Source organism: Pseudophryne corroboree, chromosome 10, assembly GCF_028390025.1.
Source record: "Pseudophryne corroboree isolate aPseCor3 chromosome 10, aPseCor3.hap2, whole genome shotgun sequence".
In the NCBI taxonomy this organism is placed as follows: Eukaryota; Metazoa; Chordata; class Amphibia; order Anura; family Myobatrachidae; genus Pseudophryne; species Pseudophryne corroboree.
Genome location: NC_086453.1, coordinates 381,114,779 through 381,186,867, shown reverse-complemented (window position 1 = coordinate 381,186,867; position 72,089 = coordinate 381,114,779). Strand labels below are relative to the sequence as shown.

At 45.2% G+C, this 72,089-nt stretch overlaps 1 protein-coding gene across 1 annotated transcript; it reads right to left on the bottom strand.

Moving 5' to 3' along the window:
• Positions 1 to 12,950: 12,950 nt before the first annotated feature.
• On the bottom strand, positions 12,951 to 65,700 carry LZIC (leucine zipper and CTNNBIP1 domain containing). Its single transcript, XM_063943832.1, has 7 exons — positions 65,599 to 65,700; positions 43,243 to 43,351; positions 24,383 to 24,518; positions 16,679 to 16,777; positions 16,508 to 16,603; positions 13,410 to 13,491; positions 12,951 to 13,164 (listed from the first exon to the last, which is right to left on the bottom strand). Exons 1-7 carry the CDS (start codon positions 65,696 to 65,698, stop codon positions 13,106 to 13,108), a joined length of 681 nt encoding a protein of 226 aa, XP_063799902.1. The 5' UTR covers positions 65,699 to 65,700; the 3' UTR covers positions 12,951 to 13,105.
• Positions 65,701 to 72,089: the final 6,389 nt, after the last annotated feature.

The window sequence follows — 72,089 nt, the reverse complement described above, 5'->3', positions numbered from 1 at the left end:
CTGTGTATATATAACCCTACCTACATACACTGTATATAACCCTCCATACATTATATTTATATTGTGTATATATAACCCTACCTACATACACTGTATATAACCCTCCATACATTATATTTACACTGTGTATATATACTATATAACCCTATCTACATACACTGCATATAACCCTCCATACATTATATTTATATTGTGTATATATAACCCTACCTACATACACTGTATATAACCCTCCATACATTATATTTACACTGTGTATATATACTATATAACCCTATCTACATACACTGCATATAACCCTCCATACATTATATTTACAGTGTATATATACTATATAACCCTACCTACATACACTGTATATAACCCTCCATACATTATATTCTCTATATATACTATATAATATAACCCTGCCTCCATATACTGTGCATATATATATATATATATATTATAATAACCCCACCTCCATATACTGTATATACACTATATAACAACTCTGCCTCCATATACTTCCGTATATATAATATATAATAACCCTGCCTCTATATACTGTATATAAGATATAATCCTCCTGCATCCATATCTTCTGTATATATATCTTATAAATGAGAACGTCTGTCTGATTGCGATAAACTCTGAAAACACTGCAGCGATTGTGATGCATTCCCCACCATTGTGCAGGTAATTTTCCCTGGCAGGTTTTAGTCTCCGTACCATCACCATCAGTCGTCTCCATGTGCTCCTGAGCCGCCAATCACCCGGGTCATGCCTTTCACACCGCAGCCAAGCCGGATAGGTCCCCGCAATAACCCTGGTGTCATCCACTGCCGAGATCAGGGGACACACAACACAGGCTGACCCTTTCACACCAAGCCACGACTCAGGTTGCCCCGGTTCTATCCAGGAGCTTAGATCTCTCCCACACGAAAATAGGATTTTAATTACCTACCAGTAAATCCTTTTCTCGTAGTCCGTAGAGGATGCTGGGGTTCCATTTAGTACCATGGGGTATAGACAGGTCCCTTGGGAGCCAATGGCCACTTTAAGAGTTTAATAGTGTGGGCTGGCTCCTCCCTCTATGCCCCTCCTACCAGACTCAGTCTAGAAACTGTGCCTGAGGAGACGGATATACTTTGAGAAAAGGAAATACACAGATAGTGGTGAGATTCACACCAGCTCACACCGAAACGAAAAACTATGCTGACCAGCATGCAACAAGGAGAAACCATTCAAACCAGCATTCAACTTGAAGAAATCATGTGAACCAGCATGAAACATGAAGAAACCATGCCAACCGGCATGCAACATGAAAGAAACCATGCTAACCAACCGGAACATGGAGAAACCATGTTAACCAGCATGCAACATGAAGAAACCATGCTAAGTAGCACGCAACATGAAGACACCATGCTAACCAGCAGGAACTAGAAGAAACCATGCTAATCAGCAGGAACTAGAAGAAACCATGCTAACCAGCAGGAACTAGAAGAAACCATGCTAATCAGCAGGAACTAGAAGAAACCATGCTAATCAGCAGGAACTAGAAGAAACCATGCTAATCAGCAGGAAAGAGGAACAGCAACAGCTAAACCAATACTTAACCAAGTAACAACGCAGGAAACGAAGCGCTGGGCGGGCGCCCAGTATCCTCTACGGACTACGAGAAAAGGATTTACCGGTAGGTATATAAAATCCTATTTTCTCTTACGTCCTAGAGGATGCTGGGGTTCCATTTAGTACCATGGGGATGTACCAATGCTCCCAGTACGGGAGGGAGAGCGCTGAGGCTCCTGCAGAATAGAGTGACCAAACTTAAGGTCCTCAGAGGCCAAAGTATCGAACTTGTAGAACTTAGCCAACGTGTTTGACCCTGACCAAGTAGCTGTCCAGTAAAGCTGCAAAGCCGAGACACCCCGGGCAGCCGCCCAGGAAGAAACCACTTTACGGGTGGAGTGGTCCCTAACAGAATTTGGACACGGCAATCCTGCCGTAGAATAAGAGTGCTGGATAGTGAACCTGATCCAGTGAGAAATCATCTGCTTAGAAGCAGGACACCCAACCTCGTTGGGATCATAAAAGGACAAACAGTGCATCCCACTTCCTGTGATGAGAAGTTCTCTTCACATAAATCTTCAAAGCCCTCACAGCATCCTAGGACTTTGAGGTAATTGAAGTGTCAGTAGCCACTGGCACCACAATAGGTTGTTGATATGAAAAGCCGACACAACCTTTGGGAGAAATTGCTGGCGCGTTCAGAGCTCAGCTCTATCCTCATGGAAAATCAAGTAGGGGCTCTTACATGACAATGACCCCAATACTGATACACATCTAGCAGATGCCAGTGCCAACAGTTTGACCGCCTTCCAATTAAGAAACTTGATGTTCACCTCCTGTAAAGGCTCGAACCAATCCGATTGCAGGAACTGCAGCACCCCATTAAGATCCCAAGGTGCCGTAGGAGGCATAAAGGGTGGATGGATGTGCAGAACCCCTTTCAAGAAAGTCTGAACCTCAGGGAGGGCAGACAAGTGTTTATGGAAGAAAATGGACAAGGCCGAAATCTGGACCCTTATGGGGCCCAAGCATAGGCCCACATCCACACCTGCTTGCAGAAAGAGGAGAAACCGTCCCGTTGAAACTCCACCATAGGAAATTTCTTGGATTCACACCAAGACACGTACTTTTTCCAAATCCGATGGCACTGTTTAGACGTTACTCCCTTCCTGGTCTGTACCAGGGTAGGAAAGACCCTTTTCGGAATGCCCTTCTGAGCAAAGATCTGGCGTTCAACCTCCATGCCGTCAAACGTAGCCACGGTAAGTCTTGACAGGCAAACGGCCCCTGTTATAGATGGTCCTCGCGAAGAGGAAGAGGCCTCGGAACCTCCAGTAGCAATTTCAGAAGATCCGCGTACCAAGCCCTTCTTGGCCAGTCCGGAGCAATGAGGATCGCCGGAACTATTGTTCTTGTTGTGAGTTTGAGAATCCTTGGGAAGAGTGGAAGTGGAGGGAACACATACACTGACTGGAACACCCACAGAGTTACCAGGGCATCCACTGCCACTGCTTGTGGGTCACTTGACCTGGAACAGTACCTCCGAAGCTTCTTGTTGAAGCGAGAGGCTACCATGCATATCTGAGGTACACCCCATCGGCTTGTGACCTCTACGAATATCTCCGGATGGAGGCCCCATACTCCTGGAAGGTGATTGTGTCTGCTGAGGAAGTCCGCTTCCCAGTTGTCCACTCCCAGAATGAAGATTGCTGACAGCGCCACCGTGCAGTTTTCTACCCAGAGGATTCTTGTTACCTCTGACATTGCAGCTCTGCTCTTCGTTCCACCCTGACGGTTCATGTAGGACACCGCTGTTACATTATCCGACTGAATCTGAATGGCCTGATCTTGAAGAAGATGTGCCGCTTGTAGAAGGCCGTTGTACCCGTCCCTTAGTTCCGGAATGTTTATTAGATGGATTCCAGACTTGACTACTTTCCTTATAAGAATTCCCTTTGGGTGACCGCTCCCCAACCTCTGAGACTTGCATCCGTGGTTAGAAAGATCCAATTCCGAATCCCGAACCTGCGGCCCTCGAGAAGGTGAGAAGTTTACAGCCACCAGAGGAATGAAATTCTGGCTTACGGCGACAGGCGTATTCGCTGGTGCATGTGAAGATGAGATCCTGACCATTTGACCAGGAGATCCAGTTGGAAAGACCATGCAAGGAATCTTCTGTACTGTAGAGCCTCCCAGGAGGCAACCATCTTCCCCAGAAGGCGAATGCACAGATGAACCGATAACCGGGCTGACTTCAGGACATCCCGGACCATTGATTGGATCACCAAAGCTTTCTCCACCGGTAGAAACGCCCTCTGCACTTCCGTGTCGAGAATCATCCCCAGGAAGGAACGCCTCCTTGTTGGCTCCAAAAGTGAAATTGGAAGCCTCAGGATCCACCCAAGTGCCCGGGACAGTTGAATTGAGAGAGAAACATTCTGTAACAACATTTCCCTGGAGGATGTTAAGGTCGTCCAGATATGGAATTATGTCCACACCTGGCTTGTGGAGCAGGAGCAGAATTGCTGTCATGGCCTTGATGAACACCCGCTGTGTTGCATAGAAGCCGAGTGCAGTGTTTGGAACTTGAAGTGACATACAGTAGTTGTATTTGTAACCTTAGATAGGTCTAGAGAGGCGGTCAGATTGGAATGTGAAGGTACGTACCCCTGATATCCCGGGATACCGGGAATTCCCCTATATCTCGACCAGAGATCACCGCTCTCAGACTCCCTCCTGAATTGAACACCCACCAATAGGGGTCCAATGACCTTATGTTTGAATAGTAACCCCTGTTATGTAAATGAGGTGGAACCGGAATAATGACATGTTAGAATTGCTTCCAGCAGTATTGTACTTTCAGCCTGAGAAGCTAGTAAGCCTGATTTGAAGGATCTGTGAGGCGGGAGTACTAGAAACTCCAGTCTGTACCCCTGGGCAGACTAACGTTTCCCAGGGGACTAGGTAGGATATCGCCTAGATGTTTTACTGAAATCTTTTTAGTCTCTCTCCCACCTGCTGAATCACCAGGCAGTGAGGTCCACCATCAAAACGAAGGTATTGAGAATACCGAACCCGAAATCCGTTCCTAGGAACCTGGCGGTGCAGGTTTTCTGCAATTTCCCCAATGTCCTAAAAAGGAAGTGGAGGAACCCTTGGAAGTGATTGCAGTATAGGTGTAGGATCTAATTTCCTGGCCTGTGCAGCTGCGGAAGGAAGATATGGCAACTTACCCGCAGTTGGCTCAGATATGCACGTATCCCGAGCATCCCAACAGGGCCTCACCCATGAAGGGCTGTTCACCATACCTTTCTAGGATTCTGTATCCGCAGTCCATTGGTGTAGCCACCGTCCCCTGCGTGTTGAAACTGCCAGAGCAGTGGCCCTGCGTTACGCAGACCAATCTATCTTCATGGCGTCCAGCCGTGAAGCCTGTAGAATCCTGTATGTGACATAGAAACAAGTACATGTCACTCCTACACATAGAATCTAAATCAGCGAGTAAGGAGCCTGACCACGTTACAATATCCCCAGAGATCTACGCAATAGTGGGCCTATGAGTCACACCTGCAACAGTGTACAGTATTAGGGCCAGTGCTCATGGCCCGATTTCGGAGAGATGTGTGCTGAGCGTGCGGGGGGAGACGGGGGGGGGCGCTCATTTCACCCAGCGGGTGAAATGAGCGACCTGCTAGATTGGCCTGTATGCAGGCCAATCTTGCACCAGCGATAGCGATGCGCGGGGCTGCGCTGTTAGGGCTACACACGGAGCGATCATGCTTAAAATCTAAGCAATCTAGTCAGATTGCTTAGATTATCGCTCGGTGAGTACCCCCCTTTAGAGATTAGTCTCAATCTGCGATCAGCCTTTATGGAGATTGTACCAGGGACAGGTAACCCAACCTTTGACAATTTAGACACTCTTTAGGGATGTGGATAATAACTCAGGGTGTACTCAGGTTTTCACAAATAAGGAGTTACATGCCCTAAACAGTGGGAATGCATTTATTACATATATATATATATATATATATATATATATATAATGTTCCTCATCCCTAATAGCCTCAAACATATGTTGCCCCCTTCATATGTCATGGGTTATATGGGCAAGTGTACGCTTGTTAGGGTACGTTAATGGTGCGAGAGGCACAGCTGTGGGATTTTAATCCCCAGACTACTCCAAAACTGCGGCTTCTTCCCAGTACGAGATATATTTTAAAAAATATAAATCAAAGTACACCTTATGGAGGCCACCCCAGGGGGACTGCCACCGAAGCCAGAGAATTTGTACAGTTTTGAGCATGGTATAGACTCCCCAGGAGAAGATATACATTCTGCAGTACAAGACAAAGGGCTTAACTCAGATCTGATCGCAGCAGGAAATTTGTTAGCTAATGGACAAAACCATGTGGGGCAGATGTAACATGTGCAGGGAGAGTTGGATTTGGGTGGGTATTTTGTTTCTGTGCAGGGTAAATACTGGCTGCTTTATTTTTACACTGCAATTTAGATTTCAGTTTGAACACCCCCCACCCAAATCTAACTCTCTCTGCACATGTTATGTCTGCCTCCCCCCCCCCCTAAGTGCACAAGGTTTTGCCCATTAGCTAAAAAATTTGCTGCTGCAATCAGATCTGAATTAGGCCCACAGTCCCTTAAATATGGTAAATTGGTTTACAGACACATTGGTAAATGTCAGCACAGTTTCCCCCAGAGTACCTTCAGAGAGTCACAGAGTATAAGGAGCCAGACACACACCGCTCCAGTAGGCAGTTACTATGACAAAGCGGCCAACGCTGACTGAATAACCTTAATAGGATAAACAGTTCATACATTTACACTCTCCCCCCCATCAGAGGATAGCTGGAGTTATGTGGAGGGCAGCGTTCCCTGTCAGCGTTCTGCTGCTTCTTGCAGGGAGAAAATGGCGCTGGTGAGTGCTGGATCCGCTCTGAAGAGAAGTCCTGCCCCCTGTAATGGCGCGTCTTCTCACACTTAGAGATTATGCTGGCCTGAGGTAATTTCTGCAGCAAACAGTGAGATAGACCTTGTAAGCTATACATGACCAGTGTAGGGTGATTGCGCTGGCCCAGGGCGCCCCTCACAGCGCCGCACTACAAGTACCGCTGAGCCCTCCGGAGCGCAGCCTGTCAGAGCTGCGCTTCTACCCTTGTCTCGCCATTTCCAGCTGGTGACCCGCTCACCGGGGCACCGGCGTCATACTCACCACTCCATCTTCTGGCTCTGTTAGGGTGTGGCGGCCGTGCTGCGGGAGTGAGCGGTCGCCTCGTGGGCTTGCGATCAGCACCCTCAGGAGCTCAGTGTCCTGTCAGCGGAGATAGAGAACCATTAACCTCTAGGGTTGGTTCCCACTCCCCCCCCCCCCCCAAGTCCCACGGAGCAGGGAGGCTGTTACCAGCAGCCTGCCTGTACCTAACTCTTTTAAAAAATAATAAAACTAGAAAAACTTCTAGGAGCTCCCCGAGCTGTGACTGGCTCCTCCCGGCACAGTTTCTAGACTGAGTCTGGTAGGAGGGGCATAGAGGGAGGAGCCAGCCCACACTAGTAAACTCTTAAAGTGCCCATGGCTCCCAAGGGACCCGTCTATACCCCATGGTGCTAAATGGAACACCAGCATCCTCTAGGACAGTGATGGCTAACCTTGACACTCCAGCTGTTGTTGAACTACACATCCCAGCATGCCCTACTACAGTTTTGTTATTTGGCCATGCTAAAACTGATGCAGGGCATGCTGGGATGTGTAGTTCAACAACAGCTGGAGTGTCAAGGTTAGCCATCACTGCTCTAGGACGAAAGAGAAAAATTAATAATCTGAAACGTTGGAACGTGGCAGTGAGTGCCGAGTTGGCCATTAGAGCTCGCGGAGAGTGCCGATGGCTTGCGTGGGGCTTGTGCTGAGCTTGTGAGCACCTGGGCAAGAAATACTTCTGAGGAGGACGGAGTGCCATTCCCTCAGTGAATCTTTAGCATGTGGTTTATACAGTAATTCGGTGTTACATTGGAGGTGATTTACATTATATGATGATACATATGGTGGCATCAGGGAGTTAGAAGAGTGGCATGTACCAGTAGAAGTCTGCACATTTCAGTGTGATAACCCTCCATGCTGTGTACGTATGCTCCCTGCACTGAGGGGAATATACAAAATGGCCGACACCTGTAAGCGATTCCTGTCACCTCTGTACCAGCGGGTTACCTGCAGCCTGCTAAATCGTCTCTGTTTGTGTAACGCGCGAGCTGCAGTGAACCATTGCCTTTCTCGCCTCTATTTGATGCTGTTCAAATGCAGGTCGCCCTCACGGCTGTCACACAGATCTTTAGAAGGTCACTTTGATTTTGTCTCTGTTGGCTGGAAGATGACACTTGGGAATCCCAATTTAAATCACACAAGGTTCCAGTGATAAGAATGGTGGGGCGCGAGCAGCAGCGGCTCTGTGACTAATTACACCGCGCACAGAGGCTCCTGAAAGTTGCTTTTTCCTCTGATGGATTATTTAGATGTGGAGGTGTTCAAAGGTTTTATGTCTGGAAGACGCTGCATCTGATTCAGCACAGAAGATGCCAAAACTCTACAACAATGGATTTCACCTCAGAGAGACTTTGTTACGCTGCTGTGCCGCCTCCGAACCCAGACACTTCTTATTTTTAGACTATAATTACTGGTCTCAGGTCCTCTCCAGCCGCCCACCGACAAATGATCTCTCAGACTGCGGCTTCAGGAATTCTCTGCAAATGCTTCAAAGCTGTTGCATATATACGTATTATGCTAGGAGATATCGGAGGTGCGGAATAATAAACACTGAAATGAATAAGATTTATTTGATGGACTATTGTAATAACACTGGAGCTTATAGGATTTCTATTGTGCAGCTTCATTTCTCCTGGAAACCGGCGATTACCATCTCCTCTGCCAGACCGCGTCACCCCCGTGCAAACGCACCTGTGTCACGCAAGATGGGTTCACGCCTTCTGAAAGGTGTTGGATGGACGAAAGTTATACTTCTAGAGCTTTAAATCATTTTAGCTTTGTATTATTTTCTTTGTTTTTATTTTTACGTTATTTATGGCTGAGCGCTGTCTGATGTTCCTGCGGCTTTCTACCTCTAGGACAAGATATATATGTCCCCTCCAGAGACATGGGGAGGCCTCTACAATGTTTATGGCTGAGGGTTCTGCATTTGCAGCGACCGCATCAGCAGGCTGGACGTTACCCACTCCTGGCTGCCATGACTGATGCTACGGCTGTAGTTCCACCACTGTTTAACATGATTACTTACAGTATAATGGTGGTCATTCCGAGTTGTTCGCTTTTTGCCAATTTTCGCTATGCTAAATGCGCATGGTACGCAGAGCGCATGCGCTAAGTTATTTTACACAAAACTTAGTAGATTTGCTGGTGTTCGTGCGGCGCTTTTCAGTCGTACTGCTGATCGGTGAATGATTGACAGGAAAGGGGTATTTCTGGGTGGTAACTGAGCGTTTTCCGGGAGTGTGCTAAAAAACGCAGGCGTGTCAGGGAAAAACGCGGGAGTGTCTGGAGAAACGGGGGAGTGGCTGGCCGAACGCAGGGCGTGTTTTTGATGTCAAACCAGGACCTAAACGGACTGAGGTGATCGCAATCTAGGGGTAGGTCTGGAGCTACTCAGAAACTGCAAATAATTATTTATTAGCAATTCTGCTAATCTTTCGTTCGCTATTCTGCCAAGCTAAGATACACTCCCAGAGGGCGGCGGCCTAGCATGTGCAATGCTGCTAAAAGCAGGTAGCGAGCGAACAACTCGGAATGAGGGCCAATGCAACGAAGAACCACAAGTACCAGCATGCGGTGGAAAACCGGGCCCACTTGTACCTGTAGTACTACTACTAAAAAAATACCCCCCAAAAAACAGGACACACACACTGTGAAAGTATAAGTTTATTACATACATGCACACCTCCATACATACATACTTACCTATGTTCCCACGAGGCTCGGTCCTCTTCTCCATGTAGAATCCTTGGGGTACTTGTGAAAAAAATTATACTCACATAATCCAGTGTAGAATCAGACCTTTGTATAATCCACGTACTTGGCAAAATAATAAAACGGAAACCCGACCACGCACTGAAAGGGGTCCCATGTTTACACATGGGACCCCTTTCCCCGACTGCAAGGACCCCCCCTGACTCCTGTCAAAGAGGGTCCCTTCAGCCAATCAGGGAGCACCACATCGTGGCACTCTCCTGATTGGCTGTGTGCTCCTGTAGTGTCTGTCAGGCTGCACACGGCAGAGATACAATGTAGCGCCTATGCGCTCCATTGTAGCCAATGGTGGGAACTTTGCGGTCAGCGGTTGACCGAAAGTAACCTCACCGCTGACCGCAAAGTTCCCACCATTGGCTACAATGGAGCGCATAGGCGCTACATTGCATCTCTGCCGTGTGCAGCCTGACAGACACTACAGGAGCACACAGCCAATCAGGAGAGTGCCACGATGTGGTGCTCCCTGATTGGCTGAAGGGACCCTCTTTGACAGGAGTCAGGGGGGGTCCTGGCAGTCGGAAAAAGGGGTCCCATGTGTAAACATGGGACCCCTTTCAGTGCGTGGTCGGGTTTCCGTTTTATTATTTTGCCAAGTACGTGGATTATACAAAGGTCTGATTCTACACTGGATTATGTGAGTATAATTTTTTTCACAGGTACCCCAAGGATTCTACATGGAGAAGAGGACCGAGCCTCGTGGGAACATAGGTAAGTATGTATGTATGGAGGTGTGCATGTATGTAATAAACTTATACTTTCACGGTGTGTGTGTCCTGTTTTTAAGACTTTAATCAACTTTTTAAGGCACACAATGAAGCCCTGCACGGATCTCACAGATCCGGCCGGGATTCCTTGTGTTTTGTCAGGCAGTGTTTTACTCATCACTCCAGTAAAACACTGCCTGATATTACGAATCACATCGACATCGGAAAAAACGATTGTGCAAAACTCGGCAGCTTAGTGAATGACCGTATCAGGATTCAAAAAGTTGCAGTAAAATGCACCCGATACCATTCAAGTTCAAACACCCTTCAAAACGGCTAAAACACGATTCTTTGTAAATATACCCCCTGGTCTCTGGCTTTGTGCTGCCACAGCTGCTCCCATATAGTCTCAGTCCTGCTTCCTGCAGAGTAACACTGGCTCCGGCCTGGTCTCTGGCTTTGGGCTGCTACAGCTGCTTCCATATACAGTCTCAGTCCTGCTTCCTGCAGAGTAACACTGGCTCCGGCCTGGTCTCTGGCTTTGTGCTGCCACAACTGCTTCCATATACAGTCTCAGTCCTGCTTCCTGCAGAGTAACACAGGCTCCGGCCTGGTCTCTGGCTTTGGGCTGCTACAGCTGCTTCCATATACAGTCTCAGTCCTGCTTCCAGCAGAGTAACACTGGCTCCGGCCTGGTCTCTGGCTTTGGGCTGCTACAGCTGCTTCCATATACAGTCTCAGTCCTGCTTCCTGCAGGATAACACAGGCTCCGGCCTGGTCTCTGGCTTTGTGCTGCCACAACTACTCCCATATACAGTGTCAGTCCTGCTTCCTGCAGGATAACACAGGCTCCGGCCTGGTCTCTAGCTTTGGGCTGCCACATCTGCTTCCATATACAGATGGAGCTACGCTCATCTAGGCTTCTCTGCTACGCCTAGGTGCACCAAGGTTTATTAGCATAAGCCTTTCATCTATTGTTCTAAACTGCAATACAATACAGAGAGAACAATACAGCAGGGGATAAAGTCCGACTGCCCTGGCTCAGTTAAATCCTATTAAAGGGATAGATGAGGAGGGCTCCATCTGTACATTCTCAGTCCTGCTTCCTGCAGGGTAACACAGGCTCCGGCCTGGTCTCTGGCTTTGGGCTGCCAGCAGCTGCTCCCATATATAGTGTCAGTCCTGCTTCCTGCAGGGTAACACAGGCTCCGTCCTGCGGGGAAATGTAATAGGGTCAGAGTCTGTGGAGGTGTGGGATTTCAGCCAAGATTGCCCGTAGTTTTACAGCAGCAATTCCTCGCTGGTCTCTGGCTTTGGCCTGTCACAGCTGCTCCCATATACAGTCTCAAAGGCCAGACTCTAGGTGTGTTCCCACACTCCTTTTCTTCTCTGTGTGGGCGGATTTCTCCAGCGCCACACACAATAGGCTGCTCACCAGCGCCATCTCTGGGGATTCTGCCCCAGTGGCTTCTATCCAGTTTGTGGATGCCCTCAAGGGGTATTCATGGTGATGTTTTGTGACACATATCGCACTGGTGGGCATTGTGTTTGCTCTTAGACAAGTAGGATGCTAATCCGAAACCTTTCAGACAGAATGATCCTGCGGCATGTCCCTGCTCCCCTGGAACCAGACATATTCAGCATTAAAGTTGTGTATTTCATCTGGAGGCACAGTTCCAGAAGGCTGGCTATGTGCGGTCAGGCCACTGTCAGAAGTAGCGAGCTTGTCTTGTTATAAACTTCTGGGGCTGCTCCAATGCTTAAAATTTAAAAGTTGAAAAATGCTACCAGGGATACCTGCGAGTGTCTCTAGCCCCTCCCCACCCCCATTCCGGAACCAGAGATATTTACAGTTAAAGTTGTTAACCAGGGACACAATTCCGGAGCTATGCCAAATGCTGTGGGAGGCTACAGTCGGACGCAACAAGCTCGCCTCTCTACAGGTTTATGGGGCCACTCCAGGGATTAAGATGTAAAGGTTGGAGAGGGATAACAGGGGGAACCAGCGGAATGGCCCTACCCCCCCCGGACTGGATATATTGTCTGTTAAAGTTGTGTATTTTGTCCCAGGGACAATTACAGTCGGAAGCAGTGATATCGCTGTGGCACAGGCTTCCGTGGCTGCTCTGTGGTTTAAAACGTAGAGGGGGATGAGCACCACCAGAGGATACCTATGGCTTGTTCCCACCTCCCAGAGGCAGAGCATTCTCAGTGTCTGATGTGAGGAGTGTGTTACTGGGGCTTCCTCAGGGAAGATGGATCCTCCTGTGGGATGGATCCCGGAGTGTCACTGTTTTTCCTGCGGATAGTGAAGTGTGTGTGGGGAAAGGGGAGCGGGAGAGGTGATAGAACTGATGTAAAAGCCCCCTCACCCACAAAATTGAAAAAGTAACAGACTCAAGACAAATCCCCCAACGTTTATTACAAAACCTAAAGTTATAATTTATTGGCATACAATCAGTAATGTAGAAAAAAACACGTATTAAATAAGTGCATGTGATGCTAAATTATAATGACCACCTGTCACCCGCATTGTGGCTCATTGTAAAAAGATAAAAATGCTACATGGAGTCCGCTCCGCTAAACGCGGGACGGGTTCATAAACCTAGAAATACAGAAAAGCAGTCACCCCCCCCCCCCACCCCAGACAACAACACCCCCCCGTAGAGTATGAAACTGCACATCCTGTTCTAATACAAAACACACTCCAAACATATACACACACACCGGCCACCAGTCTCCGCGTAGCAAAGCAACGCAAGAGGCGGAGTGACCAGGAAAACCGCAGCACTCTTCTGAGCCATCACTTCTTAGTGTTCCCCACTTCAATGCTCGCCAGAGCCAACACCTTGTGCCCGGACCCTGCAGGACAAACAGGAGGAAAACGGTGTTACACCGGGGAACCACACTGACCTTCCCAACACATGTACATAGATATTGCCCGCCTCCCGCGCTCTGCAGGACGGGTGCCTCCATAGGGAAGCGTGATAGTGACCGGTGCACTGCGGGTAGTACAGACACCCACAGCACGGTGGGCAGAAGCTGACCCTATTCCCCCGCAGTGGAGTGTAGATTCCCGCACTATAGATGAAAGATACAGAACGTACCTAAACCTTCGGAGACTTTCTGAAACTGGCTGAGCGCAGCGCCTGCGTTCTCTGAGAGAAAGGCCTCATCATCTGCGGTGAGCTGCGGGAAGAACAAGAGGAAAGAACCTTTAAATTTATCACATGCTACTAACAATCTACTGATATCAGTTATCATTTACTGATCAGTTCCAGAATAAAAAGAAATGTTTTTGGAAGGGTGGCGCACAGGAAAGATGTTACTGTAACAGCTACAAGACACTTCGCAGACTGTACTGGAAAAAGGGCAGAATCTGATCGTGGAAACTGATTTCTCTTTCAGAGGCTGTTATTAGAGAGTTATATAATTAGTCATTCATCTGCTGATAATACAGTTTATTAGAGGCAGCAAGTGCCTAGAACAATGCTACAACATGTCTAAGTATACATCACGTCAGAGGCTGGGAATAAGTGTGCACAGCAATAAAACAAAAACACATGTATCTAGATCAGAGTTTCCCATCCATTACAGTCCAGGTTGTAAGGATAGCCACGCTTGAGTCCAGATGGTTAAATCAAAGTGAATGAGGAACTAATGAAGTCACCTGTGCTCAAACATGGATATCCTTAAAACCTGTCCTGTAATGGCGGAGCTTGGGAAACGCTGATCTAGAGGATATGGCATGAATAATGAGGGAAAACAAGGCAGTGATATTTGAATGAATAAATGGACCTATTGGTGAGGGACGGGGAAGGGGGAGGGGGTTAGGGATGTCGCTCAGGGGCAGCCTCAGTACACTGGAGGGAGTTCTGCACCTGAAGGACGGGGCGGAATCTGAGGATGGGGAAAGAGGGGCACAGGAAGGAAACCAAGAGACACGTGTTAATATACAAATCATTTATTAGGCTAGATGCCATGGGGAAGGTTGGGGGACATGATGTGTTACAGGACGCTGAGTAGCGGGGCAGAGACTGCGTATGATTACAGATATGAGGACGAGGCACAGGGAGTACGATGGGCTTGGCGGGACCATAGTCACTCTAGGGATCTATTCAATGCATGTCACATCCTTTCCGACGGAAAGGATTCGACAATGCAGTATTCAATTTGCGGCCCAATCCGACAGGTTTTGGCCGTTCTCGACACTGTCAATCCGACATTTTTTAAAGTCGGATTGACATTGTCGAAAAACGGGACTAAAAGCTGTCGGATTTGGCCGCAAATACGACCAAACTCGTGGATCAGCAGCTAATCCTTCGATCCACGTGTTTTCCGACAAGTCGGAATTGCTGACCTGTCGTAAAAACAGCAGCCCCATTGAATAGATCGAAACACGATTCGACTGAAAAAGTCGGAAACTGCCATCTTACCGACAAGACGGCAGTTCCGACTATAATTGAATACACCCCTAAGAGAGGAAATCAGACTGCTGATCTCAGTACGTGGAGGCTGGCACCAAATGCAGAGAACAGGTCCTCCGACGTAAGTCACACGTGGTAGGAACTCGGGGCCTCGTTCTAAAGTGGGAGCAAAGCAGAAGAGAGGCAGTGACTGCGCACCTGGGCTAACCATGCTGCATTGTAGGATTTGCCCAGCGTGCGGAACAATGTGTATTCCCTACCGCACCCTAGCAGTGCAGCATGACTTGCCCAGGTGCGAGTTACTTGCAGTATTTTGCTTTACTTCCACCTCAGAATAATGTGATTTTCCGTTGACAGCTTCATCTTTAGTGCAAACATTTCTGTAAGACGCGGATGCCCCCTCTCAGATATCTGTCACATTCTCAGGGCCCAATGACTCCCCGATATCAGATTCCTGTGAGGTTCATGTGCGTCTTACTGCTGGAATGAGCCCCACGCAGATCACTCGGGCAGGCAGTGTCCCCAGTCTGGACAGGAGATGGAGTGTTAAAGTGTGTACACACGGCGTGACGGGGTGTCGCGGCCGATACTCACTGTATTGTGCCCAGAGGCATGTAGTCCGTATCGGCCCCGCCTGCATCCACTATATTTTCTTGCAATGCCGATCCCACGGGACTGCGTATCGGCATCGCAAGCTTATACACACGGTGCGATATAGATTATATAGTCCACATTGCACGGAAAAAGGCACCGTGTGTATGCACCTTTAGATGTGCATCAGAATAATCTACAGGCACTGGTGGAACAGCCCCACAGAAGACCCAGGTAAGACTTGACCATCGGTAATATGTCCAGTTTCAGACAGTCATTTAAAAAAATCGTATGTTAACAATAGACCAAGTCTCTATATGGAGAAAGTGAAGTGCGTATTACACCAAAGGGGGACAGAGCTAGCATATACCTATAGCAGCAGTAAGCCCAGATGATCAGGGATAACAGATACAGGGAATAGCCTTACCTGGCACCAGGAAAACAGAGGTTTAGCTATGGGGGTGCCTTGTTTCTGGGATGACGAAGGTTTCTATGGTTACAGCACCACTGTCCTAAGCGCCACATTTCATACATGTCCTTTAATGTGTCAAAGATGTAACTGACGTAATCACTGGCCCCGTGGTCGCTACATACTGTATACTGTACATCACCAGGAATATTCTATTGGTTCTGCTGTCAAATAAATCTATTCGCTGATTTTATACGCAAATTTAATCTAACGAGACGTCATTTGACAGATGCCCTTTTAAGAAGCATTAACAAGGAAAACTAAGTACTACTAAAAAACTCATTGTTACAGGTTGCCTCTCCCATATCTGAAAGTCCAGTATCTAAAATATATTGTGTGCGTGACTGAGAAAGCGACACCTCTCCTTCCTGATAGGCTCAGTGTGCACAAACTCTGTTTCATGCACACGTTTATTCACAGTATTGTAAAATATTACCTTCAGGCTGTGTATGAAACGTACATGCACTCTGTAATTAGACTTGGGTCCCGTCCCCAACAGATCTTCTTATGGTATGCAAATTCTCCAAAGTACAGAATAACCTCATATCCAAAATATTTCTGGTACCCTGTACTTCAGCCATGGGAGACGTGTCCTGTACCAAGTTACATTTCTCCAAACTCTCCCGGCACACAGCTATAGTATAATTATCTTTCGGTATAAACAAGACATGAGTGATGTAAATACGTCAGAAAAGTAGCGGTATTCCCGCGATTTTACCTTCTCTCCCAGCTTGCGCAGTGCAGTGAGGATCTCCCCTTTCTGCTGTGTGTAGAGGTCCCGTCCCAGCTTACCCACCATTAGATCCCGGTCCATCTAGGAAAGAGAAGTTAGATTCAACACAACCAGCCAGTCGCAACTTTGTATTTGTCAAGCGGATGAGAATCTTACGTCTGCCAACCGCGTCCTCAGCTGCCCGGGCTGCTTCTTCGCAAACATTCTGATGACTTCAGGCGTCTTAAAGGCTTGGCTGATCGCTGCTTGAATAGCCTGACAGACACGGTGGAAATGACACGATATTAATTCTATGTGACGCCCGTAACTGGGTCAGCGCTTTAGGTCCAGGCGTCCCTTTTACAAAGACAATGGACTTTGAAGAAAGCAAGGAATACATTTATTCCTATATATGGGCTGTGTGGGGAAAGTTTCAATAAATCTCAGATTAATAAATAATATAAAGCAAGAGAGTACACATTTCCATCATTCATATTAGCCTCCACTTACCAGCTACTATAGCGGAGGTCTACAATCAGGCAACAATTATAGCAACGTTACCCCGGCAGGGCTTCCTTTGAAACCCTGCAAGTTGATAATGAAGGGGATTCTTGTGAGGCGAAACGGAGGAAGAATTAATTGTCCGTAAGGGTGGAAGTGTATACATAGTGTGATACTCCGAGACACCAGAAAATTCCCTTCCCACGTGGCCCGGATCCCTGAGCGGAACAACTCAATGTTCCAATGCTCCTGCAGTAGACTCAGGATGGTGTGAAAGGAGCCGTTCATTCTCTGCACCAGGAAGAGGTTGGAGGAAAAGACCAGACCCACCATATGCCCTGCAGATGGCTGCTGCGTCAGTAAGCCCTGGAGGGCAGAATGGAAGGTTCATCCCTGGGAACCTGTGCTAGGGTGAAACAATCAGGAGCAGGGCTGGAGAAGGACACCCAGTACCCATGGATGACTGTACTGACGTTCCCAGGGGCCAGACATGCTGCCTGAGCTGGAGATGATGCAGAGGAGAGAGGGAGTCCGCACTGCTTCCAAGGGCTTAGCTGGCAGTCAGGAACACTTACAGAGGATGTAGCGTTGGCCCACTGCAAAACCTACCCGTGGAGTCCTTGATAATCTCTTCAGGATCAGACACATAGAGGGCCTACTCTTACAGATGTATCGCAGACATTAGTGTTCACTATCTCCTCATCGTACCCACATGCTGCCACCACCCCATTAGACATGGCTTATGTCATCCAAACCTATGCCCACTGTGTAGGACAATGCGCCCTAGGATATAGGACATCCCTTGCCTCAGCCCTGCACTTAGTGTGCCATCCTGGGACCGTTCCAGGACTTGATCTTTCCCAAATCAAGGTCACTTTGACCAGGAGAGCAGTGTAAATAAATAGGGGTTGAACAGCATTCCTGGTGTCATTCTTTTCCTAAGCGGAGCATAGAGCCACCACCAGCTCATGTTCCCCAAAAGCTGAGCAAAAAGGAAGGGAGCTCGCTATATGAAGAGTGAGGACCCTGCGGGTACTCAATCATATTTCATAGGTCCGAACTTATTCTCCAACCTCATCTCCCTACACACTCCTGCCCACCTCACTCCACGAACAAACGCCGCCTCTCCACCCAACTGATTAGTTCCTTCCCCAAGATTCTGCCCGAGCTGCTCGCTACCTCTGGAATTCTCTCCATATCAGACTCTCCACAAAACATCAAACAGGCTCTCAAGACCCAATTCTTTACCCTCGCTCAATGTCTCTCCCATGTCACCCCTGTCTGTCTGTCCCTCTCCTATAGAGTGTAAGCTCTCATCCTAACCCACCGCTCTACACTCCTCACTCACTGTCTCCTCTGTGTCACCCCTGTCTGTCTGTCCCTCCCCTATAGAGTGTAAACTCTCATCCTAACCCACCGCTCTATACTCCTCACTCACTGTCTCTCCTCTGTGTCACCCGTCTGTCTGTTCCTCCCCTATAGAGTGTAAGCTCTCATCCTAACCCACCGCTCTATACTCCTCACTGACTGTCTCTCCTCTGTGTCACCCGTCTGTCTGTCCCTCCCCTATAGAGAGTAAGCTCTCATCCTAACCCACCGCTCTATACTCCTCACTCACTGTCTCTCCTCTGTGTCATCCCTGTCTGTCTGTCCCTCCCCTATAGAGTGTAAGCTCTCATCCTAACCCACCGCTCTATACTCCTCACTCACTGTCTCTTCTCTGTGTCACCCCTGTCTGTCTGTCCCTCCTCTATAGAGTGTAAGCTCTCATCCTAACCCACCGCTCTATGCTCCTCACTCACTGTCTCTCCTCTGTGTCACCCCTGTCTGTCTGCCCCTCCCCTATAGAGTGTAAGCTCTCATCCTAACCCACCGCTCTATACTCCTCACTCACTGTCTCTCCTCTGTGTCACCCCTGTCTGTCTGCCCCTCCCCTATAGAGTGTAAGCTCTCATCCTAACCCACCGCTCTATACTCCTCACTCACTGTCTCTCCTCTGTGTCACCCCTGTCTGTCTGCCCCTCCCCTATAGAGTGTAATCTCTCATCCTAACCCACCGCTCTATGCTCCTCACTCACTGTCTCTCCTCTGTGTCACCCCTGTCTGTCTGCCCCTCCCCTATAGAGTGTAATCTCTCATCCTAACCCACCGCTCTATGCTCCTCACTCACTGTCTCTCCTCTGTGTCACCCCTGTCTGTCTGCCCCTCCCCTATAGAGTGTAATCTCTCATCCTAACCCACCGCTCTATGCTCCTCACTCACTGTCTCTCCTCTGTGTCACCCCAGTCTGTCTGCCCCTCCCCTATAGAGTGTAAGCTCTCATCCTAACCCACCGCTCTATACTCCTCACTGACTGTCTCTCCTCTGTGTCACCCCTGTCTGTCTGTCCCTCCCCTATAGAGTGTAATCTCTCATCCTAACCCACCGCTCTATGCTCCTCACTCACTGTCTCTCCTTTGTGTCACCCCTGTCTGTCTGCCCCCCCCTATAGAGTGTAATCTCTCATCCTATCCCACCGCTCTATACTCCTCACTCACTGTCTCTCCTGTGTCACCCGTCTGTTTGCCTCTCCCCTATAGAGTGTAATCTCTCATCCTAACCCACCGCTCTATGCTCCTCACTCACTGTCTCTCCTCTGTGTCACCCCTGTCTGTCTGTCCCTCCCCTATAGAGCGTAATCTCATCCTAACCCACCGCTCTATGCTCCTCACTCACTGTCTCTCCTCTGTGTCACCCCTGTCTGTCTGTCCCTCCCCTATAGAGTGTAATCTCTCATCCTAACCCACCACTCTATGCTCCTCGCTCACTGTCTCTCCTCTGTGTCACCCCTTTCTGTCTGTCCTTCCCCTATAGAGTGTAAGCTCTCATCCTAACCCACTGCTCTATACTCCTCACTCACTGTCTCTCCTCTGTGTCACCCCTGTCTGTCTGTCCCTCCCCTATAGAGTGTAAGCCTTCATCCTAACCCACCGCTCCATGCTCATCACTCACTGTCTCTCCTCTGTGTCACCCCTGTCTGTCTGTCCCTCCCCTATAGAGTGTAAGCTCTCATCCTCACCCACCGCTCTATGCTCCTCACTCAGTGTCTCTCCTCTGTGTCACCCCTGTCTGTCTGCCCTTCCCCTATAGAGTGTAATCTCTCATCCTAACCCACCGCTCTATGCTCCTCACTCACTGTCTCTCCTCTGTGTCACCCCTGTCTGTCTGCCCCTCCCCTATAGAGTGCAAGATCTCATCCTAACCCACCGTTCTATGCTCCTCACTCACTGTCTCTCCTCTGTGTCACCCCTGTCTGTCCCTCCCCTATAGAGAGTGTAATCTCTCATCCTAACCCACCGCTCTATGCTCCTCACTCACTGTCTCTCCTCTCTGTGTCACCCCTATCTGTCTGTCCCTCCTCTATAGAGTGTAATCTCTCATCCTAACCCACCGCTCTATACTCCTCACTGACTGTCTCTCCTCTGTGTCACCCCTGTCTGTCTGTCCCTCCCCTATAGAGTGTAATCTCTCATCCTAACCCACCGCTCTATACTCCTCACTCACTGTCTCTCCTCTGTGTCATCCCTGTCTCCCCCTCCCCTATAGAGTGTAAGCTCTCATCCTAACCCACCGCTCTATACTCCTCACTGACTGTCTCTCCTCTGTGTCACCCCTGTCTGTCTGTCCCTCCCCTATAGAGTGTAATCTCTCATCCTAACCCACCGCGCTATGCTCCTCATTCACTGTCTCTCCTCCGTGTCACCCCTGTCTGTCTGCCCCCCCCATAGAGTGTAATCTCACATCCTATCCCACCGCTCTATACTCCTCACTCGCTGTCTCTCCTGTGTCACCCGTCTGTTTGCCTCTCCCCTATAGAGTGTAATCTCTCATCCTAACCCACCGCTCTATGCTCCTCACTCACTGTCTCTCCTCTGTGTCACCCCTGTCTGTCTGTCCCTCCCCTATAGAGTGTAATCTCTCATCCTAACCCACCACTCTATGCTCCTCGCTCACTGTCTCTCCTCTGTGTCACCCCTGTCTGTCTGTCCCTCCCCTATAGAGCGTAATCTCATCCTAACCCACCGCTCTATGCTCCTCACTCACTGTCTCTCCTCTGTGTCACCCCTGTCTGTCTGCCCCTCCCCTATAGAGTGTAAGCTCTCATCCTAACCCACCGCTCTATGCTCCTCGCTCACTGTCTCTCCTCTGTGTCACCCCGTTCTGTCTGTCCTTCCCCTATAGAGTGTAAGCTCTCATCCTAACCCACTGCTCTATACTCCTCACTCACTGTCTCTCCTCTGTGTCACCCCTGTCTGTCTGTCCCTCCCCTATAGAGTGTAAGCTCTCATCCTAACCCACCGCTCTATGCTCCTCACTCACTGTCTCTCCTCTGTGTCACCCCTGTCTGTCTGTCCCTCCCCTATAGAGTGTAAGCTCTCATCCTCACCCACCGCTCTATGCTCCTCACTCAGTGTCTCTCCTCTGTGTCACCCCTGTCTGTCTGCCCCTCCCCTATAGAGTGTAATCTCTCATCCTAACCCACCGCTCTATGCTCCTCACTCACTGTCTCTCCTCTGTGTCACCCCTGTCTGTCTGCCCCTCCCCTATAGAGTGCAAGATCTCATCCTAACCCACCGCTCTATGCTCCTCACTCACTGTCTCTCCTCTGTGTCACCCCTGTCTGTCTGTCCCTCCCCTATAGAGAGTGTAATCTCTCATCCTAACCCACCGCTCTATGCTCCTCACTCACTGTCTCTCCTCTGTGTCACCCCTGTCTGTCTGTCCCTCCCCTATAGAGTGTAAGCTGTCATCCTAACCCACCGCTCTATGCTCCTCACTCGCTGTCTCTCCTCTGTGTCACCCCTGTCTGTCTACCCCTCCCCTATAGAGTGTAAGCTCTCATCCTAACCCAGCGCTCTATGCTCCTCACTCTCTGTCTCTCCTCTGTGTCACCCCTGTCTGTCTATCCCTCCCCTATAGAGGGTAATCTCTCATCCTAACCCACGGCTCTATGCTCCACACTCACTGTCTCTCCCCTCTGTGTCACCCCTATCTGTCTGTCCCTCCCCTATAGAGTGTAAGCTCTCATCTTAACCCACCGCTCTATGCTCCTCACTCACTGTCTCTCCTCTCTGTGTCACCCCTGTCTGTCTGCCCCTCCCCTATAGAGTGTAAGCTCTCACCCTAACCCACCGCTCTATGCTCCTCACTCACTGTCTCTCCTCTGTGTCACCCCAGTCTGTCTGCCGCTCCCCTATAGAGTGTAAGCTCTCATCCTAACCCACCGCTCTATGCTCCTCACTCACTGTCTCTCCTCTGTGTCACCCCTGTCTGTCTGCCCCTCCCTTATAGAGTGTAAGCTCTCATCCTAACCCAACGCTCTATGCTCCTCACTCACTGTCTTTCCTCTGTGTCACCCCTGTCTGTCTGTCCCTCCCCTATAGAGTGTAAGCTCTCACCCTAACCCACCGCTCTATGCTCCTCACTCACTGTCTCTCCTGTGTCATCCCTGTCTGTCTGCCCCTCCCCTATAGAGTGTAAGCTCTCATCCTAACCCACCGCTCTATGCTCCTCACTCACTGTCTCTCCTCTGTGTCACCCCTGTCTGTGCTCCTCCCCTATAGAGTGTAAACTCTCATCCTAACCCACCGCTCTATGCTCCTCACTCACTGTCTCTCCTCTCTGTGTCACCACTGTCTATCTGTCCCTCCCTTATAGAGTGTATGCTCTCATCCTAAGCCACCGCTCTATGCTCCTCACTCACTGTCTCTCCTCTGTGTCACCCCTGTCTGTCTGTCCCTCCCCTATAGAGTGTAATCTCTCATCCTAAACCACCGCTCTATGCTCCTCACTCACTGTCTCTCCCCTCTGTGTCACCCCTATCTGTCTGTCCCTCCCCTATAGAGTGTAAGCTCGCATCCTAACCCACCGCTCTATGCTCCTCACTCACTGTCTCTCCTTTGTGTCACCCCTGTCTGTCTGCCCCTCCCCTATAGCGTGTAATCTCTCATCCTAACCCACCACTCTATGCTCCTCACTCACTGTCTCTCCTCTGTGTCACCCCTGTCTGTCTGTCCCTCCCCTATAGAGTGTAAGCTCTCATCCTAACCCACCGCTCTATGCTCCTCACTCACTCACTGTCTCTCCTCTGTGTCACCCCTGTCTGTCTGCCCCTCCCCTATAGAGTGTAAGCTCTCATCCTCACCCACCGCTCTGCTCCTCACTCACTGTCTCTCCTCTGTGTAACCCCTGTCTGTCTGCCCCTCCCCTATAGAGTGTAAGCTCTCATCCTCACCCACCGCTCTGCTCCTCACTCACTGTCTCTCCTTTGTGTCACCCCTGTCTGTCTGCCCCTCCCCTATAGCGTGTAATCTCTCATCCTAACCCACCGCTCTATGCTCCTCACTCACTGTCTCTCCTCTGTGTCACCCCTGTCTGTCTGCCCCTCCCTATAGAGTGTAAGCTCTCATCCTAACCCACCGCTCTATGCTCCTCACTGTCTCTCCTCTGTGTCACCCGTCTGTCTGCCCCTCCCTATAGAGTGTAAGCTCTCATCCTAACCCACCGCTCTATACTCCTCACTCACTGTCTCTCCTCTGTGTCACCCGTCTGTCTGCCCCTCCCTATAGAGTGTAAGCTCTCATCCTAACCCACCGCTCTATACTCCTCACTCACTGTCTCTCCTCTGTGTCACCCGTCTGTCTGTCCCTCCCTATAGAGTGTAATCTCTCATCCTAACCCACCGCTCTATGCTCCTCACTCACTGTTCCTCCTCTGTGTCACCCCTGTCTGTCTGCCCCTCCCTATAGAGTGTAAGCTCTCATCCTAACCCACCGCTCTATGCTCCTCACTCACTGTCTCTCCTCTGTGTCACCCCTCTGTCTGTCCCTCCCTATAGAGTGTAATCTCTCATCCTAACCCACCGCTCTATGCTCCTCACTCACTGTTCCTCCTCTGTGTCGCCCCTGTCTGTCTGCCCCTCCCTATAGAGTGTAAGCTCTCATCCTAACCCACCGCTCTATGCTCCTCACTCACTGTCTCTCCTCTGTGTCACCCGTCTGTCTGCCCCTCCCTATAGAGTGTAATATCTCATCCTAACCCACCGCTCTATGCTCCTCACTCACTGTCTCTCCTCTGTGTCACCCCTGTCTGTCTGTCCCTCCCTATAGAGTGTAATCTCTCATCCTAACCCACCGCTTTATGCTCCTCACTCACTGTTCCTCCTCTGTGTCACCCCTGTCTGTCTGCCCCTCCCCTATAGAGTGTAAGCTCGCACCCTAACCCACTGCACCCTGACTCCATGGTCTGAGTCTCCTCTTCCCTGGGACGCGCTACGGGGGGTATATAGCGGTATATGCAGGACACAGACAACACACGCAGTGTAAGATGTAACTTCCTCACCAGCTGCATCCCGCTGAGCTCATCCACCAGCGTCATGTTTCCTGCCACAATCTTCTGCAGGGAGTCGCTAAACTCACTCAGCTGCTCCAACGTTTCTTTCTTCGTCTCCTCGTACTCATCGGCGTCCAGCTCATCTCTGGCAGAGGAAGAGGACAACTCACCTTAGAAGCAGTGACGCCAACTACTGCAATTATCATTTACTAACACATGAGGCGTTTCATCGGCTGTCTGCAAATGTGCAAGCCAGAGACACAGCTAGGGGACTAGGGTAGTCGGGGACTAATCATTAGAGGACCTGCAATCCCTCACAGTCCCAGAATTATTATATTGGATGTAATATGTATAGAATAGTAGTGTCCAGAGATTGCCATGGGCCGCTAATGCGATGCGATCACATTGAACCGTTTTTAGCACAGTCCTGATCTGCACGTGCGCTTTCTGGCAAATGCGATCGCATTGACGCGAACGGCTCTGCCTGACTGACAGGCAGAGGCGTGCGCGGGGCAGTCAGGGGCGGTGACGCGGCGTTGTACTGGAAACGGGGGGGGGGGGGGGCGGGATCAGGGCAGGTGCGTGACATCACATGCGGCTGCTGCAACGGGAAACATGGCGGTGGCCTGACTGCCTTCCCAGCCAGGCTGCGGAGGCAGGGGGCTTCCCTTATTTAGTGGTGCAATCACAATTGAATTGCAATCGCATCGCAGGCCGCCATCAGCACGCGGGGCAACCTTGCTCTGTGCTGGGCGGGCCCAAACATGCGATCCAAGCAGTTGCAGCTTTGCTATATTAGCAATACTGCAATTGAAGCTGAATAAGGTCCGTAGAGCATACACACTAGACGATATCGTGAACGAGGTGTCGGAATAGGGCCACATCATCTACAACGTCGTCTAGAGTCTCCCCGGCTTTACAGTATCAGATCTGCGAGGAGCCAGCGCTTATATAACCAAAGGTTTAATTTTTCCTGCTCTGTTATTCAGGCCTAAAGGTAATATATTTATATAAACAACTAACCCTACAGAACCAATGTTTTCCTGTAACAGGTAATTCAGGTCATGTGATAAACCATGTGACACAGCACTCTATCAGGCTGGCTGCTACATAGAATATGATAGGTAAAGGCTTTCCATTCTACTCTGCTGTATTCCTGCACAGAGGCTATTAGATACTGCTGGCCAATACAGCCCTATGAGGTCACTAATCCTCTGCAGAGCGTGCTGTAACACTGTTCCGTGTATCCAGCCAGCGGGCATTCTGCACCGGTGCCGACACAAACAATTACTATGACACTGCAGACAATGAGAGGCGAACATGGAAGCAACAGTATTTTACCAAAAACCCAGGACTGACCCGTTTTACACCGCACCTTGGATCCGGGTTATTACCCGGCCAACACCATTTATACCCCTTTCACACCGCACAAATAACCCGGTATCGACCCAGCATATTGCCGGGTAAATACGGGTCGGCGTGCGGTGTGAAAGCGACATGGTGGAATTCCCGGGTCGCCTGACCCGGTAATTCAACCCGGGAATAAAGCAGTGTTATTCCCGGGTTAAATAACAGGTCAGTGGCAGCGTAAACGTGTTCCCGGGTTGATGCGACCTGGGACCCGTTCACTACAATAGGGAGAGGTGGGGCGGAGATGCGCTCATCTCCCAGCGCCGGCTCCGCCGCTATGGCAACCCGCCCGGCATAATGCCGGTTCAGGGAAGCCTGCTGTAGCGTCCAATGCCGGATCCCACCCGGGAAGGACCCGTTTCCAATTCCAGGATTGGATCCGGCATTTGCGGTGTGAAAGGGGTAATACACTGAACCCAGGTCTGCGCTTCCTGTCACTCATAGACCCTCTCTTGAGGTGAACTTCTGCATACACAGCCAATCAGTAGCTTTTAAGCATAACCCGGGTCGGATAACGCGGGTAGAGCAGTTTACATGGCATCGTTACCTGGGTCCAACCCTAGTAGCTGCCAGGGTCAGATTCCCAGGTCACTCACCCTGGGTTATTTTTCAAGGACCCTATTATACCAAGCTGTGATCTGGGTAGACCAGGCAATAACCAGGGTTATTACGGCAGTATAATACCGCTTACACATCGCCAATGCCGGATCCCACCCGGGAATTGGAAATGGGCCCTTCCGGGGTGGGATCCGGCATTGGCCGCTACTGCTGGCTTCCCTGACCCGGCAATATGCTGGGCGGGTTGCCATAGCAGCGGAAGGCGGAGCCGGCAGCAGGGGCGGAGCTGGGAGATGAGATAATCTCCGAGCTGCCTCTCCCTGTTGTAGTGAACGGGTCCCGGCCCGTTTACGCTGCCAATGACCCGGTATTCAACCTGGCAATAGCACTGCTTTATTCTCGGGTTGAATTGCCGGGTCAGGCGACCTGGGATTTCAGCGATGGCGCTTTCACACCGCACGCTAACCCGTGTCGACCCGGCTATATGCCGGGTCGATAACGGATTATTTGAACGGTGTGAAAGGGGTATTAAAGGGGTATTAGCAAATACATGTCAGACCTTCCCATAACATTAGTGTGAATGAATAAATAGGAATTTAATTACCTACCGGTAAATCCTTTTCTCGTAGTCCGTAGAGGATGCTGGGATCCACATTAGTACCATGGAGTATAGACGGGTCCACCAGGAGCCATTGGCACTTTAAGAGTTTGATAGTGTGGGCTGGCTCTTCCCTCTATGCCCCTCCTACCAGACTCAGTCTAGAAACTGTGCCCGAGGAGACGGACAACTTCAAGAGAAGGATTTAACACAGATAGTGGCGAGATTCACACCAGCTCACACACATAATGAAACCAAGCTGTCAAGTTTGGAAACTCAGCAACTGCTAAAACATTACTTATCAAATAACAATGCAGTACATAACTAAAAACAAAGTTGTACTGAACCAGAAAACCACTGCAGGAAAACGAAGCGCTGGGCGGGCGCCCAGCATCCTCTACGGACTACAAGAAAAGGATTTACCGGTAGGTAATTAAAATCCTATTTTCTCTTACGTCCTAGAGGATGCTGGGGTCCACATTAGTACCATGGGGATGTACCAAAGCTCCCAGAACGGGAGGCAGAGTGCTGAGGTTCCTGCAGAACTGATTGACCAAACTTTAGGTCCTCAGAGGCCAAAGTATCGAACTTGTAAAACCTAGCAAACGTGTTCGACCCAGACCAAGTAGCCGCTCGGCAGAGTTGTAAAGCCGAGACACCCCGGGCAGCCGCCCAGGAAGAACCCACCTTACGAGTAGAGCGGGCCGTAACAGATGTAGGACACGGCAATCCTGTCGTAGAATACGCATGCTGGATAGTGAACCTGATCCAGCGAGAGATCGTCTGCTTAGAAGCAGGACACCCAATTTTCTTGGGATCATACAGGACAAACAGAGAGTCCGATTTCCTGTGACGAGCAGTCCTCCTCACATAGATTTTTAGAGCCCTTACAACATCCAAGGACTTTGAAGAAATTGAGGAGTCAGTAGCCACTGGCACCACAATAGGTTGGTCGATATGAAATGCCGACACAACCTTCGGAAGAAACTGCTGACGTGTCCGAAGCTCGGCTCTATCTTCATGGAAGATCAAGTATGGGCTTTCACATGACAAAGCCCCCAACTCCGACACACGTCTAGCAGAAGCTAAGGCCAACAAAGTGACAGCCTTCCACGTGAGAAACTTGACCTCAACCTCCTGTAGAGGCTCAAACCAGCCTGAATGGAGGAACTGCAACACCACGTTAAGATCCTAGGGCGCAGTAGGCGGTAAAAAGGGAGGTTGGATGTGCAGAACTCCGTTCAAAAAAGTCTGAACCTCAGGGAGGGCAGCCAACTGTTTCTGGAAGAAAATGGACAGGGCCGAAATCTGGACCTTTACGGATCCTAACCTCAGGCCCATATCCACACCTGCTTGCAGGAAGAGGAGAAAACGTCCCAGTTGAAACTCAACCGTAGAAAACTTCTTGGACTCACACCAAGATACATATTTTTTTCAAATACGATGGTAATGTTTAGACATTACCCCTTTCCTAGCCTGTATCAGGGTAGAAATAACTTTGTTCGGAATGCCCTTCCGAGCTAGTATCTGGCGCTCAACTTCCATGCCGTCAAACGTATCCGTGGTAAGTCTTGATACGCGAACGGCCCCTGCTGCAGCAGGTCCTCCCGAACAGGAAGAGGCCTCGGCTCTTCTAGCAGCAGATCCAGAAGATCCACGTACCAAGACCTTCTTGGCGAGTCTGGAGCAATGAGGATCGCTTGAACCCATGTTCTCCTTATGAGCTTTAGCACTCTTGGAATGAGTGGGAATGGTGGAAACACGTACACCGACTGGAATACCCACGGAGACACCAGGGCGTCCACTGCCACTGCTTGTGGGTCCCTCGACCTGGAACAATATCGCCGAAGCTTCTAGGTGAGACGAGAGGCCATCATGTCTATTTGGGGTATACCCCAAAGATTTATTACCTCCTTGAACACCTCCGGATGGAGACCCCACTCCCATGGATGGAGATCGTGTCTGCTGAGGAAGATTGCTGACAGCGCCAACGCGTGTATTTCTGCCCAGAGGATGATTCTTGTTACCTCTGACATTGCATCTCTGCTCTTCGTTCCGCCCTGTCGGTTTATGTAAGTCACTGTCATTACATTGTCCAACTGCACTTGAATGGCCCGATTTCTCAGAAGATGGGCCGCTTGGAGAAGACAGTTGTAGACGGCTCTTAGTTCCACAATGTTTATCGGTAGACCGGCTTCCAGACTTAACCACCTTCCTTGGAAGGTTTCCCCTTGAGTGACTGTGCCCCAGCCCCGGAGACTTGCATCCATGGTTAGAAGGATCCAGTCCTGAATCCCGAACCTGCAGCCCTCCAGAAGGTGAGGTATTTGCAGCCACCAGAGGAGTGAGATCCTGGCCTTTGGCGACAGACGTATTCTCTGGTGCATGTGTAGATGAGATCCCGACCACTTGTCCAGGAGATCCAGTTGGAAGGACCGAGCATGAAACCTCCCGTACTGTAGAGCCTCGTAAGAGGCCACCATCTTCCCCAGAAGGCGAATGCACTGATGAACAGACACCCGGGCTGGTATCAGGACATCCCGGACAATTGTTTGTATCACTAACGCTTTATCCTCTGGAAGAAACACCCTCTGCACTTTCGTGTCGAGGATCATTCCCAGAAAGGACAACCTCCTGATTGGTTCCAAATGTGATTTTGGAAGATTCAGGACCCAACCGTGTTCCCTGAGAAGCTGGGTCGTGAGAGCTATGGACTGTAACAGCTTCTCCTTGGATGAATCCCTTATCAGCAGATCATCCAGATAAGGAATTATGTTCACCCCATCTGCGGAGGAGAACCATCATTTCCACCATCACCTTGATGAATACCCTTGGTGCTGTGGAGAGGCCGAAAGGCAGGGCCTGGAATTGAAAATGACAGTCCAACAGTGCGAATCAGAGATAAGCTTGATGCTGCGGCCAAATCGGAATGTGGAGGTACGCATCCTTGATATCCAGGGATACCAGGAATGCCCCATCCTCCAGACCTGATATCACCGACCTTAGAGACTCCATTTTGAACTTGAACTCCCTCAGGAAGGGGTTTAGTGATTTTAAGTTCAGAATGGGCCTGACCGAACCATCCAGTTTCGGTACCACGAAAAGGTTTGAATAGTAACCCTTGTTTTGCATCTGGGGAGGAACTGGTACAATAACCTGAGCCTCCACCAACTTCTGGATGGCTCCCTGTTGGATAGCCCTGTCTGACAGCAAAGCTGGCAAGCCTGATTTGAAGAACCGGTGAGGAGGGAGATCTTGAAATTCCAACCGGTACCCCTGGGACACAATATCTTGCACCCAGGGATCCAGGCCAGATGACACCCAGACGTGACTGAAATGCCTGAGTCTCGCACCCACCGGCCCCACCCACCGTCATGCTGAGAACTTTGGCGTACCTGAAGCAGGCTTCTGTTCCTGGGAACCCGCAGCAGCAGGTTTCTTGGATTTTGGTCGACCTCCTCTAAAGAAAGTGTTGGACAGTTTGGCCTTTCTTGTTTTAGTAACCCAAAAGGACTGTGACGCAGCTGAAGAAAAGAGTTTCTTCGTAGCAGGTGCAGCTGAGGGGAAAAAAGGTGACTTACCCGCTGTAGCCGTGGAGATCCACGCATCCAACGCTTCCCCAAAGAGAGCCTGACCTGTGTAGGGTAGGGTCTCAACACCTCTCCTGGATTCTGCGTCGGCAGACCACTGGCGCAGCCAAAGTCCCCTACGAGCTGAGACAGACATAAAAAACCAACTTTACCAGAGAAACTCTGTAGAGCTCCCCTAGCTGTGACCGGCTCCTCCGGGCACATTTTCTAAACCGAGTCTGGTAGGAGGGGCATAGAGGGAGGAGCCAGCCCACACTCTCAAACTCTTAAAGTGCCAATGGCTCCTAGTGGACCCGTCTATACCCATGGTACTAATGTGGACCCCAGCATCCTCTAGGACTTAAGAGAAATACCCCTTTCACACCGCCAATGCCGGATCCCACCCGGGAATTGGAAACGGGTCTTTCCCGGGTGGGATCCGGCATTGGACTATAACTGCAGGTAATATAACGTGCCGGTTACCATAGTGGCGGGGAGCGGAGCCAGCAGTGGTGGCGGAGCTGGGAGGTCAGCTCATCTCCGCCCGCCTCTTCCCTATGTACTGAACGGGACCCGGGTCGCATCGACCCGGCAGCCCGTTCACGCTGCCACTGACCCGGTATTAGAACCTGGGTTGAATTACCGGGTCAGGCGACCCGAGAATTCGACTATGGCCCTTTCACACCGCACACAGACCAGTGTCGACCCGGCAATATGCCGGGTCTATACCGCGTTATTTGTGCGGTGTGAAAGTAGTATTAATATATCTGGGATGGACCAGAAGCCTTGCTGCCATCCAAGTGTCAGGACTATGTCTGGGCTAGATCAGGGGCCAGGCTATCATTACTATATAATATGAGGTATTATTATCCCTATATCCCAGTGTCAGGACTATGTCTGGGCTAGATCAGGGGCCAGGCTATCATTACTATATAATATGAGGTATTATTATCCCTATATCCCAGTGTAAGGACTATGCCTGGGCTAGATCAGGGCCAGGATATCATTACTATATAATATATGAGGTATTATTATCCCTATATCCCAGTGTCAGGACTATGCCTAGGCTAGATCAGGGCCAGGCTATCATTACTATATAATATATGAGGTATTATTATCCCTATATCCCAGTGTCAGGACAATGCCTGGGCTAGATCAGGGGCCAGACTATCATTACTATATAATATATGAGGTATTATTATCCCTATATCCCAGTGTCAGGACTATGTCTGGGCTAGATCAGGGCCAGGCTATCATTACTATATAATATATGAGGTATTATTATCACTATATCCCAGTGTCAGGACTATGTCTGGGCTAGATCAGGGGCCAGACTATCATTACTATATAATATATGAGGTATTATTATCCCTATATACCAGTGTCAGGACGATGTCTGGGCTAGATCAGGGGCCAGGCTATCATTACTATATAATATATAAGGGATTATTATCCCTATATCCCAGTGTCAGGACTATGTCTGGGCTAGATCAGGGGCCAGGCTATCATTACTATATAATATATGAGGTATTATTATCCCTATATCCCAGTGTCAGGACTATGTCTGGACTAGATCAGGGGCCAGGCTATCATTACTATATAATGTATGAGGTATTATTATCCCTATATCCCAGTGTCAGGACTATGTCTGGGCTAGATCAGGGCCAGGCTATCATTACTATATAATATATGAGGTATTATTATCCCTATATACCAGTGTCAGGACTATGTCTGGGCTAGATCAGGGGCCAGGCTATCATTACTATATAATATATGAGGTATAATTATCCCTATATCCCAGTGTCAGGACTATGTCTGGGCTAGATCAGGGGCCAGGCTATCATTACTATATAATATATGAGGTATTATTATCCCTATATCCCAGTGTCAGGACTATGTCTGGGCTAGATCAGGGCCAGGATATCATTACTATATAATATATGAGGTATTATTATCCCTATATCCCAGTGTCAGGACTATGTCTGGACTAGATCAGGGGCCAGGCTATCATTACTATATAATATATGAGGTATTATTATCCCTATATCCCAGTGTCAGGACTATGTCTGGGCTAGATCAGGGCCAGGCTATCATTACTATATAATATATGAGGTATTATTATCCCTATATACCAGTGTCAGGACGATGTCTGGGCTAGATCAGGGGCCAGGCTATCATTACTATATAATATATAAGGGATTATTATCCCTATATCCCAGTGTCAGGACTATGTCTGGGCTAGATCAGGGGCCAGGCTATCATTACTATATAATATATGAGGTATTATTATCCCTATATCCCAGTGTCAGGACTATGTCTGGACTAGATCAGGGGCCAGGCTATCATTACTATATAATGTATGAGGTATTATTATCCCTATATCCCAGTGTCAGGACTATGTCTGGGCTAGATCAGGGCCAGGCTATCATTACTATATAATATATGAGGTATTATTATCCCTATATACCAGTGTCAGGACTATGTCTGGGCTAGATCAGGGGCCAGGCTATCATTACTATATAATATATGAGGTATAATTATCCCTATATCCCAGTGTCAGGACTATGTCTGGGCTAGATCAGGGGCCAGGCTATCATTACTATATAATATATGAGGTATTATTATCCCTATATCCCAGTGTCAGGACTATGTCTGGGCTAGATCAGGGCCAGGATATCATTACTATATAATATATGAGGTATTATTATCCCTATATCCCAGTGTCAGGACTATGTCTGGACTAGATCAGGGGCCAGGCTATCATTACTATATAATATATGAGGTATTATTATCCCTATATCCCAGTGTCAGGACTATGTCTGGGCTAGATCAGGGCCAGGCTATCATTACTATATAATATATGAGGTATTATTATCCCTATATCCCAGTGTCAGGACTATGTCTGGGCTAGATCAGGGGCAGGATATCATTACTATATAATATATGAGGTATTATTATCCCTATATCCCAGTGTCAGGACGATGTCTGGGCTAGATCAGGGCCAGGCTATCATTACTATATAATATATGAGGTATTATTATTATCCCTATATCCCAGTGTCAGGACTATGTCTGGGCTAGATCAGGGGCCAGGCTATCATTACTATATAATGTATGAGGTATTATTATCCCTATATCCCAGTGTCAGGACTATGTCTGGGCTAGATCAGGAGCCAGGCTATCATTACTATATAATGTATGAGGTATTATTATCCCTACATCCCAATGTTAGGACTATGCCTGGGCTAGATCAGGGGCCAGACTATCATTACTATATAATGTATGAGGTATTATTATCCCTATATCCCAGTGTCAGGACGATGTCTGGGCTAGATCAGGGGCCAGGCTATCATTACTATATAATATATGAGGTATTATTATCCCTATATCCCAGTGTCAGGACTATGTCTGGGCTAGATCAGGGGCCAGACTATCATTACTATATAATGTATGAGGTATTATTATCCCTATATCCCAGTGTCAGGACTATGTCTGGGCTAGATCAGGGGCCAGGCTATCATTACTATATAATATATGAGGTATAATTATCCCTATATCCCAGTGTCAGGACTATGTCTGGGCTAGATCAGGGGCCAGACTATCATTACTATATAATGTATGAGGTATTATTATCCCTATATCCCAGTGTCAGGACTATGTCTGGGCTAGATCAGGGGCCAGACTATCATTACTATATAATATATGAGGTATTATTATCCCTATATCCCAGTGTCAGGACTATGCCTGGGCTAGATCAGGAGCCAAGCTATCATTACTATATAATATATGAGGTATTATTATCCCTATATCCCAGTGTCAGGACTATGTCTGGGCTAGATCAGGGGCCAGGCTATCATTACTATATAATATATGAGGTATAATTATCCCTATATCCCAGTGTCAGGACTATGTCTGGGCTAGATCAGGGGCCAGGCTATCATTACTATATAATGTATGAGGTATTATTATCCCTATATCCCAGTGTCAGGACTATGCCTGGGCTAGATCAGGGGCCAGACTATCATTACTATATAATATATGAGGTATTATTATCCCTATATCCCAGTGTCAGGACTATGTCTGGGCTAGATCAGGAGCCAGACTATCATTACTATATAATATATGAGGTATTATTATCCCTATATCCCAGTGTCAGGACTATGCCTGGGCTAGATCAGGGGCCAGGTTATCATTACTATATAATATATGAGGTATTATTATCCCCCCTATATCCCAGTGTCAGGACTATGTCTGGGCTAGATCAGGGCCAGGCTATCATTACTATATAATATATGAGGTATTATTATCACTATATCCCAGTGTCAGGACTATGTCTGGGCTAGATCAGGGGCCAGACTATCATTACTATATAATATATGAGGTATTATTATCCCTATATACCAGTGTCAGGACGATGTCTGGGCTAGATCAGGGGCCAGGCTATCATTACTATATAATATATAAGGGATTATTATCCCTATATCCCAGTGTCAGGACTATGTCTGGGCTAGATCAGGGGCCAGGCTATCATTACTATATAATATATGAGGTATTATTATCCCTATATCCCAGTGTCAGGACTATGTCTGGACTAGATCAGGGGCCAGGCTATCATTACTATATAATGTATGAGGTATTATTATCCCTATATCCCAGTGTCAGGACTATGTCTGGGCTAGATCAGGGCCAGGCTATCATTACTATATAATATATGAGGTATTATTATCCCTATATACCAGTGTCAGGACTATGTCTGGGCTAGATCAGGGGCCAGGCTATCATTACTATATAATATATGAGGTATAATTATCCCTATATCCCAGTGTCAGGACTATGTCTGGGCTAGATCAGGGGCCAGGCTATCATTACTATATAATATATGAGGTATTATTATCCCTATATCCCAGTGTCAGGACTATGTCTGGGCTAGATCAGGGCCAGGATATCATTACTATATAATATATGAGGTATTATTATCCCTATATCCCAGTGTCAGGACTATGTCTGGACTAGATCAGGGGCCAGGCTATCATTACTATATAATATATGAGGTATTATTATCCCTATATCCCAGTGTCAGGACTATGTCTGGGCTAGATCAGGGCCAGGCTATCATTACTATATAATATATGAGGTATTATTATCCCTATATACCAGTGTCAGGACGATGTCTGGGCTAGATCAGGGCCAGGCTATCATTACTATATAATATATGAGGTATTATTATCCCTATATACCAGTGTCAGGACTATGTCTGGGCTAGATCAGGGGCCAGGCTATCATTACTATATAATATATGAGGTATTATTATCCCTATATACCAGTGTCAGGACTATGTCTGGGCTAGATCAGGGGCCAGGCTATCATTACTATATAATATATGAGGTATAATTATCCCTATATCCCAGTGTCAGGACTATGTCTGGACTAGATCAGGGGCCAGGCTATCATTACTATATAATGTATGAGGTATTATTATCCCTATATCCCAGTGTCAGGACTATGTCTGGGCTAGATCAGGGCCAGGCTATCATTACTATATAATATATGAGGTATTATTATCCCTATATACCAGTGTCAGGACTATGTCTGGGCTAGATCAGGGGCCAGGCTATCATTACTATATAATATATGAGGTATAATTATCCCTATATCCCAGTGTCAGGACTATGTCTGGGCTAGATCAGGGGCCAGGCTATCATTACTATATAATATATGAGGTATTATTATCCCTATATCCCAGTGTCAGGACTATGTCTGGGCTAGATCAGGGCCAGGATATCATTACTATATAATATATGAGGTATTATTATCCCTATATCCCAGTGTCAGGACTACGTCTGGACTAGATCAGGGGCCAGGCTATCATTACTATATAATATATGAGGTATTATTATCCCTATATCCCAGTGTCAGGACTATGTCTGGGCTAGATCAGGGCCAGGCTATCATTACTATATAATATATGAGGTATTATTATCCCTATATCCCAGTGTCAGGACTATGTCTGGGCTAGATCAGGGGCAGGATATCATTACTATATAATATATGAGGTATTAATATCCCTATATCCCAGTGTCAGGACGATGTCTGGGCTAGATCAGGGCCAGGCTATCATTACTATATAATATATGAGGTATTATTATTATCCCTATATCCCAGTGTCAGGACTATGTCTGGGCTAGATCAGGGGCCAGGCTATCATTACTATATAATGTATGAGGTATTATTATCCCTATATCCCAGTGTCAGGACTATGTCTGGGCTAGATCAGGAGCCAGGCTATCATTACTATATAATGTATGAGGTATTATTATCCCTACATCCCAATGTTAGGACTATGCCTGGGCTAGATCAGGGGCCAGACTATCATTACTATATAATGTATGAGGTATTATTATCCCTATATCCCAGTGTCAGGACGATGTCTGGGCTAGATCAGGGGCCAGGCTATCATTACTATATAATATATGAGGTATTATTATCCCTATATCCCAGTGTCAGGACTATGTCTGGGCTAGATCAGGGGCCAGACTATCATTACTATATAATGTATGAGGTATTATTATCCCTATATCCCAGTGTCAGGACTATGTCTGGGCTAGATCAGGGGCCAGGCTATCATTACTATATAATATATGAGGTATAATTATCCCTATATCCCAGTGTCAGGACTATGTCTGGGCTAGATCAGGGGCCAGACTATCATTACTATATAATGTATGAGGTATTATTATCCCTATATCCCAGTGTCAGGACTATGTCTGGGCTAGATCAGGGGCCAGACTATCATTACTATATAATATATGAGGTATTATTATCCCTATATCCCAGTGTCAGGACTATGCCTGGGCTAGATCAGGAGCCAAGCTATCATTACTATATAATATATGAGGTATTATTATCCCTATATCCCAGTGTCAGGACTATGTCTGGGCTAGATCAGGGGCCAGGCTATCATTACTATATAATATATGAGGTATAATTATCCCTATATCCCAGTGTCAGGACTATGTCTGGGCTAGATCAGGGGCCAGGCTATCATTACTATATAATGTATGAGGTATTATTATCCCTATATCCCAGTGTCAGGACGATGTCTGGGCTAGATCAGGGGCCAGGCTATCATTACTATATAATATATGAGGTATTATTATCCCTATATCCCAGTGTCAGGACTATGTCTGGGCTAGATCAGGGGCCAGACTATCATTACTATATAATGTATGAGGTATTATTATCCCTATATCCCAGTGTCAGGACTATGTCTGGGCTAGATCAGGGGCCAGGCTATCATTACTATATAATATATGAGGTATAATTATCCCTATATCCCAGTGTCAGGACTATGTCTGGGCTAGATCAGGGGCCAGACTATCATTACTATATAATGTATGAGGTATTATTATCCCTATATCCCAGTGTCAGGACTATGTCTGGGCTAGATCAGGGGCCAGACTATCATTACTATATAATATATGAGGTATTATTATCCCTATATCCCAGTGTCAGGACTATGCCTGGGCTAGATCAGGAGCCAAGCTATCATTACTATATAATATATGAGGTATTATTATCCCTATATCCCAGTGTCAGGACTATGTCTGGGCTAGATCAGGGGCCAGGCTATCATTACTATATAATATATGAGGTATAATTATCCCTATATCCCAGTGTCAGGACTATGTCTGGGCTAGATCAGGGGCCAGGCTATCATTACTATATAATGTATGAGGTATTATTATCCCTATATCCCAGTGTCAGGACTATGCCTGGGCTAGATCAGGGGCCAGACTATCATTACTATATAATATATGAGGTATTATTATCCCTATATCCCAGTGTCAGGACTATGTCTGGGCTAGATCAGGAGCCAGACTATCATTACTATATAATATATGAGGTATTATTATCCCTATATCCCAGTGTCAGGACTATGCCTGGGCTAGATCAGGGGCCAGGTTATCATTACTATATAATATATGAGGTATTATTATCCCCCCTATATCCCAGTGTCAGGACTATGTCTGGGCTAGATCAGGGGCCAGGCTATCATTACTATATAATGTATGAGGTATTATTATCCCTATATCCCAGTGTCAGGACTATGTCTGGGCTAGATCAGGGGCCAGACTATCATTACTATATAATGTATGAGGTATTATTATCCCTATATACCAGTGTCAGGACTATGTCTGGGCTAGATCAGGGGCCAGGCTATCATTACTATATAATATATGAGGTATTATTATCCCTATATCCCAGTGTCAGGACTATGTCTGGGCTAGATCAGGGGCCAGGCTATCATTACTATATAATATATGAGGTATTATTATCCCTATATCCCAGTGTCAGGACGATGTCTGGGCTAGATCAGGGGCCAGGATATCATTACTATATAATATATGAGGTATTATTATCCCTATATACCAGTGTCAGGACTATGTCTGGGCTAGATCAGGGGCCAGACTATCATTACTATATAATGTATGAGGTATTATTATCCCTATATCCCAGTGTCAGGACTATGTCTGGGCTAGATCAGGGGCCAGGCTATCATTACTATATAATATATGAGTTATTATTATCCCCCCTATATCACAGTGTCAGGACTATGTCTGGGCTAGATCAGGGGCCAGGATATCATTACTATATAATATATGAGGTATTATTATCCCTATATACCAGTGTCAGGACGATGTCTGGGCTAGATCAGGGGCCAGGATATCATTACTATATAATATAGGAGGTATTATTATCCCTATATCCCAGTGTCAGGACTATGTCTGGGCTAGATCAGGGCCAGGCTATCATTACTATATAATATATGAGGTATTATTATCCCTATATCCCAGTGTCAGGACTATGTCTGGGCTAGATCAGGGGCCAGGCTATCATTACTATATAATATATGAGGTATTATTATCCCTATATCCCAGTGTCAGGACTATGTCTGGGCTAGATCAGGGCCAGGCTATCATTACTATATAATATATGAGGTATTATTATCCCTATATCCCAGTGTCAGGACGATGTCTGGGCTAGATCAGGGCCAGGCTATCATTACTATATAATGTATGAGGTATTATTATCCCTATATCCCAGTGTCAGGACTATGCCTGGGCTAGATCAGGGCCAGGCTATCATTACTATATAATGTATGAGGTATAATTATCCCTATATCCCAGTGTCAGGACTATGCCTGGGCTAGATCAGGGGCCAGACTATCATTACTATATAATGTTTGAGGTATTATTATCCCTATATCCCAGTGTCAGGACTATGTCTGGGCTAGATCAGGGCCAGGCTATCATTACTTTATAATATATGAGGTATTATTATCCCTATATCCCAGTGTCAGGACTATGTCTGGGCTAGATCAGGGCCAGGCTATCATTACTATATAATGTATGAGGTATAATTATCCCTATATCCCAGTGTCAGGACTATGTCTGGGCTAGATCAGGGGCCAGGATATCCTTACTATATAATGTATGAGGTATTATTATCCCTATATCCCAGTGTCAGGACTATGTCTGGGCTAGATCAGGGGCCAGGCTATCATTACTATATAATATATGAGGTATAATTATCCCTATATCCCAGTGTCAGGACTATGTCTGGGCTAGATCAGGGGCCAGGATATCCTTACTATATAATGTATGAGGTATTATTATCCCTATATCCCAGTGTCAGGACGATGTCTGGGCTAGATCAGGGGCCAGGCTATAATTACTATATAATGTATGAGGTATTATTATCCCTATATCCCAGTGTCAGGACTATGTCTGGGCTAGATCAGGGCCAGGCTATCATTACTATATAATATATGAGGTATTATTATCCCTATATCCCAGTGTCAGGACTATGCCTGGGCTAGATCAGGGCCAGGCTATCATTACTATATAATGTATGAGGTATAATTATCCCTATATCCCAGTGTCAGGACTATGTCTGGGCTAGATCAGGGGCCAGACTATCATTACTATATAATGTATGAGGTATTATTATCCCTATATCCCAGTGTCAGGACTATGTCTGGGCTAGATCAGGGCCAGGCTATTATTACTATATAATATATGAGGTATTATTATCCCTATATCCCAGTGTCAGGACTATGTCTGGGCTAGAGCAGGGGCCAGGATATCATTACTATATAATGTATGAGGTATTATTATCCCTATATCCCAGTGTCAGGACGATGTCTGGGCTAGATCAGGGGACAGGCTATCATTACTATATAATGTATGAGGTATTATTATCCCTATATCCCAGTGTCAGGACTATGTCTGGGCTAGATCAGGGGCCAGGATATCCTTACTATATAATATATGAGGTATTATTCTCCTATATCCCAGTGTCAGGACTATGTCTGGGCTAGATCAGGGGCTAGGCTATCATTACTATATAATATATGAGGTATTATTCTCCTATATCCCAGTGTCAGGACTATGTCTGGGCTAGATCAGGGGCCAGGCTATCATTATTATATAATATATGAGGTATTATTATCCCTATATACCAGTGTCAGTACTATGTCTGGGCTAGATCAGGAGCCAGACTATCATTACTATATAATATATGAGGTATTATTCTCCTATATCCCAGTGTCAGGACTATGTCTGGGCTAGATCAGGTGCCAGGCTATCATTACTATATAATATATGAGGTATTACTATACCTATATCTCAGTGTCAGGACTATGTCTGGGCTAGATCAGGAGCCAGACTATCATTACTATATAATATATGAGGTATTATTCTCCTATATCCCAGTGTCAGGACTATGTCTGGGCTAGATCAGGGGCCAGGCTATCATTACTATATAATATATGAGGTATTATTCTCCTATATTCCAGTGTCAGGACTATGTATGGGCTAGATCAGGGGCCTGACTATCATTACTATATAATATATGAGGTATTATTATCCCTATATCCCAGTGTCAGGACTATGTCTGGGCTAGATCAGGGGCCAGACTATCATTACTATATAATATATGAGGTATTATTCTCCTATATCCCAGTGTCAGGACTATGTCTGGGCTAGATCAGGGGCCAGGATATCATTACTATATAATATATGAGGTATTATTCTCCTATATCCCAGTGTCAGGACTATGTCTGGGCTAGATCAGGGGCCAGGCTATCATTACTATATAATATATGAGGTACTATTCTCCTATATCCCAGTGTCAGGACTATGTCTGGGCTAGATCAGGGGCCAGGCTATCATTACTATATAATATATGAGGTATTATTATCCCTATATACCAGTGTCAGGACTATGTCTGGGCTAGATCAGGGCCAGGCTATCATTACTATATAATATATGAGGTATTATTATCCCTATATACCAGTGTCAGGACTATGTCCGGGCTAGATCAGGTCCAGGCTATCATTACTATATAATATATGAGGTATTATTATCCCTATATACCAGTGTCAGTACTATGTCTGGGCTAGATCAGGGGCCAGGCTATCATTACTATATAATATATGAGGTATTATTATCCCCCCTATATCCCAGTGTCAGGACTATGTCTGGGCTAGATCAGGGGCCAGGCTATCATTACTATATAATATATGAGGTATTATTCTCCTATATCCCAGTGTCAGGACTATGTCTGGGCTAGATCAGGGGCCAGGCTATCATTACTATATAATATATGAGGTATTATTATCCCTATATACCAGTGTCAGGACTATGTCTGGGCTAGATCAGGGGCCAGGCTATCATTACTATATAATATATGAGGTATTATTCTCCTATATCCCAGTGTCAGGACTATGTCTGGGCTAGATCAGGGGCCAGGATATCATTACTATATAATATATGAGGTATTATTCTCCTATATCCCAGTGTCAGGACTATGTCTGGGCTAGATCAGGAGCCAGGCTATCATTACTATATAATATATGAGGTATTATTATCCCCCCTATATCCCAGTGTCAGGCTATGTCTGGGCAGGATCAGGGTCCTGGGCTGCCTGTAGTATAGTATAATATAATATAATAAAACATACAGGGTAATCCCTATATCACAGTGGCAGAGACTGTGTCAGGGCCAGATGAGGGCCCCCGGCCGCCATGTGCCCCCCACCCCCATGCTGTGGTGATGATGACCGTTCGGTGTTGACACTAGGTCTCCCCACTGTCACATGAGGTACCCCGGGTGCTATCCCAGCCCCCGGGAAGGCGGGATGGGATGGGGGTGACAAGGCATCGGCCTGGAGCAATGCCCTCCCCCGATGTGACTGGGGTAGGGGAGGCATCTATGACGGGTAATTCAGGTGGTCCTCGGTGCCGGGCAGCAGATACACTATGAAGTGTATGGATGTCATGGAGGCGGCTCCAGGAGCAGCAGCGGGTCCCCGGCCTGGCAGAGACTCCTGGCTGTAGCAATGTGACATCCCCACAGCAGAGTTACATGCTACTGGGGAGCTGGGACCCAGGAGCCTCCTCAGGCAGCCAGGCACCTGGGTGAGGATCAGAGCAGCGCAATGCCAGGCGGTAGTAGAGGCAGAGCAGTAGGTGAAGTGTGGGTGGGTAAAGGCTGTTAAACGGGCGGAGCTTGTGCTGTCCGCTTGTCAGGTGCTCACTGAAACTGAGCCGGCCCTAGTCATGGAGGTATTCTAAATGCCCTAGGCATGTGCCTAGTTTGCCTATGCCTAGGACCGGCTGTGCCCGCCTGCACGGTGGGAGGACTGTGGATGCGCCGCCTTCATGCACGTTACCTGCATTCCTCCAGGTCTTGAAGTTGCTGCATCAGACGATCCAGCTGTTCTTCCAGGTTCTGTCTGAGTTTGCTCGTCTCGGTTGTACCCCTGGACGCCATGATTTTGGCTAAGACATCAAAAACAAAAGAGGGCATGTTATAATCAGCGGCCTCCAGCAAGCACGTCCACCACAAAACTATCTATCAACCGGTCACAGTACATTTACCCTTCAGTCAATGTAAGCAGAAAACCTGTAATATTCCAAATGCAAAAGACATGATAATCTGTCCACTAGGTGGCACTATTCCCTCTATACGACGCATTCCTGACAACTCCCATGTAATAACTGTGTATGAGGGAGATCGCTGACCTCCGGCACGAGATAAGCTTTGTGCAGACAGTTATAAAGCCCAGAAATCTATATAAGCTGGATACCAACCTGTAGTGCGCCATCCTGCCCTGGCCAGTACGGTGTACGATATACCACACCGGTATACAGCACTTCCTATTCTGAGCCGTATACACCTCGCTAGCACAGGGATCTTTTATATCACTGTTCACTGAAGTTCTGCACATTTTTATAAGTAACAAGATTGTGCAATGATGACCCTCACAGCCGCCCTTTTCGGAGCTCGGGAGATAATAATCGTACATTAGAGATCAAATGGATCCCACAGTGGCGCTAGTGGGGTGTACATCGGGGGACGCACAGTAAATAGCTCACAGTGTGTGGAGAACAAGTCTCCATTTAGTCCCAAAGTCTGATTTATTCCATTTCCAGACAGAAACGTCCAAATTACCCGCCTTTTATCCGGTATTTCAGTCCTGGGTCGTTTTGCCAGTCAATGTCTGATGCCCCTGTCACACAGACAAGCAAATTACCGGGGCCAAGAATTTCTACCCGGTAATTTGCAGATCACACGGGTATTTCTTCTGTGTGAAAGGGTCAACCCAGGTCAAAATTACTGGGTCTCCGATCCGTGTTGAAGTCCCAGGAATTTCAACCCGGTTTGACCCTTTCACACAGAGAAAGGACCCATGTTGATTGGCAAATTACTGGGTAGAACTTCTTAACCCGGTAATTCGACTTTCTGTGTGAAAGGGGTATTAGTGAGCGTGTATGTCTTTCTGTCCACACAGAAACACCTGCACAAGACACTGTTTATTATCTCCACACCCCTCCTTCCTGTCTTACATCACACAGGGCCTAATTCAGACCTTCAGACCTGAACACAGCAGCACATTTTTTTTCTCTAATGGGCGACACCATGTGCACTGCAGGTGGGGCAAATGTAACATGTGCAGAGAGATTTGGGTGGGGTGTGTTCAATCTGAAATCTTAATTGCAGTGTAAACATAAAGCAGCCAGTATTTACCCTGCACAGAAACAATATAACCCACCCAAATCTAACTCTCTCTGCACGTGTTACATCTGCCCCACCTGCAGTGCACATGGTTTTGTCCATTAGAGAAAGATTTTGCTGATGCGATCAGGTCTGAAATAGGCCCATATTTATGCATCAGACAATCTTAGCGGTTACTCTGCATCGGACTGTCTTCACTACACCGGTGCGTTCAATACTCTTATACTGCAGTGCGCTCAGGATTCCTTCAGCTGCTGAACAAGAGTCATATGAAATAAGACAACAAGGAGCTGTGTGGAGATGTACAATATCTCTTATACTGATTACATATAATACATGGCAGTGACGCTGTACTGTGCCTTATAGCGGTATATGAGTGATTATTATACTGATTACATATAATACATGGCAGTGACGTTGTACTGTGCTTATAGCGGTATATGAGTGATTATTATACTGATTACATATAATACATGGCAGTGACGCTGTACTGTGCGTATAGCGGTATAGGAGTGATTATTATACTGATTACATATAATACATGGCAGTGACGCTGTACTGTGCGTATAGCGGTATATGAGTGATTATTATACTGATTACATATAATACATGGCAGTGACGCTGTACTGTGCGTATAGCGGTATATGAGTGATTATTATACTGATTACATATAATACATGGCAGTGACGCTGTACTGTGCCTTATAGCGGGATATGAGTGATTATTATACTGATTACATATAATACATGGCAGTGACGCTGTACTGTGCCTTATAGCGGTATATGAGTGATTATTATACTGATTACATATAATACATGGCAGTGACGCTGTACTGTGCCTTATAGCGGTATATGAGTGATTATTATACTGATTACATAGAATACATGGCAGTGACGCTGTACTGTGCCTTATAGCGGGATATGAGTGATTATTATACTGATTACATATAATACATCACAGTGACGCTGTACTGTGCCTTATAGAGGTATATGAGTGATTATTATACTGATTACATAAAATACATGGCAGTGACGCTGTACTGTGCGTATAGCGGTATATGAGTGATTATTATACTGATTACATATAATACATGGCAGTGACGCTGTACTGTGCCTTATAGCGGTATATGAGTGATTATTATACTGATTACATATAATACATGGCAGTGACACTGTACTGTGCGTATAGCGGTATATGAGTGATTATTATACTGATTACATATAATACACATCGCAGTGACGCTGTGCCTTATAGCGGTATATGAGTGATTATTATACTGATTACATATAATACATGGCAGTGACGCTGTACTGTGCCTTATAGCGGTATATGAGTGATTATTATACTGATTACATATAATACATGGCAGTGACGCTGTACTGTGCCTTATAGCGGTATATGAGTGATGATTATACTGATTACATATAATATATGGCAGTGACGCAGTACTGTGCCTTATAGCGGTATATGAGTGATTATTATACTGATTACATATAATACATGGCAGTGACGCTGTACTGTGCGTATAGCGGTATATGAGTGATTATTATACTGATTACATATAATACATCACAGTGACGCTGTACTGTGCCTTATAGCGGTATATGAGTGATTATTATACTGATTACATATAATACATGGCAGTGACGCTGTACTGTGCCCTATAGCGGTATATGAGTGATTATTATACTGATTACATATAATACATGGCAGTGACGCTGTACAATGCCTTATAGCGGGATATGAGTGATTATTATACTGATTACATATAATACACATCGCAGTGACGCTGTACTGTGCCTTATAGCGGTATATGAGTGATTATTATACTGAATACATATAATACATGGCAGTGACGCTGTACTGTGCGTATAGCGGTATATGAGTGATTATTATACTGATTACATATAATACATGGCAGTGACGCTGTACTGTGCGTATAGCGGTATATGAGTGATTATTATACTGATTACATATAATACATGGCAGTGACGCTGTACTGTGCCCTATAGCGGTATATGAGTGATTATTATACTGATTACATATAATACATGGCAGTGACGCTGTACTGTGCGTATAGCGGTATATGAGTGATTATTATACTGATTACATATAATACATGGCAGTGACGCTGTACTGTGCCCTATAGCGGTATATGAGTGATTATTATACTGATTACATATAATACATGGCAGTGACGCTGTACTGTGCCCTATAGCGGTATATGAGTGATTATTATACTGATTACATATAATACATGGCAGTGACGCTGTACTGTGCGTATAGCGGTATATGAGTGATTATTATACTGATTACATATAATACATGGCAGTGACGCTGTACTGTGCCCTATAGCGGTATATGAGTGATTATTATACTGATTACATATAATACATGGCAGTGACGCTGTACTGTGCCTTATAGCGGTATATGAGTGATTATTATACTGATTACATATAATACATAGCAGTGACGCTGTACTGTGCGTATAGCGGTATATGAGTGATTATTATACTGATTACATATAATACACATCGCAGTGACGCTGTACTGTGCGTATAGCGGTATATGAGTGATTATTATACTGATTACATATAATACATGGCAGTGACGCTGTACTGTGCCCTATAGCGGTATATGAGTGATTATTATACTGATTACATATAATACATGGCAGTGACGCTGTACTGTGCCCTATAGCGGTATATGAGTGATTATTATACTGATTACATATAATACATGGCAGTGATGCAGTACTGTGCGTATAGTGGTATATGAGTGATTATTATACTGATTACATATAATACATGGCAGTGACGCAGTACTGTGCGTATAGTGGTATATGAGTGATTATTATACTGATTACATATAATACATGGCAGTGACGCTGTACTGTGCTTATAGTGGTATATGAGTGATTATTATACTGATTACATATAATACATCACAGTGACGCTGTACTGTGCCTTATAGCGGTATATGAGTGATTATTATACTGATTACATATAATACATAGCAGTGACGCTGTACTGTGCCTTATAGCGGTATATGAGTGATTATTATACTGATTACATATAATACATCGCAGTGACACTGTACTGTGCCCTATAGCGGTATATGAGTGATTATTATACTGATTACATATAATACATGGCAGTGACGCTGTACTGTGCTTATAGTGGTATATGAGTGATTATTATACGGATTACATATAATACATGGCAGTGACGCAGTACTGTGCGTATAGTGGTATATGAGTGATTATTATACTGATTACATATAATACATGGCAGTGACGCAGTACTGTGCGTATCGTGGTATATGAGTGATTATTATACTGATTACATATAATACATGGCAGTGACGCTGTACTGTGCTTATAGTGGTATATGAGTGATTATTATACTGATTACATATAATACATCACAGTGACGCTGTACTGTGCCCTATAGCGGTATATGAGTGATTATTATACTGATTACATATAATACATGGCAGTGACGCTGTACTGTGCCCTATAGCGGTATATGAGTGATTATTATACTGATTACATATAATACATGGCAGTGACACTGTGCCTTATAGCGGTATATGAGTGATTATTATACTGATTACATATAATACATGGCAGTGACACTGTACTGTGCCTTATAGCGGTATTTGAGTGATTATTATACTGATTACATATAATACATGGCAGTGACGCTGTACTGTGCTTATAGCGGTATATGAGTGATTATTATACTGATTACATATAACACATGGCAGTGACACTGTACTGTGCCTTATAGCGGTATATGAGTGATTATTATACTGATTACATATAATACATGGCAGTGACACTGTGCCTTATAGCGGTATATGAGTGATTATTATACTGATTACATATAATACATGGCAGTGACACTGTACTGTGCCTTATAGCGGTATATGAGTGATTATTATACTGATTACATATAATACATGGCAGTGACGCTGTACTGTGCTTATAGCGGTATATGAGTGATTATTATACTGATTACATATAATACATGACAGTGACGCTGTACTGTGCCTTATAGCGGTATATGAGTGATTATTATACTGATTACATATAATACATGGCAGTGACGCTGTACTGTGCCTTATAGCGGGATATGAGTGATTATTATACTGATTACATATAATACATGGCAGTGACGCTGTACTGTGCCTTATAGCGGGATATGAGTGATTATTATACTGATTACATATAATACATGGCAGTGACGCTGTACTGTGCCTTATAGCGGTATATGAGTGATTATTACACTGATTACATATAATACATGGCAGTGACGCTGTACTGTGCCTTATAGCGGTATATGAGTGATTATTATACTGATTACATATAATACATGGCAGTGATGCTGTACTGTGCCTTATAGCGGTATATGAGTGATTATTATACTGATTACATATAATACATGGCAGTGAAGCTGTACTGTGCCTTATAGCGGGATATGAGTGATTATTATACTGATTACATATAATACATGGCAGTGACACTGTACTGTGCCTTATAGCGGTATATGAGTGATTATTATACTGATTACATATAATACATGGCAGTGACGCTGTACAGTGCTTATAGCGGTATATAAGTGATTATTATACTGATTACATATAAAACATGGCAGTGACGCTGTACTGTGCCTTATAGCGGTATATGAGTGATTATTATACTGATTACATATAATACATGGCAGTGACGCTGTACTGTGCCTTACAGCGGTATATGAGTGATTATTATACTGATTACATATAATACATCGCAGTGACGCTGTACTGTGCCTTATAGCGGTATATGAGTGATTATTATACTGATTACATATAATACATGGCAGTGACGCTGTACAATGCCTTATAGCGGTATATGAGTGATTATTATACTGATTACATATAATACATGGCAGTGACACTGTACTGTGCCTTATAGCGGTATATGAGTGATTATTATACTGATTACATATAATACATGGCAGTGACGCTGTACAATGCCTTATAGCGGTATATGAGTGATTATTATACTGATTACATATAATACATGGCAGTGACGCTGTACTGTGCCTTATAGCGGTATATGAGTGATTATTATACTGATTACATATAATACATCACAGTGACGCTGTACTGTGCCTTAAAGCGGTATATGAGTGATTATTATACTGATTACATATAATACATGGTAGTGACACTGTACTGTGCCCTATAGCGATATATGAGAGATTATTATACTGATTACATATAATATATGGCAGTGACGCAGTACTGTGTCTTATAGCGGTATATGAGTGATTATTATACTGATTACATATAATACATGGCAGTGACACTGTACTGTGCCCTATAGCGGTATATGAGTGATTATTATACTGATTACATATAATACATGGCAGTGACGCTGTACTGTGCCTTATAGCGGTATATGAGTGATTATTATACTGATTACATATAATACATGGCAGTGACGCTGTACAGTGCTTATAGCGGTATATAAGTGATTATTATACTGATTACATATAATACATGGCAGTGACACTGTACTGTGCCCTATAGCGGTATATGAGTGATTATTATACTGATTACATATAATACATAGCAGTGACTCAGTACTGTGCCTTATAGCGGTATATGAGTGATTATTATACTGATTACATATAATACATAGCAGTGACGCTGTACTGTGCCTTATAGCGGTATATGAGTGATTATTATACTGATTACATATAATACATCACAGTGACGCTGTACTGTGCCTTATAGCGGTATATGAGTGATTATTATACTGATTACATATAATACATCACAGTGACGCTGTACTGTGCCTTATAGCGGTATATGAGTGATTATTATACTGATTACATATAATACATGGCAGTGACACTGTACTGTGCCCTATAGCGATATATGAGTGATTATTATACTGATTACATATAATACATGGCAGTGACGCTGTACTGTGCCTTATAGCGGTATATGAGTGATTATTATACTGATTACATATAATACATGGCAGTGACGCTGTACTGTGCCTTATAGCGGTATATGAGTGATTATTATACTGATTACATATAATACATGGCAGTGACGTTGTACTGTGCTTTATAGCGGTATATGAGTGATTATTATACTGATTACATATAATACATGGCAGTAACGCCATACTGTGCGTATAGCGGTATATGAGTGATTATTATACTGATTACATATAATACATGGCAGTGACGCTGTACTGTGCCTTATAGCGGGATATGAGTGATTATTATACTGATTACATATAATACATGGCAGTGACGCTGTACTGTGCATTATAGCGGGATATGAGTGATTATTATACTGATTACATATAATACATGGCAGTGACACTGTGCCTTATAGCGGTATATGAGTGATTATTATACTGATTACATATAATACATGGCAGTGACGCAGTACTGTGCCTTATAGCGGTATATGAGTGATTATTATACTGATTACATATAATACATGGCAGTGACGCTGTACTGTGCCTTATAGCGGTATATGAGTGATTATTATACTGATTACATATAATACATGGCAGTGACGCTGTACTGTGCCTTATAGCGGTATATGAGTGATTATTATACCGATTACATATAATACATGGCAGTGACACTGTACTGTGCCTTATAGCGGTATATGAGTGATTATTATACTGATTACATATAATACATGGCAGTGACACTGTACTGTGCCTTATAGCGGTATATGAGTGATTATTATACTGATTACATATAATACATGGCAGTGACGCTGTACTGTGCGTATAGCGGTATATGAGTGATTATTATACTGATTACATATAATACATGGCAGTGACGCTGTACTGTGCGTATAGCGGTATATGAGTGATTATTATACTGATTACATATAATACATGGCAGTGACGCTGTACTGTGCCTTATAGCGGTATATGAGTGATTATTATACTGATTACATATAATACATGGCAGTGACGCTGTACTGTGCGTATAGCGGGATATGAGTGATTATTATACTGATTACATATAATACATGGCAGTGACGTTGTACTGTGCCTTATAGCGGTATATGAGTGATTATTATACTGATTACATATAATACATGGCAGTGACGCTGTACTGTGCCTTATAGCGATATATGAGTGATTTTTATACTGATTACATATAATACATGGCAGTGACACTGTGCTTTATAGCGGGATATGAGTGATTATTATACTGATTACATATAATACATAGCAGTGACACTGTACTGTGCCTTATAGCGGTATATGAGTGATTATTATACTGATTACATATAATACATGGCAGTGACACTGTACTGTGCCTTATAGCGGGATATGAGTGATTATTATACTGATTACATATAATACATAGCAGTGACACTGTGCCTTATAGCGGTATATGAGTGATTATTATACTGATTACATATAATACATGGCAGTGACGCTGTACTGTGCGTATAGCGGTATATGAGTGATTATTATACTGATTACATATAATACATGGCAGTGACACTGTACTGTGCCTTATAGCGGTATATGAGTGATTATTATACTGATTACATATAATACATAGCAGTGACGCTGTACTGTGCCTTATAGTGGTATATGAGTGATTATTATACTGATTACATATAATACATCGCAGTGACACTGTGCATTATAGCGGGATATGAGTGATTATTATACTGATTACATAAAATACATGGCAGTGACACTGTACTGTGTCTTATAGCGGTATATGAGTGATTATTATACTGATTACATATAATATATGGCAGTGACGCAGTACTGTGTCTTATAGCGGTATATGAGTGATTATTATACTGATTACATATAATACATGGCAGTGACGCTGTACTGTGCGTATAGCGGTATATGAGTGATTATTATACTGATTACATATAATACATGGCAGTGACGCTGTACTGTGCGTATAGCGGTATATGAGTGATTATTATACTGATTACATATAATACATGGCAGTGAAGCTGTACTGTGCCTTATAGCGGGATATGAGTGATTATTATACTGATTACATAAAATACATGGCAGTGACACTGTACTGTGTCTTATAGCGGTATATGAGTGATTATTATACTGATTACATATAATACATGGCAGTGACGCAGTACTGTGCCTTATAGCGGTATATGAGTGATTATTATACTGATTACATATAATACATGGCAGTGACGCTGTGCCTTATAGCGGTATATCAGTGATTATTATACTGATTACATATAATACATGGCAGTGACACTGTGCCTTATAGTGATATATGAGTGATTATTATACTGATTACATATAATACATGGCAGTGACGCTGTACTGTGCGTATAGCGGGATATGAGTGATTATTATACTGATTACATATAATACATGGCAGTGACGTTGTACTGTGCCTTATAGCGGTATATGAGTGATTATTATACTGATTACATATAATACATGGCAGTGACGCTGTACTGTGCCTTATTGCGATATATGAGTGATTTTTATACTGATTACATATAATACATGGCAGTGACACTGTGCTTTATAGCGGGATATGAGTGATTATTATACTGATTACATATAATACATAGCAGTGACACTGTACTGTCCCTTATAGCGGTATATGAGTGATTATTATACTGATTACATATAATACATGGCAGTGACACTGTACTGTGCCTTATAGCGGGATATGAGTGATTATTATACTGATTACATATAATACATGGCAGTGACGCTGTACTGTGCCTTATAGCGGTATATGAGTGATTATTATACTGATTACATATAATACATAGCAGTGACACTGTGCCTTATAGCGGTATATGAGTGATTATTATACTGATTACATATAATACATGGCAGTGACGCTGTACTGTGCGTATAGCGGTATATGAGTGATTATTATACTGATTACATATAATACATGGCAGTGACACTGTACTGTGCCTTATAGCGGTATATGAGTGATTATTATACTGATTACATATAATACATAGCAGTGACGCTGTACTGTGCCTTATAGTGGTATATGAGTGATTATTATACTGATTACATATAATACATCGCAGTGACACTGTGCCTTATAGCGGGATATGAGTGATTATTATACTGATTACATAAAATACATGGCAGTGACACTGTACTGTGTCTTATAGCGGTATATGAGTGATTATTATACTGATTACATATAATATATGGCAGTGACGCAGTACTGTGTCTTATAGCGGTATATGAGTGATTATTATACTGATTACATATAATACATGGCAGTGAAGCTGTACTGTGCCTTATAGCGGGATATGAGTGATTATTATACTGATTACATAAAATACATGGCAGTGACACTGTACTGTGTCTTATAGCGGTATATGAGTGATTATTATACTGATTACATATAATACATGGCAGTGACGCAGTACTGTGCCTTATAGCGGTATATGAGTGATTATTATACTGATTACATATAATACATGGCAGTGAAGCTGTGCCTTATAGCGGTATATCAGTGATTATTATACTGATTACATATAATACATGGCAGTGACACTGTGCCTTATAGCGATATATGAGTGATTATTATACTGATTACATATAATACATGGCAGTGACGTTGTACTGTGCCTTATAGCGGTATATGAGTGATTATTATACTGATTACATATAATACATGGCAGTGACACTGTACTGTGCCTTATAGTGGTATATGAGTGATTATTATACTGATTACATATAATACATGGCAGTGACACTGTACTGTGCCTTATAGTGGTATATGAGTGATTATTATACTGATTACATATAATACATGGCAGTGACGCTGTACTGTGCTTATAGCGGTATATGAGTGATTATTATACTGATTACATATAATACATGGCAGTGAAACTGTACTGTGCCTTATAGCGGTATATGAGTGATTATTATACTGATTACATATAATACACATCGCAGTGACGCTGTACTGTGCCTCATAGCGGTATATGAGTGATTATTATACTGATTACATATAATACATGGCAGTGACGCTGTACTGTGCCTTATAGCGGTATATGAGTGATTATTATACTGATTACATATAATACATGGCAGTGACGCTGTACTGTGCGTATAGCGGGATATGAGTGATTATTATACTGATTACATATAATACATGGCAGTGACGCTGTACTGTGCGTATAGCGGTATATGAGTGATTATTATACTGATTACATATAATACATCGCAGTGACACTGTACTGTGCCTTATAGCGGGATATGAGTGATTATTATACTGATTACATATAATACATGGCAGTGACACTGTACTGTGCCTTATAGCGGTATATGAGTGATTATTATACTGATTACATATAACACATGGCAGTGACGCTGTACTGTGCCTTATAGCGGTATATGAGTGATTATTATACTGAATACATATAATACATGGCAGTGACGCTGTACTGTGCGTATAGCGGTATATGAGTGATTATTATACTGATTACATATAATACATGGCAGTGACGCTGTACTGTGCGTATAGCGGTATATGAGTGATTATTATACTGATTACATATAATACATGGCAGTGAAGCTGTACTGTGCCTTATAGCGGGATATGAGTGATTATTATACTGATTACATAAAATACATGGCAGTGACACTGTACTGTGTCTTATAGCGGTATATGAGTGATTATTATACTGATTACATATAATACATGGCAGTGACGCAGTACTGTGCCTTATAGCGGTATATGAGTGATTATTATACTGATTACATATAATACATGGCAGTGACGCTGTGCCTTATAGCGGTATATCAGTGATTATTATACTGATTACATATAATACATGGCAGTGACACTGTGCCTTATAGTGATATATGAGTGATTATTATACTGATTACATATAATACATGGCAGTGACGCTGTACTGTGCGTATAGCGGGATATGAGTGATTATTATACTGATTACATATAATACATGGCAGTGACGTTGTACTGTGCCTTATAGCGGTATATGAGTGATTATTATACTGATTACATATAATACATGGCAGTGACGCTGTACTGTGCCTTATTGCGATATATGAGTGATTTTTATACTGATTACATATAATACATGGCAGTGACACTGTGCTTTATAGCGGGATATGAGTGATTATTATACTGATTACATATAATACATAGCAGTGACACTGTACTGTGCCTTATAGCGGTATATGAGTGATTATTATACTGATTACATATAATACATGGCAGTGACACTGTACTGTGCCTTATAGCGGGATTTGAGTGATTATTATACTGATTACATATAATACATGGCAGTGACGCTGTACTGTGCCTTATAGCGGTATATGAGTGATTATTATACTGATTACATATAATACATAGCAGTGACACTGTGCCTTATAGCGGTATATGAGTGATTATTATACTGATTACATATAATACATGGCAGTGACGCTGTACTGTGCGTATAGCGGTATATGAGTGATTATTATACTGATTACATATAATACATGGCAGTGACACTGTACTGTGCCTTATAGCGGTATATGAGTGATTATTATACTGATTACATATAATACATAGCAGTGACGCTGTACTGTGCCTTATAGTGGTATATGAGTGATTATTATACTGATTACATATAATACATCGCAGTGACACTGTGCCTTATAGCGGGATATGAGTGATTATTATACTGATTACATAAAATACATGGCAGTGACACTGTACTGTGTCTTATAGCGGTATATGAGTGATTATTATACTGATTACATATAATATATGGCAGTGACGCAGTACTGTGTCTTATAGCGGTATATGAGTGATTATTATACTGATTACATATAATACATGGCAGTGAAGCTGTGCCTTATAGCGGTATATCAGTGATTATTATACTGATTACATATAATACATGGCAGTGACACTGTGCCTTATAGCGATATATGAGTGATTATTATACTGATTACATATAATACATGGCAGTGACGTTGTACTGTGCCTTATAGCGGTATATGAGTGATTACTATACTGATTACATATAATACATGGCAGTGACACTGTACTGTGCCTTATAGTGGTATATGAGTGATTATTATACTGATTACATATAATACATGGCAGTGACACTGTACTGTGCCTTATAGTGGTATATGAGTGATTATTATACTGATTACATATAATACATGGCAGTGACGCTGTACTGTGCTTATAGCGGTATATGAGTGATTATTATACTGATTACATATAATACATGGCAGTGAAACTGTACTGTGCCTTATAGCGGTATATGAGTGATTATTATACTGATTACATATAATACACATCGCAGTGACGCTGTACTGTGCCTCATAGCGGTATATGAGTGATAATTATACTGATTACATATAATACATGGCAGTGACGCTGTACTGTGCCTTATAGCGGTATATGAGTGATTATTATACTGATTACATATAATACATGGCAGTGACGCTGTACTGTGCGTATAGCGGGATATGAGTGATTATTATACTGATTACATATAATGCATGGCAGTGACGCTGTACTGTGCGTATAGCGGTATATGAGTGATTATTATACTGATTACATATAATACATCGCAGTGACACTGTACTGTGCCTTATAGCGGGATATGAGTGATTATTATACTGATTACATATAATACATGGCAGTGACACTGTACTGTGCCTTATAGCGGTATATGAGTGATTATTATACTGATTACATATAACACATGGCAGTGACGCTGTACTGTGCCTTATAGCGGTATATGAGTGATTATTATACTGATTACATATAATACATGGCAGTGACGCTGTACTGTGCGTATAGCGGTATATGAGTGATTATTATACTGATTACATATAATACATGGCAGTGACGCTGTACTGTGCGTATAGCGGTATATGAGTGATTATTATACTGATTACATATAATACATGGCAGTGACGCTGTACTGTGCGTATAGCGGGATATGAGTGATTATTATACTGATTACATATAATACATAGCAGTGACGCTGTACTGTGCCTTATAGCGGTATATGAGTGATTTTTATACTGATTACATATAATACATGGCAGTGACACTGTGCTTTATAGCGGGATATGAGTGATTATTATACTGATTACATATAATACATGGCAGTGACGCTGTACTGTGCGTATAGCGGTATATGAGTGATTATTATACTGATTACATATAATACATCACAGTGACGCTGTACTGTGACTTATAGCGGTATATGAGTGATTATTATACTGATTACATATAATACATGGCAGTGACGCAGTACTGTGCCTTATAGCGGGATATGAGTGATTATTATACTGATTACATATAATACATGGCAGTGACGCTGTACTGTGCCTTATAGCGGTATATGAGTGATTATTATACTGATTACATATAATACATGGCAGTGACGCTGTACTGTGCCTTATAGCGGTATATGAGTGATTATTATACCGATTACATATAATACATGGCAGTGACACTGTACTGTGCCTTATAGCGGGATATGAGTGATTATTATACCGATTACATATAATACATGGCAGTGACGCTGTACTGTGCCTTATAGCGGGATATGAGTGATTATTATACCGATTACATATAATACATGGCAGTGACGCTGTACTGTGCCTTATAGCGGGATATGAGTGATTATTATACCGATTACATATAATACATGGCAGTGACGCTGTACTGTGCCTTATAGCGGGATATGAGTGATTATTATACTGATTACATATAATACATCGCAGTGACGCTGTACTGTGCCTTATAGCGGGATATGAGTGATTATTATACCGATTACATATAATACATGGCAGTGACGCTGAACTGTGCGTATAGCGGTATATGAGTGATTATTATACTGATTACATATAATACATGGCAGTGAAGCTGTACTGTGCCTTATAGCGGTATATGAGTGATTATTATACTGATTACATATAATACATGGCAGTGAAGCTGTACTGTGCCTTATAGCGGTATATGAGTGATTATTATACTGATTACATATAATACATAGCAGTGACGCTGTACTGTGCCTTATAGCGGTATATGAGTGATTATTATACTGATTACATATAATACATGGCAGTGACGCTGTACTGTGCTTATAGCGGTATATGAGTGATTATTATACTGATTACATATAATACATAGCAGTGACGCTGTACAATGCCTTATAGCGGGATATGAGTGATTATTATACTGATTACATATAATACACATCGCAGTGACGCTGTACTGTGCCTTATAGCGGTATATGAGTGATTATTATACTGAATACATATAATACACATCGCAGTGACGCTGTACTGTGCCTTATAGCGGTATATGAGTGATTATTATACTGATTACATATAATACATGGCAGTGACGCTGTACTGTGCTTATAGCGGTATATGAGTGATTATTATACTGATTACATATAATACATAGCAGTGACGCTGTACTGTGCCTTATAGTGGTATATGAGTGATTATTATACTGATTACATATAATACATCGCAGTGACACTGTGCCTTATAGCGGGATATGAGTGATTATTATACTGATTACATAAAATACATGGCAGTGACACTGTGCCTTATAGCGGTATATGAGTGATTATTATACTGATTACATATAATACATGGCAGTGACGCTGTACTGTGCTTATAGCGGTATATGAGTGATTATTATACTGATTACATATAATACATGGCAGTGACGCTGTACTGTGCCTTATAGCGGTATATGAGTGATTATTATACTGATTACATATAATACATGGCAGTGACGCAGTACTGTGCCTTATAGCGGTATATGAGTGATTATTATACTGATTACATATAATACATGGCAGTGACACTGTACTGTGCCTTATAGCGGCATATGAGTGATTATTATACTGATTACATATAATACATCGCAGTGACACTGTACTGTGCCTTATAGCGGTATATGAGTGATTATTATACTGATTACATATAATACATGGCAGTGACGCTGTACTGTGCCTTATAGCGGTATATGAGTGATTATTATACTGATTACATATAATACATGGCAGTGACGCTGTACTGTGCGTATAGCGGTATATGAGTGATTATTATACTGATTACATATAATACATGGCAGTGACGCAGTACTGTGCCTTATAGCGGGATATGAGTGATTATTATACTGATTACATATAATACATGGCAGTGACGCTGTACTGTGCCTTATAGCGGGATATGAGTGATTATTATACTGATTACATATAATTTATTTATTTATTTATTTATTAGCAGTTTCTTATATAGCGCAGCATATTCCGTTGCGCTTTACAACTAGAACAACAATTTTAGAACAAAATTGGGCAAAGACAGACAGACAGACAGACAGACAGAGGTAGGAAGGCCCTGCTCGCAAGCTTACAATCTATAGGGAAATAGGCATTGATACACAAGGATAGATGCTACCTGTCACATAATGGTTCCCCAGGTTGCTAGGTTCTTATATGATATGATCACCCAGCAATGTTGGAAGACAAAATGTGAGTTTATGTGGACTGTACAGAGGGGATGTAACTTGATAGGGAAGCTGTGAAGGTTATGTGTGTGGGTCTGAAATTTGGTAGGCTTGTCTGAAGAGATGAGTTTTCAGAGAACGTTTAAAGGTTTGGAGACTAGAGGAGAGTCTTATTGTGCGTGGGAGTGCATTCCACAGAGTGGGTGAAGCCCGGGTAAAGTCCTGTAATTTTGAGTGGGAACAGGTAATACATGTGGATGAGAGACGCAGATCTTGTGCAGAGCGGAGAGGTCTGGTAGGGAGATATTTTGAGATGAGTGAGGAGATGTATGATGGTGCAGTTTGGTTAATAGCCTTGTATGTAAGTAAAAGTATTTTATATTTGACACGGTAGAATACCGGTAACCAATGGAGGGACTGACAGAGCGGATCAGCAGATGAAGAACGTCTGGAGAGGAAGATTAGCCTCGCAGCTGCATTTAAAATGGATTGAAGTGGTGATAGCCTATGTTTGGGAAGACCAGTAAGGAAACTATTACAATAATCAATGCGGGAGATGATGAGTGCATGGATTAGAGTTTTTGCAGTGTCTTGTGTAAGATAAGGGCGTATTTTGGATATGTTTTTAAGGTGCATGTAACATGATTTAGAGACAGATTGAATGTGTGGAACAAAGGACAGTTCAGAGTCAAGGGTGACACCTAGGCAACGAGCTTGTGGGGTGGGGTGGATAGTTGCATTGTCAACAGTTATAGAGATATCAGGTTGGTAACTACTCTTAGCTGGTGGGAAAATAATTAATTCGGTTTTGGAAATGTTGAGTTTGAGGTGGCGAGATGACATCCAAGATGAAATGGCAGACAGGCATCCAGTGACACGAGCCAATACTGGTGGTGACAAATCTGGGGAGGATAGGTAGATTTGAGTATCATCAGCATACAAATGATACTGAAATCCAAAGGAGCTGATTAGTTTACCAAGAGAGGAGGTATAGATTGAGAAAAGCAGAGGACCTAAGACTGAGCCTTGCGGTACTCCAACTGATAGAGGTAGAGAAGAGGAGGTAGAATCAGAGAAGTGAACACTGAAAGAGCGATTAGATAGGTAGGATGAGAACCAAGAAAGGGCTGTGTCCTGAAGACCTAGGGATTGTAGTGTTTGTATGAGAAGAGAGTGGTCAACAGTGTCAAAAGCAGCAGAGAGATCTAGAAGAATAAGTAGTGTGTAATGGCCTTTTGATCTAGCAGTGACTAGATCATTCACTACTTTGGTCAGTGCCGTCTCTGTGGAGTGTTGGGCACGAAAGCCTGACTGAAGTGGATCCAATAAGTTGTGCGAGTTAAGAAAGTGTGTAAGGCGAGTGTAGGCAAGCCTCTCAAGTAGCTTGGAGGGACTGGGTAGCTGAGAAATGGGACGGTAGTTAGAGAGTGTGTTTGGGTCAGAGTTGTGTTTTTTTAGAATGGGAGTAATGACTGCATGTTTAAACAGAGAGGGAAAGATACCAGTAGAGAGAGAGAGATTACAGATTTTAGTTAAGGTTGGGATAAGCACAGGAGACAAAGTTTTACTGACCTGTGAGGGTATAGGATCAAGAGGAGAGGTAGTGGAGTAGGAGGATGAAAAGAGTGTTGATACTTCATCTTCACTTGTGGGATCAAATGAAGAGAAAGTGCCAGAGGGTTCAGGTAAGGAATTGAGCAGGTCACTGGCTGAGTTAGAGCATACCATTTCATCTCGGATTTTATCAATCTTATCCTTGAAGTAGGAAGCAAGTTCTTGTGCACGGATAGTAGCTAGTGGGGGAGGTGAGGGAGGGTAAAGAAGTGATTTAAATGTATTAAAAAGTCGCTTGGGGTTGTTGGCATGATAAGAGATGAGAGATTGGAAATATGTTTGTTTGGCAGTGTCCAGGGCCTGACGATAGGAGTGGTAGGTAGTCTTATATGTGAGAAAGTCACTTGGATTCTGAGATTTCCGCCACTGACGTTCTACTTTACGTGACAGTTTTTGTAGGTGTCTTGTTGATTTAGAGTGCCATGGTTGGCATCTAAGCCTACGTGGAGTGTGATGGGTAGCTGGAGCCACTTCATCAAGGGCACTCTCTAGGGTCTGGTGCAGGTGTGATACAGCAGTGTCAGGTGTAGTAAATGTCGAGATTGGTGAGAGCAGTTGTTGCAGAGAAGTGGAAATACATGGCAGTGACGCTGTACTGTGCGTATAGCGGTATATGAGTGATTATTATACTGATTACATATAATACATGGCAGTGACACTCTACTGTGCCTTATAGCGGGATATGAGTGATTATTATACTGATTACATATAATACATGGCAGTGACGCTGTACTGTGCCTTATAGCGGTATATGAGTGATTATTATACTGATTACATATAATACACATCGCAGTGACGCTGTACTGTGCCTCATAGCGGTATATGAGTGATTATTATACTGACTACATATAATAAATGGCAGTGAAGCTGTACTGTGCCTTATAGCGGGATATGAGTGATTATTATACTGATTACATATAATACATGGCAGTGACGCAGTACTGTGCCTTATAGCGGTATATGAGTGATTATTATACTGATTACATATAATACATGGCAGTGACACTGTACTGTGCCTTATAGCGGTATATGAGTGATTATTATACTGATTACATATAATACATGGCAGTGAAGCTGTACTGTGCCTTATAGCGGTATATGAGTGATTATTATACTGATTACATATAATACATGGCAGTGAAGCTGTACTGTGCCTTATAGCGGGATATGAGTGATTATTATACTGATTACATATAATACATCGCAGTGACACTGTACTGTGCCTTATAGCGGTATATGAGTGATTATTATACTGATTACATATAATACATGGCAGTGACGCTGTACTGTGCCTTATAGCGGTATATGAGTGATTATTATACTGATTACATATAATACATGGCAGTGACACTGTACTGTGCCTTATAGCGGTATATGAGTGATTATTATACTGATTACATATAATACATGGCAGTGAAACTGTACTGTGCCTTATAGCGGTATATGAGTGATTATTATACTGATTACATATAATACATGGCAGTGACGCTGTACTGTGCCTTATAGCGGTATATGAGTGATTATTATACTGATTACATATAATACATGGCAGTGACACTGTACTGTGCCTTATAGCGGTATATTAGTGATTATTATACTGATTACATATAATACATCGCAGTGACGCAGTACTGTGCCTTATAGCGGTATATGAGTGATTATTATACTGATTACATATAATACATGGCAGTGAAGCTGTACTGTGCCTTATAGCGGGATATGAGTGATTATTATACTGATTACATATAATACATTTCAGTGAAGCTGTACTGTGCCTTATAGCGGGATATGAGTGATTATTATACTGATTACATATAATACATCGCAGTGACACTGTACTGTGCTTTATAGCGGTATATGAGTGATTATTATACTGATTACATATAATACATCGCAGTGACGCTGTACTGTGCCTTATAGCGGTATATGAGTGATTATTATACTGATTACATATAATACATGGCAGTGACACTGTGCCTTATAGCGGTATATGAGTGATTATTATACTGATTACATATAATACATCGCAGTGACACTGTACTGTGCTTTATAGCGGTATATGAGTGATTATTATACTGATTACATATAATACATCGCAGTGACGCTGTACTGTGCCTTATAGCGGTATATGAGTGATTATTATACTGATTACATATAATACATGGCAGTGACACTGTGCCTTATAGCGGTATATGAATGATTATTATACTGATTACATATAATACATCGCAGTGACACTGTACTGTGCCTTATAGCGGTATATGAGTGATTATTGTACTGATTACATATAATACATGGCAGTGATGCTATACTGTGTGCCTTATAGCGGGATATGAGTGATTATTATATTGATTACATAATACATGGCAGTGACACTGTACTGTGCCTTACAGCGGTATATGAGTGATTATTATACTGATTACATATAATACATGGCAGTGACACTGTACTGTGCCTTATAGCGGTATATGAGTGATTATTATACTGATTACATATAATACATGGCAGTGACGCTGTACTGTGCCTTACAGCGGTATATGAGTGATTATTATACTGATTACATATAATACACCGCAGTGACACTGTACTGTGCCCTATAGCGGTATATGAGTGATTATTATACTGATTACATATAATACATGACAGTGACGCTGTACTGTGCCTTATAGCGGTATATGAGTGATTATTATACTGATTACATATAATACATGGCAGTGACGCTGTAATGTGCCTTATATCGGTATATGAGTGATTATTATACTGATTACATATAATACATGGCAGTGACGCTGTACTGTGCCTTACAGCGGTATATGAGTGATTATTATACTGATTACATATAATACACCGCAGTGACACTGTACTGTGCCCTATAGCGGTATATGAGTGATTATTATACTGATTACATATAATACATGACAGTGACGCTGTACTGTGCCTTATAGCGGTATATGAGTGATTATTATACTGATTACATATAATACATGACAGTGACGCTGTACTGTGCCTTATAGCGGTATATGAGTGATTATTATACTGATTACATATAATACACCGCAGTGACACTGTACTGTGCCCTATAGCGGTATATGAGTGATTATTATACTGATTACATATAATACATGACAGTGACGCTGTACTGTGCCTTATAGCGGTATATGAGTGATTATTATACTGATTACATATAATACATGACAGTGACGCTGTACTGTGCCTTATAGCGGTATATGAGTGATTATTATACTGATTACATATAATACATGGCAGTGACACTGTACTGTGCCTTATAGCGGGATATGAGTGATTATTATACTGATTACATATAATACATGGCAGGACATGCATGTAGTGCAGTCTGTGCACAGTGACAGCACCTCTCCCCCTGCACACTGTCATACCACCCATGTGTACAGGAGGACATGCATGTAGTGCAGTGTATGCACAGTGACAGCACCTCTCCCCCTGCACACTGTCATACCACCCATGTGTACAGGAGGACATGCATGTAGTGCAGTGTGTGCAGTGACAGCATCTCTCCCCCTGCACACTGTCATACCACCCATGTGTACAGGAGGACATGCATGTAGTGCAGTGTATGCACAGTGACAGCACCTCTCCCCCTGCACACTGCCATACCACCCGTGTGTACAGGAGGACATGCATGTAGTGCAGTGTATGCACAGTGACAGCACCTCTCCCCCTGCACACTGTCATACCACCCATGTGTACAGGAGGACATGCATGTAGTGCAGTGTGTGCAGTGACAGCACCTCTCCCCCTGCAGACTGCTGCACCAGCTGGGAGACACACAGGTACTATACACACACAGACCCTCCTGTGGCCGCCACGTTGCTCCTCCCTACCTGAGGCTACAGCAGCTGGGGACCTCAGCCGGCAACGCACACACTTCCTGCTGACGTCACCCGGGGAACCAATGGAAGCGGAACCAGGAAGGACTCGCATCGGGTGCGACGTGGATTTCCGTCCCCCATGTGGCTGGTGAGTTTTGTTGATTGACACATTGCTGGGAGGGTGGAGGCCGTGTGCTGAGGGGGGAATACGTAGCTCAGTGCTCACTCACCCCCTCCCCAATATACTGTCCTGTGCTCACTCACACTCCCCAGTATACTATGCTGTGCTCACTCACACCCTCCCCAGTGTACTGTCCTGTGCTCACTCACCCCCTCCCCAATATACTGTCCTGTGCTCCCTCACACTCCCCAGTATACTATCCTGTGCTCCCTCACACTCCCCAGTGTACTGTCCTGTGCTCACTCACACCCTCCCCAATATACTGTCCTGTGCTCACTCACACCCTCCCCAGTGTACTGTCCTGTGCTCGCTCACACCCTCCCCAGTGTACTGTCCTGTGCTCACTCACACCCTCCCCAGTGTACTATCCTGTGCTCACTCACACCCTCCCCGGTATACTGTCCTGTGCTCACTCACACCCTCCCCGGTATACTATCCTGTGCTCACTCACACCCTCCCCGGTATACTATCCTGTGCTCACCCACACCCTCCCCAGTATACTGTCCTGTGCTCACTCACACCCTCCCCAGTGTACTATCCTGTGCTCACTCACAAACTCCCCGGTATACTGTCCTGTGCTCACTCACACCCTCCCCGGTATACTGTCCTGTGCTCACTCACACCCTCCCCGGTATACTGTCCTGTGCTCACTCACACCCTCCCCGGTATACTATCCTGTGCTCACCCACACCCTCCCCGGTATACTATCCTGTGCTCACTCACACCCTCCCCAGTATACTGTCCTGTGCTCACTCACACCCTCCCCGGTGTACTATCCTGTGCTCACTCACACCCTCCCCGGTATACTATCCTGTGCTCACTCACACCCTCCCCGGTATACTATCCTGTGCTCACTCACACCCTCCCCGGTATACTATCCTGTGCTCACTCACACCCTCCCCGGTATACTATCCTGTGCTCACCCACACCCTCCCCGGTATACTGTCCTGTGCTCACCCACACCCTCCCCGGTATACTGTCCTGTGCTCACCCACACCCTCCCCGGTATACTATCCTGTGCTCACCCACACCCTCCCCGGTATACTATCCTGTGCTCACCCACACCCTCCCCGGTATACTATCCTGTGCTCACTCACACCTTCCCCGGTATACTGTCCTGTGCTCACTCACCCTCCCCAGTGTACTATCCTGTGCTCACTCACCCTCCCCAGTGTACTATCCTGTGCTCACTCACACCCTCCCCAGCATACTGTCCTGTGCTTACTCACACTCCCCAGTATACTGTCCTGTGCTCACTCACACCCTTCCCAGCGTACTGTCCTGTGCTCACTCACACCCTCCCCAGCATACTGTCCTGTGCTCACTCACACTCCCCAGCATACTGTCCTGTGCTCACTCACACCCTCCCCAGCATACTGTCCTGTGCTCACTCACTCCCCAGTATACTGTCCTGTGCTCACTCACGCTCCCCAGTATACTGTCCTGTGCTCACTCACCCCCTCCCCAGTATACTGTCCTGTGCTCACTCACCCCCTCCCCAGTATACTATCCTGTGCTCACTCATACTCACCCTCCCCAGTGTACTGTCCTGTGCTCACTCACCCCCTCCCTAGTATACTATCCTGTGCTCACTCACACCCTCCCCAGTATACTATCCTGTGCTCACTCACACCCTCCCCAGCATACTGTCCTGTGCTCACTCACATTCCAAAGTATACTATCCTGTGCTCACTCACACCCTCCCCAGCATATTGTCCTGTGTTCACTCACACTCCCCAGTATACTATCCTGTGCTCCCTCACACCCTCCCCAGTATACTATCCTGTGCTCCCTCACACCCTCTCCAGTATACTGTCCTGTGCTCACTCACACTCCCCAGTATACTGTCCTGTGCTCACTCACACTCCCCAGTATACTGTCCTGTGCTCACTCACACTAACCAGTATACTGTCCTGTGCTCACTCACACTCCCCAGTATACTGTCCTGTGCTCACTCACACTAACCAGTATACTGTCCTGTGCTCACTCACACTCCCCAGTATACTGTCCTGTGCTCACTCACACTCCCCAGTATACTGTCCTGTGCTCACTCACACTCCCCAGTATACTGTCCTGTGCTCACTCACACTCCCCAGTATACTGTCCTGTGCTCACTCACACTCCCCAGTGTACTGTCCTGTGCTCACTCACTCCCCAGTGTACTGTCCTGTGCTCACTCACACTCCCCAGTGTACTGTCCTGTGCTCACTCACACCCTCCCCAGTGTACTGTCCTGTGCTCACTCACACCCTCCCCTGTGTACTGTCCTGTGCTCACTCACACCCTCCCCAGTGTACTGTCCTGTGCTCACTCACACCCTTCCCAGTGTACTGTCCTGTGCTCACTCACACCCTCCCCAGTGTACTGTCCTGTGCTCACTCACACCCTCCCCAGTGTACTGTCCTGTGCTCACCCACACCCTCCCCAGTGTACTGTCCTGTGCTCACCCACACCCTCCCCAGTGTACTGTCCTGTGCTCACTCACCCCCTCCCCAGTGTACTGTCCTGTGCTCACTCACCCCCTCCCCAGTGTACTGTCCTGTGCTCACTCACACCCTCCCCAGTGTACTGTCCTGTGCTCACCCACACCCTCCCCAGTGTACTGTCCTGTGCTCACTCACCCCCTCCCCAGTGTACTGTCCTGTGCTCACTCACCCCCTCCCCAGTGTACTGTCCTGTGCTCACCCACACCCTCCCCAGTGTACTGTCCTGTGCTCACCCACACCCTCCCCAGTGTACTGTCCTGTGCTCACTCACACCCTCCCCAGTGTACTGTCCTGTGCTCACTCACACCCTCCCCAGTGTACTGTCCTGTGCTCACTCACACCCTCCCCAGTGTACTGTCCTGTGCTCACTCACACCCTCCCCAGTGTACTGTCCTGTGCTCACTCACACCCTCCCCAGTGTACTGTCCTGTGCTCACTCACACCCTCCCCAGTGTACTGTCCTGTGCTCACTCACACCCTCCCCAGTGTACTGTCCTGTGCTCACTCACACCCTCCCCAGTGTACTGTCCTGTGCTCACTCACACCCTCCCCAGTGTACTGTCCTGTGCTCACTCACACCCTCCCCAGTGTACTGCCCTGTGCTCACTCACACCCTCCCCAGTGTACTGCCCTGTGCTCACTCACACCCTCCCCAGTGTACTGCCCTGTGCTCACTCACACCCTCCCCAGTGTACTGCCCTGTGCTCACTCACACCCTCCCCAGTGTACTGTCCTGTGCTCACTCACACCCTCCCCAGTGTACTGTCCTGTGCTCACTCACACCCTCCCCAGTGTACTGCCCTGTGCTCACTCACACCCTCCCCAGTGTACTGCCCTGTGCTCACTCACACCCTCCCCAGTGTACTGCCCTGTGCTCACTCACACCCTCCCCAGTGTACTGCCCTGTGCTCACTCACACCCTCCCCAGTGTACTGCCCTGTGCTCACTCACACCCTCCCCAGTGTACTGCCCTGTGCTCACTCACACCCTCCCCAGTGTACTGCCCTGTGCTCACTCACACCCTCCCCAGTGTACTGCCCTGTGCTCACTCACACCCTCCCCAGTGTACTGCCCTGTGCTCACTCACACCCTCCCCAGTGTACTGCCCTGTGCTCACTCACACCCTCCCCAGTGTACTGCCCTGTGCTCACTCACACCCTCCCCAGTGTACTGCCCTGTGCTCACTCACACCCTCCCCAGTGTACTGCCCTGTGCTCCCTCACACCCTCCCCAGTGTACTGCCCTGTGCTCCCTCACACCCTCCCCAGTGTACTGCCCTGTGCTCCCTCACACCCTCCCCAGTGTACTGCCCTGTGCTCCCTCACACCCTCCCCAGTGTACTGCCCTGTGCTCCCTCACACCCTCCCCAGTGTACTATCCTGTGCCCACCCACACCCTCCCCGGTATACTGTCCTGTGCTCACTCGCACCCTTCCCGGTATACTATCCTGTGCTCACTCACACCCTCCCCGGTATACTATCCTGTGGTATAGTGTTTCTCTGGCTGGGTCCACAGGATAACATTGGGATTTCTCTATCGTCCTAGTGGATGCTGGGGTTCCTGAAAGGACCATGGGGAATAGCGGCTCCGCAGGAGACAGGGCACAAAAGTAAAGCTTTCCGATCAGGTGGTGTGCACTGGCTCCTCCCCCTATGACCCTCCTCCAAGCCTGTTAGATTTTTGTGCCCGGCCGAGAAGGGTGCAATCTAGGTGGCTCTCCTAAAGAGCTGCTTAGAAAAGTTTAGCTTAGGTTTTTTATTTTACAGTGAGTCCTGCTGGCAACAGGATCACTGCAACGAGGGACTTAGGGGAGAAGAAGTGAACTCACCTGCGTGCAGGATGGATTGGCTTCTTGGCTACTGGACATCAGCTCCAGAGGGACGATCACAGGTACAGCCTGGATGGTCACCGGAGCCTTGCCGCCGGCCCCCTTGCAGATGCTGAAATAAGAAGAGGTCCAGAATCGGCGGCAGAAGACTCCTCAGTCTTCTAAAGGTAGCGCACAGCACTGCAGCTGTGCGCCATTTTCCTCTCAGCACACTTCACACGGCAGTCACTGAGGGTGCAGGGCGCTGGGAGGGGGGCGCCCTGGGAGGCAAATGAAAACCTATTTTGGCTAAAAATACCTCACATATAGCCTCCGGAGGCTATATGGAGATATTTAACCCCTGCCAGAATCCGTTAAGAGCGGGAGACGAGGCCGCCGAAAAAGGGGCGGGGCCTATCTCCTCAGCACACAGCGCCATTTTCCCTCACAGAAAGGCTGGAGGGAAGGCTCCCAGGCTCTCCCCTGCACTGCACTACAGAAACAGGGTTAAAACAGAGAGGGGGGGCACTAATTTGGCGTTAGAAATATATAAAAAAGATGCTATAAGGGAAAACACTTATATAAGGTTGTCCCTATATAATTATAGCGTTTTTGGTGTGTGCTGGCAAACTCTCCCTCTGTCTCTCCAAAGGGCTAGTGGGTCCTGTCCTCTATCAGAGCATTCCCTGTGTGTGTGCTGTGTGTCGGTACGTGTGTGTCGACATGTAGGAGGACGATGTTGGTGAGGAGGCGGAGCAATTGCCTGTAATGGTGATGTCACTCTCTAGGGAGTCGACACCGGAATGGATGGCTTATTTAGGGAATTACGTGATAATGTCAACACGCTGCAAGGTCGGTTGACGACATGAGACGGCCGACAAACAATTAGTACCGGTCCAGACGTCTCAAAAACACCGTCAGGGGTTTTTAAAACGCCCGTTTACTTTAGTCGGTCGACACAGACACAGACAGGGACACTGAATCCAGTGTCGACGGTGAATAAACAAACGTATTCCTTATTAGGGCCACACGTTAAAGGCAATGAAGGAGGTGTTACATATTTCTGATACTACAAGTACCACAAAAGAGGGTATTATGTGGGATGTGAAAAAACTACCATAGTTTTTCCTGAATCAGATAAATTAAATAAAGTGTGTGATGATGCGTGGGTTCCCCCCGATAGAAAATTATGGGCGGTATACCCTTTCCCGCCAGAAGTTAGGGCGCGTTGGGAAACACCCCTTAGGGTGGATAAGGTGCTCACACGCTTATCAAAACAAGTGGCGGTACCGTCTATAGATAGGGCCGTCCTCAAGGACCAGCTGACAGGAGGCTGGAAAATATCATAAAAAGTATATACACACATACTGGTGTTATACTGCGACCAGCGATCGCCTCAGCCTGGATGTGCAGAGCTGGGGTGGCTTGGTCGGATTCCCTGACTAAAAATATTGATACCCTTGACAGGGACAGTATTTTATTGACTATAGAGCATTTAAAGGATGCATTTCTATATATGCGAGATGCACAGAGGGATATTTGCACTCTGGCATCAAGAGTAAATGCGATGTCCATAACTGCCAGAAGATGTTATGGACACGACAGGGGTCAGGTGATGCAGATTCCAAACGGCACAAAGGTGTATTGCCGTATAAAGGAAGAGGAGTTATTTGGGGTCGGTCCATCGGACCTGGTGGCCACGGCAACTGCTGGAAAATCCACCGTTTTTACCCTAAGTCACATCTCTGCAGAAAAAGACACCGTCTTTTCAGCCTCAGTCCTTTCGTCCCTATAAGATCATATCTGCCCAGGGATAGAGGAAAGGGAAGAAGACTGCAGCAGGCAGCCCATTCCCAGGAACAGAAGCGTTCCACCGCTTCTGACAAGTTCTCAGCATGGCGCTGAGACCGTACAGGACCCCTGGATCCTACAAGTAGTATCCCAGGGGTACAGATTGGAATGTCGAGACGTTTCCCCTTCGCAGGCTCCTGAAGTCTGCTTTACCAAGGTCTCCCTCCGACAAGGAGGC

What these genes read in the sequence shown, in the direction of transcription:
- LZIC (XM_063943832.1), bottom strand. Translation starts at nt 65,698, where the DNA reads ATGCGAGTCCTTCCTGGTTCCGCTTCCATTGGTTCCCCGGGTGACGTC. An exon ending in CAAGACCTGGAGGAATGCAG is followed by an intron (nt 24,519 to 43,242) that starts GTAACGTGCATG and finishes TTCCTCTGCCAG; the next exon opens with AGATGAGCTGGACGCCGATG. An exon ending in TGCGCAAGCTGGGAGAGAAG is followed by an intron (nt 13,492 to 16,507) that starts GTAAAATCGCGG and finishes TTCTTCCCGCAG; the next exon opens with CTCACCGCAGATGATGAGGC.